Source organism: Elephas maximus, chromosome 4 (assembly GCF_024166365.1).
Source record: "Elephas maximus indicus isolate mEleMax1 chromosome 4, mEleMax1 primary haplotype, whole genome shotgun sequence".
In the NCBI taxonomy this organism is placed as follows: domain Eukaryota; kingdom Metazoa; phylum Chordata; class Mammalia; order Proboscidea; family Elephantidae; genus Elephas; species Elephas maximus.
Window position 1 is genome coordinate 185,098,651 of NC_064822.1, and position 72,089 is coordinate 185,170,739.

The 72,089-nt window shown below is 41.9% G+C and overlaps 1 protein-coding gene across 1 annotated transcript; it reads left to right on the top strand.

Annotated features, from left to right (window-relative positions):
* The first annotated feature begins 19,633 nt into the window (after positions 1 to 19,633).
* On the top strand, positions 19,634 to 36,026 carry RBX1 (ring-box 1). The gene is made up of 5 exons (XM_049884475.1): positions 19,634 to 19,744; positions 21,661 to 21,739; positions 28,889 to 28,959; positions 32,046 to 32,131; positions 35,834 to 36,026. Exons 1-5 carry the CDS (start codon positions 19,667 to 19,669, stop codon positions 35,844 to 35,846), a joined length of 327 nt encoding a protein of 108 aa, XP_049740432.1. The 5' UTR covers positions 19,634 to 19,666; the 3' UTR covers positions 35,847 to 36,026.
* The last annotated feature ends 36,063 nt before the right edge of the window (positions 36,027 to 72,089 follow it).

Below are 72,089 nucleotides of genomic sequence, written 5' to 3' on the forward strand. Positions count from 1 at the left end.
GCTAAATGGACACAGAAATATAGGGTGGAGAGAAGGAATGTGCTGTATCATTGGGGGAGAGCAACCAGGAGTACATACCAAGGTGTACATAAATTTTTGTATGAGAGACTGACTTGATGTGTAAACTTTCACTTAAAGTGCAATAAAAAATAAATAAATAAAGAGTATCCAAAGAACAAAGTTGTATTGAAGAGAGTGCTTCTTAGCTCAAGGACACACATGTGACTAAATGGGCAGCTTCTGTCCAGAGGTGAGATGAGAAGACAGAAAGGGACAGGAGCTGGTTGAATGGACATGAGAAATCAGGGAGGAAAGGAGGAGTTTGCTGTCACCTTATAGGGAGAACAACTAGGGTCACATAACAACTTGTGTATACATTTTTGTATGAGAAACTAACCTGAACTATAAACTTCCACTTAAAGCAAAAAAAAAAAAAAAAAATCCAAGGTTTTGTTTTTTTTTTTTAATGAGTAAGACCAGAGTATAAACCAGAAGGATCTCTAATACAGAACAAAATGACAAAGTTTTGTACCTTTCTAGGAGTCCCTGGGTGGTCCAAGTAGTTAACATGCTCAGCTGCTAACCAAAAGATTGGAGCTTTAATTCCACCAAGAGACACCTCAGAAGAAAGGCCTGGCAATCTGATTGGGAAAAATCAGCTATTGATAACCCTATGGAAGAAAGATTCAGGAATAGGAGGAGGAAAAGGAATGTGTAGCTAATGGCCTCTATGAACAACTACCTCCTTTGCCGTGAGACCAGAATTGGACGGTGCCTGGCCATCATTACTGAACCTTTTGATCAAAGATTCTACAGGAGAATCTTTGATCTAAAGGGGGTAAAATACAGAACAGAATTTCAGATTCTTACGGAATTCAGATTTTCTAGAGCCACGGAGGCCCTAGATGAACCCCCAAAACTATTGCCCTGAGATAATCTTTAAACCTTAAACCAAAAATATCCCCTGAAATCTTCTTAAAACTAAGCAATAATTTAGCTTAACTGGTAAAGGATGTCTGCCTTCAGCATTATGCGTTTTTAAGATCTATCTATATGGGATCAAATTGACAACAGCAACTTGAAAGATTAGCTAGAAACCTTAGGGGGCAGTGAGTTTATGTTAACGAGGGAGGAACAACTCAGAAAAGGAGGATGAGAATGGTTGCACAACTCGAAGAATGAAATCCATGTCATGGAAATGCACATGTAGAAACTGCTGAATTGGTATATTTTTTACTGTGTGTCACGGATTGACTTATGTCCTACAAAAAACGTGTGCATCAACTTGGTTAGGCCATGATTCCCAGTATTGTGTGGTTGTCCTCCATGTTGTGATTGTAATTTTATGTTGAGAAGGTTAGGGTGGGATTGTAACACCACCCTTACTCAGGTCACCTCCCTGATCCAAGGTAGAGGGAGTTTCCCTGGAATGTGGCCTGTACCACCTTTTATCTTTCAGAAGATAAAAGGAAAGGGAAGTAAGCAGAGAGTTGGGGACCTCATACCACCAAGAAAGCAGCACCAGGAGCAGAGTGAGTCCTTTAGACCCGGGGTTCCTGCGCCTGAGAAGCTCCTCGACCATGGGAAGATTGAGGACAGGGACCTTCCTCGAGAGCCGACAGAGAGAAAAAACCTTCCCCTGGAGCTGATGCCCTGAATTTGGACATTAAGCTTACTGGGCTGTGAGAGAATAAACGTCTCTTTGTTAAAGCCATCCATTTGTGTTTTAGCAGCACTAGATAACCAAGACACTGTGTATATTATCAACAACAACAAAAATAAATAAAATAAATTATTAAAAAAAAAAGAAAGAAAATCCTATGGAACACAATTCTGCCCTGACACACATGGGGTCACCAGGAGTGGGACTCAACTCGATGGCAACTGGTATACCACCTAACAAAAATTTAACTTGTAAAAATTAAAAGCTTTTTCACCATTTTTTTTTTTTTTTTTAAAAACCTGGATCCAACACCTTGTAAAGGTTAACTGTCAAAAGGTTACATTGAACAATAAGTTCATGACTGAATTCCTTCTCCAGTTTCTCCCCCCCCTTTTTTTTTGGGTTCCATTTAGAATCCATCTTAGCACTGATTTGTGTCCTGGGCAACCAATTTGACTGTATTTACCTAAATCGTTTGTGGACAATCAAAGCACTTCCTAATAACCTGTTATAAAACCAGAGCCATCTTCTGGGTGACTTCAATGACTTCTTCTGTTTAAATATGGAGAGGGTTAGTGACATACGTAACCTAAAGGGAAAGCTTATTGTTTACTTTGGAATTTTTTATAGAATGTCGTCATTTAGAGTCCAGATTCTATTCTAGGAAAACTCTAAATTATAGCAAAACTTAATTCATAAAAATTAATATTGGCATTTCTCAACCTGAACGAACTGAAGAAAAAATTCAAGTCTCCAGTTGCAATATTGAAGGAATCTATGGGTAAAATATTGAGAGATACAGGAAGCATCAAAAGAAGAGCAATACACAGAGTCACTGTACCAAAAAGAGTTGGTGAGCATTCAAACATTTCAGAAGGTAGCATATGATCAGGAACCAATGGTACTGAAGGAAGAAGTCTAAGCTGCACTGAAGGCATTGGCAAAAAACAAGGCTCCAGGAATAGACAGAGTATCAACTGAGATGTTTCAACAAACAGATGTAGCACTGGAAGTGATCACTCGTCTACGCCAAGAAATTTGGAAGACAGCTACATGGCCAACCAACTGCAAGAGATCTGTATTTATGCCTATTCCCAAGAAAGGTGATCCAACCAAATGGAGAAATTATCAAACAATATCATTAATATCACACGCAAGCAAAATTTTGCTGAAGATCATTCAAAAGCAGTTGTAGCAGTATACCCACAGGGAACTGCCAGAAATTCAGGCTGGTTTCAGAAGAGGACGTGGAACCAGGGATATCATTGCTGATGTCAGATGGATCCTGGCTAAAAGCAGAGAATACCGGAAGGATGTTTACCTGTGTTTTATTGACTATGCAAAGGCATTTGACTGTGTGGATCATAACAAATTACGGATAACATTGTGAAGAATGCGAATTCCAGAGTACTTAATTGTGCTCATGAGGAACCTGTACATAGATCAAGAGGCAGTTGTTCAGACAGAAAAAGGGAATTCTCCATGGTTTAAAGTCAGGAAAGTTGTGCGTCAGGGTTGTATCCTTTCACCATACCTGTTCAATCTGTATGCTGAGCAAATAATCCAAGAAACTGGACTCTATGAAGAACGACGGGACACCAGGATTGGAGGAATACTCATTACCAACCAGCATTATGTGGATGACACAGCCTTGCTTGCTGAAAGTGAAGAAGACTTGAAGCACTTACTGATGAAGAACAAAGATCACAGCCTTCAGTATGGATTGCACCTCAACATATAAAGAAAACAAAACCCCTCACAACTGGACCAGTAAGCAACATCATGACAAACAGAAAAGATTGAAATTGTCAAGGGTTTCATTTTACTTGGATCCACAATCAATACCTATGGAAACAGCAGTCAAGAAATCAAAAGGTGCTGTCACCTTTGACTGGCAGTCCATACCTGGTTCCTAGCATATTACTCAGCACTTAGTATGTGCCCAATAAATTTGCTGGTTAGATTAAAAAAAAAAAAAGAAATCAAAAGGTGCATTGTATTGGGTAAATATTCTGCAAAGGACCTCTTTAAAGTATTGAAAAGCAAAGATGTCACCTTGAAGACTAAGGTACTGCCTGACCCAAGCCATGGTATTTTCAATTGCCTCATATGCATGTGAAAGCTGGACAATGAATAAGGAAGACCAAAGAAGAATTGACGCCTTTGAATTGCAGTATTGGCCAAGAACATTGAATATGCTATCGACTACCAAAAGAAGGAACATATCTGCCTTGGAAGAAGTTCAACCAGAATGCTCCTTAGAAGCAAAGATGGCAAAACTGAGTCTTACATATTTTGTGCATGCTGTCAGGAGGGATCAGTCCCTGGAGAAGGACATTATGCTTGGTAAAGTACAGGGTCAGGGAAAGAAAGGAGATTCTCAAAGAGATGGATTGACACAGTGATTGCAACAATGGGCTCAAGCATAACAAAGCTTGTGAGCATGGGGCAGGACCTGGCGGTGTTTTGTTCTGTGGTACGAAGGATTGCTATGAGTCAGAACTGATTTGAGGGCACCTAGCAACAACAACCCCCACGTGTCTGTCAGTTTGTCGTACCGTGATGGCTTGCTTGTTGCTGTGATGCTGGAAGCTATGCCACCAGTATTCAGATACTATCAGGGTCACCCATGGAGGACAGGTTTCAGCTGAGCTTCCACACTAAGACAGACTAGGAAGAAGGACCTGGCAGTCTACTTCTGAAAAGCATTAGCCAGTGAAAACCTTATGAATAGCAGCGAAACACTGTCTGATATTGTGCTGGAAGATGAGCCCCCCAGGTTGGAAGGCACTCAAAAGATGACTGGGGAAGAGCTGCCTCCTCAAAGTAGAGTCGACCTTAATGTTGTGGAAGGAGTAAAGCTTTGGGGACCTTCATTTGCTGATGTGGCGCCACTCAAAATGAGAAGAAACAGCTGCAAACATTCATTAATAATCAGAACCTGGAATGTACAAAGTATGAATCTAGGAAAATTTGGAAATCGTCAAAAATGAAATGGAACACATAAGCATCGATATCCTAGGCATTAGTGAGCTGAAATGGACTGGTATTGGCCATTTTGAATCAGACAATCATATAGTCTGCTATGCTGGGAATGACAACTTGAAAAGGAATGGTGTTGTCCAAAAGAACATTTCAAGATGTATCCTGAAGTACAACGCTGTCAGTGATACAATAATATCCACACGCCTACAAGGAAGACCAGTTAATACGACTATTATTCAAATTTATGCACCAACCACTAGGGCCAAAGATGAAGAAATAGAAGATTTTTATCAGCTGCTGCAGTCTGAAATTGATCAAATATGCAATCAAGACCCATTGGTAATTACTGGCGATTGGAATGTGAAAGTTGGAAACAAAGAAGAAGGATCAGTAGTTGGAAAATGTGGCCTTGGTGATAGAAACAGTGCCAGAGATCGAATGATAGAATTTTGCAAGACCAACGACTTCTTCATTGCGAATACCTTCTTTCACCAACATAAACAGCAACTATACACATGGGCCTCGCCAGATGGAACACACAGAAATCAAATTGACTACATCTGTGGAAAGAGACGATGGAAAAGCTCAATATCATCAGCCAGAACAAGGCCAGGGGCCAACTGTGGAACAGACCATCAACAGTTCATATGCAAGTTCAAGCTGAAACTGAAGAAAATCAGAGCAAGACCACAAGAGCCAAAATATGACCTTGAGTATATCCCACCTGAATTTAGAGACCATCTGAAGAATAGATTTGATGCATTGAACACTAGTGACCGAATACCAGACGAGTTGTGGAATGACATCAAGGACATCATAAATGAAGAAACCAAGAGGTCATTGAAAAGACAGGAGAGAAAGAAAAGACCAAGATGGATGTCAGAGGAGACTCTGAAACTTGCTCTCAAACATCAAGCAGCTAAAGCAAAAGGAAGAATTGATGAAGTAAAAGAGCTGAACAGAAGATTTCAAAGGACGGCTCGAGAAGACTAAGTAAAGTATTATAATGACATGTGCAAAGAGCTGGAGATGGAAAACCAAAAGGGAAGAACACACTCGGTGTTTCTCAAGCTGCAAGAACCAAAGAAAAAATTCAAGCTTCAAGTTGCAATAGTAAAGGATTCCGTGAGGAAAATATTAAAAGACGCAGGAAACATCAAAAGAAGATGGAAGGAATACACAGAGTCATTATACCAAAAAGAATTAGTCGATGTTCAACCATTTCAAAAGGTGGCATATGATCAGGAACCGATGGTACTAAAGGAGGAAGTCCAAGCTGCTCTGAAGGCATTGGCAAAAAATAAGGCTCCAGGAATTGATGGAATATCAACTGAGATGTTTCAACAAACAGATGCAGCACTGGAAGTGCTCACTCACCTATGCCGAGAAATATGGAAGACAGCTTTCTGGCCAACTGACTGGAAGAGATCCCTATTTATGCCTATTCCCAAGAAAGGAGATCCAACCAAATGTGGAAATTATAGAACAATATCATTAATATCACATGCAAGCAAAATTTTGCTGAAGATCAATCAAAAGCAGCTGCAGCAGTATATCGACAGGGAACTGCCAGAAATTCAGGCTGGTTTCAGAAGAGGACGTGGAACCAGAGATATCACTGCTGATGTCAGATGGATCCTGGCTGAAAGCAGAGAATACCAGAAGGATGTTTACCTGTGTTTTATGGACTATGCAAAGGCATTCGACTGTGTGGATCATAATAAACTATGGATAACACTGCAAAGAATGGGAATTCCAGAACACTTAATTGTGCTCATGAGGAACCTTTACATAGATCAAGAGGCAGTTGTTTGGATAGAACAATGGGATACTGATGGGTTTAAAGTCAGGAAATGTGTGCGTCAGGGTTGTATTCTTTCACCATACCTATTTAATCTGTATGCTGAACAAATAATCCGAGAAGCTGGACTATATGAAGAAGAACGGGGCATCAGGATTGGAGGAAGATTCATTAACAACCTGCATTATGTAGATGACACAACCTTGCTTGCTGAAAGTGAAGAGGACTTGAAGCACTTACTAATGAAGATCAAAGACCACAGCCTTCACTATGGATTGCACCTCAACATAAAGACAACAAAAATCCTCACAACTGGACCAATGAGCAACATCATGATAAACGGAGAAAAGTTTGAAGTTGTCAAGGATTTCATTTTACTTGGATTCACAATCAACAGCCATGGAAGCAGCAGTCAAGAAATCAAAAGATGCATTGCATTGGGTAAATCTGCTGCAAAGGACCTCTTCAAAGTGTTGAAGACCAAAGAAGTCACCTTGAAGACTAAGGTGCACCTGACCCAAGCCATGGTATTTTCAATCACCTCATATGCATGTGAAAGCTGGACAATAAATAAGGGAGACTGAAGAAGAATTGATGCCTTTGAATTGTGGTGCTGGCGAAGAATATTGAATATACCATGGACTGCCAAAAGAACGGATAAATCTAAGAAGAAGTACAGCCAGAATGCTCCTTAGAGGCAAGGATGGCGAGACTGTGTCTTACATACTTTGGGCATGTTGTCACGAGGGATCAGTCCCTGGAGAAGGACATCATGCTTGGCAGTGTACAGGGTCAGCGGAAAAGAGGAAGACCCTGAACGTGGTGGATTGACACAGTGGCTGCAACATTGAGCTCAAGCATAACAACGATTGTAAGGACGGCTCAGGACCGGGCAGTGTTTCATTCTGTTGCGCATAGGGTCGCTATGAGTCGGAACCGACTCGATGGCACCTAACAACAACAACAAAAACATTTTTGCGTGTGTGATTGTAAAGGGTATTTTATGTTTATTATCAGTGTCCACTTGAATTATCTTAGTTCCAGTGGATGTCATGAAACCCTGGTGGCACAGTGGATAAGAACTTGGCTATTAACCAAAACGCTGGCAGTTCAAATCCACCAGCTGCTCCTTGGAAACCCTATAGGGCAGTTCCACTCTGTCCTTAGGTGGTTATGAGTCAGAATGGACTTGATTGAAATGGGTTTTATGTTTTTTAATTTTTATCAGTGTCGCCATATTCATTGGTAGTATATGAAAATACAATGGATTTTCATATGTTGACCTTGTATCCTGCAACCTCATTGAAGCCACTTATTACTTCTGGGAATTTCTTATAGATTCCTAAAGATTTTCTATATAAACAGTCATGTCATCTAGAAATGGGACAGTTTTCTTTCTTTCCTCTCCATCTGTGTGCTTTTTCTTGCCTTACTGCACTGGCAACAAACTTTGGCTCTATTTTGAATAAGGGTCATGAGAGGGCAGTATCTTTGCTTTGTTGCTAATCTTACAGGGAAAGCATTCCCTCTTTCACCATTAAGTAGGATGTTAGCTGTAAGGTTTTTGTAGATGTAGGTTTTTTCAAGTTGAGGAAGTTCCCCTGTTTCCATTTTTCTGAGAGTTTTCATCAGGAATGGATATTGAATTGTGTCAAGTGTTTTTCTACATCTATTGATAAACTCATGTGGTTTTTCTTTTTGAGCCTGTTAACGTGGTAAATTACATTGATTGATTTTCTAATATTGAGCCAGCCTTGCATACCTGGAATAAACCCCACTGGTTCATGATGTGTAATTCTTAATATTGCTGAATTCTACTTGTTAATATTTTCTTAATGTTTGGATCTACATTCATGAGGGATATTGGTCTGTAGTTTTCTTTTTTTGTGCTGTCTTTGTCTAGTTTTGTTATCAGGGTAATACTAGCTTAATAAAATTTATTGGAAAGTACTCTTCTATTATCTGGAAGTGAGTGTGTAGAATTTGGTGTTAATTCTTCTTTAACCGCATGGTAGATTTCTCCACATGGGCCTGGAGATTTTTTGGGGGGAGTTTTTAAATTGTAAATTCAGTTTCCTTCATAGCTATACCCAGTGCTGTCAAGCCTATTCCGACTGATAGCCACCCTATAGGACAGAGTAGAACTGCCCAATAGGGTTTCCAAGGCTGTAAATCTTTATGGAAATTTTCAGACTGCCACATCTTTCTCCTGCAGCGTGGGTTGAACCGCTAACCTTTCTGTTAGCAGTTGAGTGCTTAACCACTGTACTACCAGGGCTTCTTTCATTGTGTTAAACCAAAACCCGATTCCGACTCTAGGACAGGGTAGAACTGCTCGATAGGGTTTCCAAGAAGCAGCTGGTGGATTCGAATCACCAACCACTTGGTTAGCAGGCAAGCTCTTAACCACTGCACCACCAGAGCTGCTTCATAGCTATACCAAACCAAAAACCCAAACCCATTGCTGTTGAGTTGATTTCAACTCACAGCAACCATATTAAAAAAAAAAAAAACCCGTTGCCCTAGAGCAATTCCAACTCAAAGTGACCCTATAGAACAGAGTAGAACTGCCCCATAGAGTTTCCAAGAAGCGCCTGGTGGATTCAAACTGCCAACCTCTTGATTAGCAGCTGTAGCACTTAACCACTATGCCACCAGGGTCTCCATATAGTGCTATTTAAGTAATCTATTTCGTATTGGGGGAGTAAGGTAGTTTCTGTTTTTGGTGGAAGCAATTCATTTTGTCTAAGCAGTCAAATTTGTGTGTGTAGGGTATTTTGTGTATTCCTTTATGATTTTTTTGATGTCTGCAGGGTCAGTAGTGTTATTCTGTTTCATTCCTGATATTTTAAATGTGTGTCTCCTCTGTTTTTTCTTTGTCAGTCTTGCTAGAGTTTTATCAATTTTTTTTTTTTTTTTGTGGTCTTTTCAAAGAATCAGCTCTTTGTTTCATTAATTGTCGTTACTGTTTTTCTATTTTCAGTCTCACTTATTTCTGCTCTTACAATCATGTCTCTCCTTCTGCTTGCTTTGGGATGATTTTGTTCTTGTTTTTCTAGATCTTGAGGGTGGGAGCTTAGATTACTGATTTGAGACTGTTCCTCTTTTCTAATGTATGCATTTAGTGCTAAAAATTTCCCTCTCAGCACTGTTTTAGCAATTTCCCACAAATTTTTATATGCTGTATTTTCCTTTTCACTCACTTCAGTATATTTTTATTTCCCTTGAGACTTCATCTTGGACCCATGGATTACTTAGAAGTGTATTGTTTAGATTCCAAGTGTTTAGAGAATTTCCTGTTATCTTTCTGTTATTGATTTCTAGCTCAATTCTATTGTGATCGGAGAACACACTCTGTATGATTTCAATTCTTTTAAATTTGTTGAGATTTGTTTTATGACTCAGGGTATGATCTATCTTGGTATATGTCATGGATTGAATTATGTCCCCCCAAAAATGTGTGTATCAACTTGGTTAGGCCATGATTCCCAGTATTGTGTGGTTGTCCTCCATTTTGTGATTGTAATTTTATGTTGAGAGGATTAGGGTGGGATTGTAACACCACCCTTACTCGGGTCGCCTCCCTAATCCAATATAAAGAGAGTTTCCTGGGGGTGTGGACTGCACCACCTTTTATCTCTCAAGATATAAAAGGAAAGGGAAGTAAGCAGAGAGTTGGGGACCTCATATCACCAAGAAAGCAGCACCAGGAGCAGATCACATCCTTTGGACATGGGATTCCTGCGCCTGAGATGCTCCTCAACCATGGGAAGATTGAGGACAAGGACCTTCCTCCAGAGCCGACAGAAAGAGAAAGACTTTCCCTGGAGCTGATGCCCTGAATTTGGACTTGTAACCTACTAGACTGTGAGAAAATAAATTTCTCTTTATTAAAGCCATCCACTTGTGGTATTTCTGTTATGGCAGCACTAGATGACTAAGACAGTATATGATCCATGACTTTTAAAAAAGAATGTTCTACTGTTGTTGGGTGGAGTGCTCTGTAAATATCAATTAGCTTCTGTTGGTCAATGGCGTTATTGAGTTCTTCTATATCCTTGCTGATTTTCTGTATAGCTGTTCTATAAATTGTTAAGAAACGGGTGTTGAAGTCTCCAACTATACTTGTAGATTTGTCTATTTCTACTTTCAGGTTTATTAATTTTGGCTTCACATATTTTACAGCTCTGTTGTCTGGTATGTATATTTTCGGATTGCTATGTCTTGTTGGTAAATTGACTCCTTTAGCATTATATGATGCCCCTCTGTCTCTGGTAATAGTCTTTGCTCTGAAGTCTACTTCATCTAATACTCCTGCTTTCCGTTGATTAATATTTGCATAATATATCTTTTCCATCCTTTTACTTGCCACCTGCCTATATCGTAATATTTGAAGTGAGTTTCTTAGTGGATAGCAAATAGTTAGGTCATGCTTTTTAATTGACTCTGCCAACCCGTCTTTTAATTGGTATATTTAGACCATTTCTATTTAATGTAATTATTGATATGTTAAGGCTTAAGTCTGTCATTTTATTTTTTGTTTTCTATTTGTCCTCTTTGTTTTTTGTTTCTCTGTTTTCTTTTCTATGTCTTCCTATAGGCTATATGAACATTTTTTAGAAATCCATTTTTATTTATCTATAGTGTTTTTTTTTTTTAAATAATATTTGATTGTGTTTTAGGTGAATGTTTACACAACAAATTAGGTTCCCATTTAACAATTTTTATACAAATCGTTCCATGACATTGATTACATTTTTTACATTGTGTCAGCATTCTCACTATTTCCATTCTTTTTATTCTGTTTCCATTAATCTAGCTTCCCTGCCCCTCCTTACCTTCTCATCTTTGCTTTAGGGTAAATGCTGTTTGGTCTCATATAGCTGATTATTTAAGGGATCACAGTACTCATAGGTGATATTATTTTATAAGCCAGTCTATTATCTGGATGAAAGGTGACCACCAGGAGTGGCTTCAGTTCCAAGTTCAAAGGGTATCTTAGGGTGATAGTCTTGGGGGTTCTTCTAGTCTCTGTTGGTCCAGTAAATCTGGTCTTTTTTTTTTTGGAATTTGAATTTTGTTCTACATTTTTCTTCCATTCTATCTGGGACCGCCTATTGTGTCCATGGTCAGAACATTTGGTAGCAGTAACCAGGCACTATCTAGTTCTTCTGGTTTCAGGCTAGTCTATAGCTTTTTTTTTCTTTCATTTCAATCATAGTTTTGTTTTATTTTTTTTTTAATTGCTCTTTAGATGAAGGTTTTTGGAGCAAATTAGTTTCTCACTAAACAATTAATACACATATTGTTTTGTAACCTTGGTTGCCAACCCCACAACTTGTCAACACTTTCTCCTTCTCAACCTTGGTTTCCCCATTTACATTTGTTTAGCTTTCCTGTCCCCTCTTGCCTTCTCATCCTTGTCCCTGGGCTGGTGTGCCTGTTTAATCTTTATACACAGCAGAGTTATGTATGTTATTGTTTCTTTTATGGGCCTGTCTAATCTTTGGCTGAAGGGTGAACCTCAGGAGGGACTTCAGTACGGAGTTAAAGTGGTGCCCGGAGGCCATACTCTCAGGGTTTCTCCAGTCCCTATCAGACCAATAAGTCCGGTCTTTTTTTGTGAATTTAAATTTTGTCCTATATTTTTCTTCAGCTCTGTCTTGGATCCTCTATTGTGATCCCTGTCAGAGCAGTCAGTGGTGGTAGCCAGGCACCATCTAGTTGTGCTGGACTCAGTCTGGTGGAGACTGTTGTAGCTGTGGTCCATTAGTCCTTTGGACTAATCTTTCCCTTTGTGTCTTTGGTTTTCTTCATTCAGCATTGCTCCAGATGGGTTGGGACCAGTGGAGTATCTTAGATTGGTCTATAGTGTTTTTGAGTCTTTGCATAACATTTTTAGTGGTTGCTCTAGGTATTATATGCATAATTTATGAGTCTACTGTGTCATCATTTACTAGTTTGAGTGAAGTGTAGAAAAGTTACCTCTCTTTGTGTCCCTTTACCTTCCCCAGTTTAATAATAAAAGTGTCTTAAATATTTCCTCTACATATATTCAGAACCATATCAGATAATGCTCTAATTTTTGCTTCAACTGGTAAAACTCAAAGGTGAAGAAAAGCCTGTTGTATTTACCCATACCTTGTTTACTGTTTCTTTCTTGATGTTCCAAGGTTCCTTATTTTATTGTTTCCTTTCTATTTAGAGAACTTCCTTTAGCTTTTTTTTTTCCTTAGGTTAGTCAAGCTGGCAACAAATTCTCTTAGTTTTCCTTCATCTGAGTATGTCATGATTTCCCCTTTATTCTTGAGGAATATTTTCACTCGGAATAGAATTCTGTATTGATAGTTGTTTTTCTTCCAGCCCTTGGAAAATATTTTGCCACTTCTTCCTGTCCTCCATGGTTTTTAATGAGAAATCCACTGTCGTTTCCCTTGTAGACAAGGTGTCATCTACCTTTTCAAAATTTTTTCTGCCTTCATTTGACTATGATGTGTCTTGGTGTGGATTTCTTTGGGTTTGTCCTGTTTGGGAGAGAGCATAACCCTGCCGACACCCTGAATTCAGACTTATAGCCTCCACAACTGTGAGACAATAAATTTCTGTTGTTTTAAGCCACATAGTTTGAGATCATTTATTACGGCAGCCCTAGAAAACTAATACAAAAGCCGAAGTTTTTAGCTGTTCTTGGTGGGAGATATAGGAAAAAGTATGTCTATTCCATCTTCCCAGAAGTGGGAGTCCTACCTAGCATTTTTTAGAAGGCATATCAGATCATGTGATTCCCCTGGCTAAAACCCTTCGATGGCTTCCCATCACTAAGGATAAAGACCAAAATCCTTTGCATGGGTTTGTTAAAAAGTCTTACCCTACCAGTAGTAAATGTTTAACAAATGTCTCTGGGGTGAGGGTGGGGGCTGGAGGAGGTGAAGAGAAGGAACCCTGATGTGTAGTGTCTGCCGATTTCCGTGGTGTAAATACTCCTATCCTGGCCAATTTCAAGCTGCCAACATGATGTTGCTGAATATGGAGTTGGGAAAAAAATGCTAATAACTGACTCTCGCGCACCACTGCAGCCTCATTCTATGTCATTCTCTGTCTCTTTAAGAGTACACTATGCACGCTACAGCCTCCAGCCCTTTCTGCACCCTGTTCCCTCTTCCACCCTCAGTGTTATGTGTATCCAAGCTGGCTCACAAGAACAAAAGCTAAATTTTCAGAAAAATTTCAAATTGGTTGTAAAATGCTACAAATTAGGGCTTTTCTTTCCTTTCTTTCTCTTTTTTACTTATTTTTTTAAAACATTTACCAGCATACCAGGTCCCTGGGTGGCACAAATGGTTATTCCACTTGAATACTAACCGAAAGGTTGGAGGTTCGAGCCCACCCACTGGCACCATAAAAAAAAGGCCCTGGTGATCTGCTTCTATAAAGATTACAACCGAGAATATCCTATGGAGCTCAATTCTACTCTGTATCACATGGGGTTGCCATGAGTCTGAATCAACTTGATGGCAACAGGTTTCTTTGTTTGTTTGTTTTTGCCAGCATACCACTGCATCCATACTCTTCTGCCTGGCTCATCCTTCAATCTCGAACCATTTCCTGTAGGAGGACTCCTTCCACACACCCAACTAAGTTAAATTCCCTTCTTTCTGGTTCAAAACACTCCATAGTTCCCTTTTCCTAAAATTTATTGGAATTAACATTAATTGACATAATTCATACCATAAGTTCGATAATGAAAGGGGCCTTTTGCAAGTAAATACTTAAAATATCAGATGCTTCTTTATGTAGATCAGCATGGTGTAGCTGATACACAGCCGGTGCTCTAAATATTTTAAAATGTTTGTTGAATGAATGGGTGGATGAAAGGAATACAACTGAAGTAAAATCACAACTTATTGCATTGTAAACTGAGTGAAATTATGAAGAAGGGTAGGAAACTGTATGGAGTGTGCATAAAGTGTTCTTAGGTTTATGCAGCAGAATCTAGTAGACAGAACACCATAGCCAATTCCTACTGCAGGCAAATCTCCAAAGGAGAGATTAAGATGTGTTTTCATAGCTTAATGGAACTGCCCCAAAGGCTATCTGTTTTCCCACTGTAGTTCTGTACAAAGCAAAGCCAAAGAAAAGGCCAAACCACGTGCTGCCTAGTCGATTGCAACTCATGGCAGCCCCACGTGTATCAGAGTAGAACTGTGGTTCATAGGGATTTTAATGGCTGATTTTTTGGAAGTAGAATGCCAGGCCTTTCTTCCAAGGTGCCTCTGGGTGGATGTGAACCTCCAACCTTTTGGTTAGCAGCTGTTATGGATTGAATTATATCCCCCCAAAATGTGTGTATCAACTTGGCTAGGCCATAATTCCCAGTATTGTGTGGCTGTCCTCTATTTTGTGATCTGATGTGATTATCCTACTTGTTGTAAATCCTCATGGCACAGTGTTTAAGAGCTCGGCTTCTAACCACAAGGTTGGCAGTTTGAATCTACCAGCCGCTCCTTGGAAACATTTATGGGGCGGTTCTACTCTGTCCTAGAGGGTCACTATGAGTCAGAATTGACTAGATGGCAACAGGTTTGGTTTTTGTTTTTTTATGTTAATGGAGCAGGATTCAATCCATAGGATTAGGTTGTATCTTGAGTCAACCTCTTCTGAGGCATAAAAGAGAGCATCAAGCAAAGAGGAGGGGGACCTCATCCCACCAAGAAAGAAGCACCCGAAGCAAAGCACGTCCTTTGGACCCGGGATCCCTGTGATGAGAAGCTCCTAGGCCAGGGCAAGATTGATGACAAGGACCTTCTTCTAGAGCCAGCAGAGACAGAAAGCCTTCCCCCGGAGCTAGCGCCCTAAATTCTGACTTCTAGCCTACTGGACTGTGACAGAATAAACTTCTCTTTGTTAAAGCCATCCACTTGTGGTATCTCTACTATAGCAGCACTAGATGACTAAGACAGCAGCCATGCACCAGCCAGGCACCGCATACAAAGCAAACAATCTTCAAATGGTTGCTGCATCCTCTCTTGCATCCCTACAGTCGCTTCTTCACAAGAGTCACTGTCAGTCCCCTACCTTAAACCCTCCAATGGCTTCCCATAACCTTTGTAATAAAATCCCCACCTTAACTGGCCTTTGCCTACGTCCCTGACATCTCTTACCACTCTTGCCTTGTTCAATAAGCTCTAAATTTATTCACTGAACACATACTGAGCATGAACAATGTGACCAGTTAACAACCAAAAATACCTATTCTTGGTGAGGACACACTATAAACAATAAACCTAATACAGTAGTAAATGACAAAGTAAAGTAGAAGGTGTTCCGACTCAGACCACTCCATGTGACAGAGTAGAGCTGCCTCATAGGGCTTTCTAAGCTGAAATCTTTACGGAAGCAGATTTCCAGTCTTTCTCCCCTGGAGCTACTGGGTAGGTTCCAAACCACCAACCTTTCTGTTAATAGCTCAGTGCTTAACCATTGTGCCACCAGGGCCCCATTAGAAGGCATACCAAAATCAAACCAATCCCATTGCCATCAAGTCAATTCCAACTCATAGAGACTCTATAGTACAGAGTAGAGCTGCCCCATCGGGTTTCCAAGGAGTGGCTGGTGGATTCAAACTGCTAACTTTTTGGTTAGCAGCCAAGCTCTTAACTACTGCACCACCAGGGCTCCGTTAAAAAGAAAAAAGAAGAAGAAAAAAAAAAGAGCAAAGTGAATGGAGAAGCCGATCATGCAAGACCTTTTAAATCGTCATAAGGACATTGGCATTTCTGGAGTAAAATGGGGAGCCACTGGAGAGTTTTCTGAAGACAAGTGGATCTGACTTATACTGTAAAATTAGATCTGTGGGCTGCTCTGTAAAGGGAGGGCAAAAAGGCTAGAAACAGGAGACTAGCTAGAGATTATTGCAGTAATTCACATCAGAGCGGTCACAGATGGTGAGAAGCATCAGATTCTGAGTACGATTTGAAGGTATAGCCAACAGAATTTTTTCTTTTGTATTTTTCTAAATTGTGCTTTAAGTGAAAGTTTACAATTTCTCATCCAAAAATTTAGACACACATTGTTATATGACCCCAGTTGCTCTCCCTACAATGTGACAGCACACTCCTCTCCACCCTGTATTTCCCAAGTCCATTCAACCAGCCTGTCCCCCTCTGCGTTCCCATCTCGCCTCCAGACAGAAGCTGCTCAGTCTCATGTGTCTATACTTGAGCTAAGAAGCACACTCCTAACCAGTATAATTTTGTGTCTTATGGTCCAGTTCAGTCTTTCCAACAGAATTTCTTGATACAACAAGGGCACGTGTTGAGAAAAAGGAAATCCAAGGATGACTCTAAAGTTTTTGGCTTGAGCAACTGGAAGGATGGAGTTGCTATAAACTAAAATGTGGAAAACTGTAGATAAAACAGGTTTTGGGCCATCGGAAGGTCAGTTTGGGCATGTCAAGTTTGAGATCTATGGACTTCAAAGTGGTGATGTTAAGTGGCCTGCCACATATAGAAGTACAAAGGCTGAAGATATAAATTTGGGGATTATTTGTATGTAGACATTACGTTAAAGCCATGGGAAGAAATCACCCAAGGAAGTAAATGTAAGTGAAAAAGAGGATTGAGAACCTAGCCCAGTTGCCAACAAAGGAGATTGAGATGGTGTGGTCTGTGAGGTAGGAGAAAATGGAGAGGAGTATGGAGTTCTGGAAGCCAAATCCAGCCTTCTGTTTCTCAAGCCCATTCCTGCCTCGGGGCCTTTGCACTTGCTCTTTCCTCAGGTTCGGCTGCAGCTAAACGTCACCTTCTCACAGAGGCCTTTCCTAATCACCTGACTTAACACTGCCCTCTCTTCCCCTCAATCTCACCCTGTTTTGTTTTCTTCATAGGACTTACCTCTCTACCTGAAGTTTTCTGCTCTTGACTTTGTGTATTACTTCTCTACTAGAAAGGTCTGACTCCATCATCACTGTGTTTCTCCTATTAACAATAGGGCCTGGTACATCGTAGGTAAGGAGCCCTGGTGCCGCGATAATTAAGTGCTCAGCTGCTAACTGAAAGGTCAGCAGTTCAAACCCACCAGTGGCCCCAATGGCGAAAAGACCTCGTTATCTGCTCCTGTAAAAATGACAGCCTGGGAAACCCTATGGGGCAGTTCCACTCTGTCACATAGGGTCACTAGGAGTCAGAATCGACTCGACGGCACACAGCAACATGTAGTAGGTACTCAATGAATTTGTTGAATGGTGAATAATGAAGTCCTCAATACCTTAATCTTATATGGGTTTCTAGAAGTTATGCAGGAGTATGTTGTTGTTAGGTGCCGCTGAGTAGGTTCCAACTCAACAGCTACCCTATGTACAACAGCATGAGCCACTTCTGGGTCCCGCACCGCCCTCACAATGGTGGTTATGCCTGAGCCCATTGTTGTAGCCGCTGTGTCAATCCATCTCGTTGAGGGTTTTTCTCTTTTTCCCTGACCCTCTATTTTACCAAGCATGATGTCCTTCTCAGGGGACTGGTCCCTCCTGATAATATGTCCAAAATATGTGAGACTAGTCTTGCCATCCCTGCTTTTAAGGACCATTCTGGTTATGCTTCTTCCAAGACAGCTCCATTCATTCTTTCAGCAGTCCATGGTATAGTCAGTATTCTTTGCCAACACCATAATCCAAAGGCATCAGTTTTTTTGGTGGTTTTATCCATTGTCCAGCTTTAGCATGCGTACGAGGCAACTGAAAACACTATGGCTTGGGTCAGGCACACCTTAGTCTTTAAAGTGACATGTTTGCTTTTTAACACTTTAAAGAGTTCTTTTGCAGCAGATTTGCCCAACGCAATGCCTCTTTTGATTTCTTGACTGCTGCTTCCATGGGTATAGGAGTCCATAGGCACACAATAAATTAGAGGGCATAAATTTTAACATGGAATCATTAACAAAACAGGCTATGAAAAACTTTGTCGAGTTCCTATAATGCCTTAAGGTCTCCCACACTTTTTCTCTTTCCACATCTGGTCAAAACTGTGGTAGCATTTTCACGGATTTGTTGTTCTTGTTTATGACTAAGACAAGGAAACAAATCGCAGTTCTTCCGGTTTAGCAATGGAGTATAACAGACTCCACTGCTCTCCAATTTTCTTCTAAGAGAAAATACGAGATTTCAAATAAACCAAGATTTAAGAGTGATTTAGCTGAATCATAGGTCTGCGAAGTTAGAGCTGTAAAAGGGGCGGGGGGGCTCGTCTAGAAATGGGGGAAGACATATGTGTGCTTTGGCTGGGAGAGAATGACCAGGAGACAAATGGCAGTACCCACAAAAAATTAAGAATTACAGTGACTGCAGATGGGTCAGTATGACGATAGCCCAAGGAGCGAAAAGAGGACAGGTATGAGGGAGAAAGGACCTGACTAATGGAGGAGTGGAGAATGGGTCCTCAAGCCTGTGAAGCTGAAGGCGTGCACCTAAAGCAAAGGCTACTCTAGGACTGACGGGTACTACAGGTGAGCTGGAGAGGACATCGCCCGGCTCCTAAGCCTCCTCCATTTCTGGTGGGCAGGGGACGGCAGGGCTGGAGGTTGCCTGATCAGTGATTTGGCCCTGGGAAGGAGGCTCGGGGATCTTCTCTCCCCCCTTCGAACCCCTGAGCGTTTCCCGGATGGAAGTCAGGAAACCAAAAGGCCTCGGGCCTCCGAGGGAGGCTGCACCCCGAGCCTGGCTGGGATGCGGGTCAGGACCTAAGAAAGGCCAGCGTGGGGTCTCGGCAGCAGGCGGCCGCCCGACACTCGCCCCTTCCCTGGCCTAACGCGGCGGGGACCCGGGGCCTCGAGGCCGGCCAGGCGGGGCCGGGCCGCGGCCGCAGGTCGGGCCAGAGGAGGAGGAAGCAGCCGCCGCCCCAAGCAAGGGAGTGGGGCCGGGGGCTTCCTGGGGGAGGGCGAGACAGCGAGGCTTTCGACCGTTTCCCCCGGCTTGCTCACGTCGGCGCGGCCCCGCCCGGCCCCGCCCCAGACCCCGGGCCACCACCTCTTCCTTCGCGGCCGCCAGGCGGGGGGGAAACCGCAGCAGCGCCTTTAAGAGGCGTGGCCATGTGCTCCGCCCCTACTGCCCCGTGCGCGCCAGTGTGGGGTGGGGCGCGGGAGGAGGGGCTCGGGGGTGGGGGGAAAGTGAGGCGTGCACTCCTGCGCTTGCGCAGTGGCCAGACGCCAGACAGTGTGTTTCCAAAATGGCGGCAGCGATGGATGTGGATACCCCGAGCGGCACCAACAGCGGCGCGGGCAAGAAGCGCTTTGAAGTGAAAAAGGTTGGGTCTCGCCAGCGCCTTCCTCAAAGAAGCTAGAGAGGCGCGGATCTGGCTGGCAGGCCCGAGGGTGACCGAGGCGCGAAGGAAAGGGCTTCATTTCAGGGCGTTCCTGGGACCGGGTACACGAAAGGAAGCCGGGGGGCGGGCCTTAGCGTTGATTAGCGTGACGGCGGCCCAGTGTCAGAGGCAGTGTTGGTTTCGCCGTGAAGCAGTGGGGCCAATCACGGAGGCGCTTATTGGGATAGGCGGGGTTGTGATTTGGTTGCGGGAGCCAAGCGCCTGAGCTGTCACTGGAGTGGTTGAGGGGTGGAGGAAGGAGTGGGTGGGGTGAGTGGATGGGGGAGTCGGAGCGACTGCGGTGTGTGGAGGATGGGATAGTGCGGCGAAAGCCGGGAACCCGAGGTCCTACCGCAGTGGAGGCCTTTGAGCCGGGCTGGTGATCCCCTTGCCCCGCCCTTCTCTGTAGCTTGGGAGCCTCTCTGATTCTGAGGGTGCCCTGCTGGTCCTCGCGCAGTCGAGGCCTCCATTAACCCTCTCTTTGGCCTTTACCCCGCTGAGTTAAAGTGTCTCAAGTGAGAAGCTTGGCTCTGCTAAGAAGTCTGTTGGTTTGTTACACAGCACTGCCAGCCCTGTGGTTCCCCGTCACGCTCAGAGTTCCTCCTTACGCTCCCCACCACAAAGAAGAAAGCATAGTGGAATTCGTTAAAATGTGAACCCAAACCTTGTGGCATTTAGGGAGGGTTGAGTGCTAGTAAAGAATGACTTGGTAAAAGTGGGAAAACATGAATGTGGAACGTGTCTTTCTGCATGAAATGCCTTTTAGGCTTGCCAACAGTTTGGGAGAAATGTGTCGATTCCCACCTAAGATAAAATAAATCTGTTCAAAATGAGGATTCTGAAATAGGAAAGGTGTTATTCCTGGACGACCTGTCTGAACACGGACGACATTCCCCATCCAAAGTGCTTTTTGGCGGCTCATTGTGGGCACTGCCTGCTCAATTACAGCCCGCAGCCATGTTGAAGAATAAAAGAACTCGCTTTTTTTTCCCCCCAAGTTGGAGGTGTGGGATGAAAAGTGCTGAAGTTATGAGACACAGAGAGAATTAGGTTTGAAGGAGATGGTGTTGGGGGTGGCACCAAATTAGTGGATGAAAAGGGAGCTTCAGAGTATTTATAGCGGCAGAAGCAGGAAGGTTGAATTAAGTACCACTTTTAGATAAACTTTTGTCAGAATTCTCTTAACAAAACGTAGACGTCTGAGCATGTAAGCGTTGAGAGCATCAGTTTATTTGATGGTAGGAACTAAACAAAGTTCTAGTGGTTTCTAGAGTTGGTTATGGAGTGATTTCATAGGATTCGAGTGATGACCTTGTTATGTGTACTGACACAGTGGGTAGTTAGTTATCCAGCTTATCCCACGATCACCCATGCTATGATCCAGTCATCATCTTAGTTCATTCTGTTCCTAGCTGTCCCCTCCCCACTCAGCCTTCCAAAGCTGCCTTGCAGCACAGGTATTTATGCAGATACTGAGTTCTTATGCAGCTGCCTGGGGAACCTGCACAGTAATGCAAGTTTGTGCTTATTAATGCCAGAACAGGCACTTAAAAATTATTCATGATTTGCTTACATTAATATGACTGATTTAAATTATTTTAAGCTATAGGGAGAAGATCAAAGATGATACATTAAATTCTGCGTTCATACATCAGCCTTTGAGAGATTGGGAGAATATACATGAATTTTACTGTTGTCATTTGATATAATAACTAAGAGTAATATGAAAAAACTGTTTTGTTTGGTGGTCCCTGTGGCCAAAGAGATGGTAACTGCTGCTGCGGTATGCAACTTGAAGTGTGTGTGTGTGTATGTTATGTTACAAGGCGAGTGCATTGTTCCCCTTTTTCTCTTTGCAGTGGAATGCAGTAGCCCTCTGGGCCTGGGATATTGTGGTTGATAACTGTGCCATCTGCAGGAACCACATTATGGATCTTTGTAAGTAATTGGAGGAGGAGGGGAGGAAGTTGAGAAGGTTACAGGGATTGTGGCTATCCTGACGTGACCAGTTTTCTTGGTCACAGAGAGAGTTATAAAGCATAGTCAGAAGTGCTTGGGGTCTTTTGCATTTAGTCTTTTGGTGTGTTTAAAATAGAGTAGGTTTTTATGTTGTCCTGGAGGCATACCCAGCTCTCAAAATAGATCTACTCAATCTAAAGATGGCAAGGCCACATTTAGAATGAATTGTGGACACAGAGGCACTGTTGATGCTTTCTCTTTATGTTTCTTGTCTCCTACCCAGACTCAAAGGCAGAAATAGCAAAAGGAAGAAACTAAACTTGGAGCTAAAATATTCTATCTGAGCTAGTTTTTGCTAGGCAGCATTTATAAAGAAAAACCTAAGAAGTAAGGATTTTTGATTTTAGCCCCAAACGTTGTAAAGAGGATATCACCACCAACTTCTAAATAGGCAATTGCACTAAAGAAATTTTATTTTAATCTCCATATATTTCATTACACATGGTGGTTAACACATACTACATCTGATTATAGCTGTTGACTGGGCAAGAAGGTTGATTACACCAAGAACCAAAAAACCAAACCAAACCCATTGCCATAGAGTCAATTCTGACTCATAGTGACTCTATAGGATAAAGTAGAACTGCCCCATAGGGTTTCCAAGGAACGTTGGGTGGATTTGAACTGCCGACCTTTTGGTTAGCAGCCGTAGCACTTAACCGCTACGCCATCAGGGTTTCTGACACTAAGAACAGTTGAAATTAACTTTTTTCATCCAGGTGTTAAAATGGTTTGTTGTTGAGATCAGACATGGGACAAAGAAACTTTAAGTTTTTAGAATTGAAATTATGGGCATTTACTTTTTAAATAACTTACCTGCCCCTCCAGCTTCTTCAACCACTTTCCCACTCACTATGGTAGTTTCTCTGTCCTCCTTTCCATTGCTGAAGTGTCCACGCCCTCTGTTAGAGCCCTTCCGTATTCTCTTCTCTGTGCCTGGAATACCTCCCTACCCTCCCCTTTGTCTAGCACAGCGTTTCGTGATATCACTGAGCCACAAGTGGGAACACATATATAATCTTAAAATTTTTCTACTGCTCATGTTAATAAAGTAAACGGTAAAATGAATTTTAATAATGTGTTTTGCTTAACCTACTAGAGCCAAACTATTTTCATTTCAACATGTAATCGGTGTAAAAAATAACAAGTTCATTTACAATCTTTTTTCCTGGTACTACGTAAAAACTCACTAACCCACTGCCATCAAGTCAGTTATGACTCATAGTGACCCCATAGGGTTTCCAAGGCTGTAAATCTCTGTGGAAGCAGACTGCCACATCTTTCTCCCATGGAGTCCCAGCAGTGGTTTTGAACCATTGACCTTTCAGATAGTAGTTGATCGCTTTAACCGTTGCATCACCAGGGCTCCTTGATACTCCGTACATCTTTGAAATTCAGTGTGTATTTCACCCTTAGAGCACATCTCAGTTCAGCCACATTTCAAGTGCTCAGTAGCCACATGGGGCTAATGGCCACTCTGTTGGACAATGCAGGAGTAACCCAGTCATCCTTTAGCTGCCACCTTGAACTTGATCAAAAATTTTTTCTCTAACCATACATACCCACAAACACAGGTTTTGACAGTTCTCCTGTTCAGTATTCCCAGGACATCTATACTTTCTTTTAGTAACTGTTATTTTAGTTGGTTTTCTATCACATCCATGTTGTTTGCTGCTATAGCCCCAGCATCTAGCATAGTGTCTAGTACACAGTAAGTTCTTGATAAATATTTGTTGAATAAATAATAATAACCCAGAATAGGGGGATAATCTGTGAGTATTTGAACTTAGAAAGCACAAATCAGTATTTTGTGTTGGAAAGCAATCTTGGCATGTGTTGGCAGTTTACTGCCCGTGGTTTCTCTGGGCTTTGACCATGTTTACCTTTTCACACTGCAGTCGAAGCAGATCAGTGGCCACCGTGACGTTTCACGTAGATGGAAGGTGCCCATCACAGAAAAACACGTGCACAGTTACACATATGTTTGGGTGGGGCCTTTGATTACATGTTTGTCCATTTCTGTGCCTTGCATTCTCACAAGGAGTTGTGCCCAGAGAATATTTTACTTCCTTGGGGCTCCTTTCTGAAAATAGTGATTTTATGTAGCCTCAATTCTTTTTTTTTTCTTTTTTTTTTTTAAACCTCTGTATTTAAGTCATTGTGTGTCTCTCTGGATACCAGGGAGTGCATTTCTTGGGAGGACCACAAAAGACAAAGGCCATCCATATTCTGTCTTCCTAGAGCAAGTTTAATGCTCGAGGCATCAGTGTCGACCTTCAATTAGGTACAAGTTTTATAACTTGGTAGGTTTTAAATGTCAGACAAAGAAGCAGAATATTGAACTCCAATGACAAAAAATTCTGGAAGTATTTTCTTTTTAAGCAACTTATTTTCGTTATTCAGTGAATATTTATATGCTGGGGATATGCACCAGGATAAAGCAGTGACTGAGATCAAGCTTTTAGCCATAAGAAGCATACCTTTTCTTTATAATAGACACTAATGAGAAGCCGTGTCATCGCTACTGGGCTTGCCTGCCTTACGGAAATAAGTGGATTATAATTTTTGTGAAGAGACCAGGGCTCCAAATAACTAGACACATAGTTTTAAATAAATAAAAGTGGCTATGGCTTTGCCCAAGGAGCCCTTGTGGCGCAGTAGTTGAATACTCGGCTGCTAACTGAAAGGTCGGCGATTTGAACCCACCAGCCGCTCTGTGGGAGAAATGTGGCAGCCTGCTTCTGTGAAGATTTCAGCCTGTGAAATCCTATGGGAACAATTCTCTTCTGTTCTCTAGGGTTGCTGTGAGTCGGAACTGACTGACGGCGATGAGTTTGTTTTTTAGATGACTTTTCCCCAGTCAGACTCTTTTAAAAAGTATTCTTGGTGTGAAGACTTCTTTTGAGTCTGTATTATTACTGTGTGCCCCACTTGAGTGTTACATTGGTTTTACATTGCCCCATTTCTTGGTGGTTTTTACTGAAATTCATAATCTGCTAGGTATTATTTTCTCCATTACCTTTGAGGATCTTACCCCAGCGTAAGAGGGCATCCAGAAGGGCTTGGACCCAGCCTTTGCCCTTAGGAAGTTAGTCTCTTTTGATGTTTTGAGTATGACATCTGTCACCTCCCAAGTTGAAGCCACTGCTTCCTTCCCAGTCCCTTGGTGGTAATGGACTTGTATTGAAGTTTGAAAGTCCCCAGACGTTTTAAATCATGTGACATAAGCTTCCGCCTTTGCAGGGATGTGAGAGAAACCCGTTAGACACGGCTTCTGTCTGTCTGGTCCCAGTTGGCCGTGAACACTTCCTTCCCCTCTTTAAACTAACTTGACTCAACTCCTATACTCCCGTTCTACACCAGAAGCTCAGACACACTACCGTGGCAGCACGTTTTACACTCGTATTTAATCATTTTTCATGTCATATCCTTCTTATCTGGAATCCTGGATTACAATCCTATCCCTCCCATGTATTTTTGTTCCTTATTAAGAATTTTTTGGTAAGGAATAAATATGTATCTGGCCCCCATTTTCTCTACTTAGAGCCTTGGTTTCTGTTTGCCTTTTGAGAGACTACTGTGTACTTAGCATAGAAAGACAGGGTCCCTCTGCAGGAACTTCAAGGGGACAGGGCAGAGGTTAGGTACGTAAAGAGATAATGGCAATGCAATAGATAAATGCTGTAATAAATAATAAGTGTTACGACTGCTAAAAGGAGAGTCCACTTGGGAGAGTAAGGAAGAGCTTCACCCAAGAAGTAGGAATTCGAGCTGGATCTTGAAGGGTTGGAAGGGATTTACAGTGATGGAACGGGAGGAGGGGAGTGTCCTAGGTATGGGTTAATAACAGCACGGAGGAAGGAAAGGACTCTGTCCTGAATGGGACTTGAGGGATTCTTTAGGTTAATACTGCTGTGTCCACAAGTTAGAAAGGAAGACTGAAAAAAAACCTTAAACATGATCATGGACATTGAAGCAGTTTTTTTTTAACTTAAGGAATAATAAAAAGTATGGCTCTTTTTAGCAAATTTCATAATACAGAGCTCTCATCTAAGTTAGAGGGTCCAACCTGAAGGATTTTATTTGCTGTGCCTTTCCTTTGAATATAGTGGTGCATTCACAGCGCCGAGAAATTCTTGATGATGCCGTGTAGACCGTAGCTCCTCCATTCTTACTAGAAGGCAAAAACCCAGTTACTCTGTTTGTTCTGAGACAAAAGCAAGTTCTCTGATCTCACATCCTTTGCCTTTTCTTATTTTCGAAGGTGAAAAAAATCTTATGCCACGTCTTACCCAGGAAAACCAAATACACCCGTTAAGATCTCATTATTTTCTTACAGTTTTACTATTTCCCACCTATGGTAGTTTGAAGTGATTGTCTCTTATTAAGTAGTCTTTCCTGAAGTTTTTTATTGTTCAGAAGGGAGACTCCGTTTAGTTACCACCTTCAGAGACAGCAGATAACACATTACTAGTTCTTGTTCTCTGAATAGCTGTCCCCATAGAGCTTTACTCATCAGTTCTCTGTCTCAATCAGATTTTTATTCTATTCAAATTCCCCTCTCTTCTCCCTCTATGAAATGGATTATTTGGGTACATTTGCAGTAATTTGCTCTACTCATCAGACAGATCACTTCAGGACTATAAACAGCACAAATTGTGGGCCCAGCTCTGACCCGTTGGCCTGGTATTTGCTTTGTTTAACACTGTTATAAAGAATTGTAATGCCCTTAGGCAGGCCGTACTGTCCAGTTTGCCACAGGTCTCTTCACTCCCTATTGTTTTGCACCTGCCCCCTTTAGGGATTGAAACTCGTTACCCAGCTAGCCCTTCACGTGGGCAAGCCTGGGTTGGTAAGGGCCCAAGAGGAAGCATTCACCAAGAACAGGGAAAAAAATCCCAGCTCTCAGAAAAGTTTAAATGAGTTATGAGGTAGCTTTCAGAGTTTACTAAAATAGGAGAAATCACTTCCATTTTAGTAAGTGAGGTTATGCTCAGAATTGAAGCGTGCCTTTTCCATGTGTTACTGTTTTTAAACAAAGATAGGAGATTAATTGCTGCAAAGCAGACAGATTGCGTAGCTGCCTTCTCTATTCTTCACCCTTCCCACATTCATTGTTGTTGTTAGATGCCATCGAGTTGGTTCCTACTCAGAGTGACCCTTTATACAACAGAATGACACGCTGCCCAGTCCTGCGCCGTCCTCAGTTATTACTGTGTTTAAGCCCATTATTGTAGCCTGTGTCAGTCCATCTTGTGGAGTGTTTTCCTCTTTTTTGCTGATCCTCTACATTCATTAAAAGAACCAATTATAGTAAAATGGTACAACCACCATGGAAAACAGTATGGCGCGTCCTCAAAAAGCTAGAAATAGAAATACCCTAGATCCATTAAACCTAGGTATATGTCCTAGAGATAGAAGATCAGTGACGTGGATAGAGATATGCACACCTATGTTCATTGCATTATTATTTGTAATAACAAAAAGATGGAAACAACCTAAGTACCCACCAATGGATGAATAAATAAGCAAATTGTGGTGTTTTTTTTTTTTTTACATACGATGGAATACTACGCAACTGTAAAGAATAATGAGGCTGCAAAACATAACTTGAATCTGGGGGACATTTTATGTTGAATGAAATAAGCTAACTACAAAAAGATAAATATTGTATGGTGCCAATATTATAAAAAGTCAAGAATAGATATACACACAGAAAGCAGCATTCGTTGATGATTACCTGGGGTGGGAGCGAGAGGGAAAGGGAGCCACTTTCTATAGGAGACACTTGTTACTTCCCAATGTGGATGACGTCAGCACAACTTGACTAATGTAAATGAAGACATCAAGAAGTACATGAGAAAATGGGACCATTTCAGTCAATGTTACAACGTACAATTTTGCAACAATAATAATAACTAAAAAACTGTGTGTGGTTACGTAGGTAGATTTGGATACACACGTGTATAGGAGGGCATGTGTGAGTACATGCACACACGTGTATAGCTGTATCTGTAGGCACATGTACATACATGTTTGTGTATGCTGCACATATATCCACATATAACAGACCACATAGGGAGGGGCACGGTTTCGAGGCTTCCTAGACATATCCAAGCAACTCGCGGGATCGTTTACTGGGTCACAAGGCTTGGGACCATAGTCTTGTGGGACAGGTTAGTCATTTGGCATAACATAGTTCACAAAGATAATGTTCTACATCCAAGTTTGTTGAGTAGCGCCTGGAGTCGTAAAAGCTTGTGAGTGGCCATCTGAGATACAACTATTGGCTTATACTAATATGGAGCAAAAGAATAAAGGAAATCAAAGGCTCAAAGAAGAAACTAGTCCACAGGCCTGATAGCCCACGTGAACCACAACCTTTTCAAACCTGAGACCAGAAGAACTAGCTGGTGCCCAACTACCACTACCGACCATTCTGACCAGGGACACAATAGAAGCTCCTGGATAAAATAGGAGAAGAATGTACAATGAAACTCATATTCCTAAAAAAGGCCAGACCTGCTGGACCGATAGAGACTAGGGGAACCCCCAAGACTGTCGCCGTAAGATATCCTGTGAACTTGGTATTTTCTAAGCTATTTTTGCAGGTCACCTTTCAGTCAAATAATAGATTGGCTTATAAAATAAACAATATCACCCGTGAGTAATGTGCTCTCTTAAACAATAACTAAATGAGACCAAACAGTTAATAGTTACTCAAAAGCACAGATGAGACAGCAAGGAGAGGGAGGGAAGCTGGATCCATGGAAACAACAAAAAGAATGGAAATAATGAGAATGCTGACACATTGTGAAAATTGCAACGATTGGCACAGAACAATTCGTTTAAAAATTGTTAGGAGGGAACCTAATTTGCTGTGTAAATGTTTACCTAAAACACAATAAAATGTTATTTAAAAAGAACCTATTATGACTAATTAACCCCTTGCCAGTTTTCTGAGGTCTGCTCCCTTTCCCATCATGTAATTGTTCAGTTATTGGCTCCTGTAGGTTGAAAGGTGGCGGCTCCTGAGGTCCAGTGATCTTGTTGCTCTTGTTCCCACAGGCATAGAATGTCAAGCTAATCAGGCGTCTGCTACTTCGGAAGAGTGTACCGTTGCTTGGGGAGTCTGTAACGTAAGGAAACATCTTTACCTATCAGTATGGCTTGTAAACCTATTACCACTTTTCCTGCTTTGCCTGTCTTGAAAATAACTAGGAAAAAAAATGACTAGCCAACCTTTCTCCCAAAAGGTATACAAATAGTAAAAAAAGATTATAAATCATTGTGCTATTCAGCTTTTAAGGATAAACATCATTAGTTATTGCAAGGAGCCACTGGAGTGTGTTAATTACAAAGCAGCCCAGCTTATTATCATCACTTGGGGGAAATTGCCTTCAAAGCCTGTAGTGCAGTCTGGAATATTCGCCTGTTAGGGAAAATCTTTACTTCTGAATAAAAAAAATTTTTTTCAGTCCAAACTTTTTGCAGAACGAAGTTTGGTGAATAAGTTGAGTGTTTGAGAGTGTGTGTGTGTGTCTGTGCATGTGTGCACGCACATGTGTGTTTTAAGTGTTGTAATGAGTTAGGTTTTTGGTTAGTTTTTTTTTTTTTTTTTAACATGGCTCATGTCGGAAATGTTTTGTACAGCATTGTTGGAATGAATGTACAGCCTTCCAGGGTATGACAGCCGTGACGGCTAACAGACATTGAATATGTAATTTCTAGCACGTGTTAAAAACCCACCCTAACTGCTGTAGAGTCACAGTCACATCAACTAAAATTGTCCTGCTCTGGGTCTCCTGTGCCATGGGGACAGAGGACCCACAGCTTCTGGCATGGCATGGGCTGAGAGGCTCTGGAGCCAGACCACCCTGCCCTGTCTGCAACTTCTTTGCTAAGCCATTTCAGGCAGAGTGTGTGTATATATATTTTTTTGTTGTTGTGGAGAATATACACAGCGTCAGGCAGAGTATTTAACCAAGTATTTAACATCTCTAAGCCTGTGTTGCCTCGTGTAAAAGAGATTACTAGTAGACCACAGAGTTGTAATCAGGATTAAATGATTAAATGTTTAAAAACACTTAGGACAGTACCCACCACATGGTAAGCAAAAGTGTTGATTAAGTAAATATAAACGAATACAAGTTTGAGGAGGTGGTTACTCAGTAGATGGTAGCTATCAATCCTTTTCCCCGTCAGCGTAAGGCTGTCTTGTGGTACACATTCTTAATTCTCTGGCAGGCCCTTATGGGCAGTTTATTGGCCAGAGGACAGCTTTTGTCATTTATGGGGATAAAGAAATATATTGGGCTCTTTGCCCTCCCTGTCATTCAGGTACATACTCAGAAGCATGTTACTTTGTGGTGGGAGGAAAAGGGAGTGGACTCCCCCTTAAATTTGGCTAAGGAGAGACTAGCCCAGCTGCCACCGAGAGCCAACACAGTGTGACCGAGCCTTGGGACTGGCCCTAGGTACTAGTTCTGGGTCTTCTACAAGCCAGCTCCATGAATTAGGCAAGTCACTTAACTTTATCAGGGTTCGAGTTTCCTGTATGTTAAAAGAAGATAATAATATCTGCCATACTTGCCTGGCAGAGTTGCTCTGAGGCTCAGGATGAGGTAATACTTGTTAACATCTTCCCTAAACTGTGAAGCACTACTCAGTGTACTTTGAGACTGCTAAGTGTCCCTGTTACTCTAGCTTAGATTGTTCACAGGAGGAAAGTTGTGGTCAGAAAGTGTCCAGGGATTCTGTCACCTGCCCTGGAGCCTCACTTACAGTCCCTCTTTCCCTCCGGCGTTTGCCGTCCTGGGGTATGGTGTGCAAAGGCCCTGTACTGCTGCAAAGTGCTTATGGGGAAGGTGGAAGGTGGAGAAGGGGGTGTTGAATACCCTTAGGTGACCCTGTCCCCACCACCTGGTGGCTGAGAAAATATGTCAACTTTCTGCCAATTTTTTTCTCCTTTTTGACAATGAAATTGTAGGAGTTAACGGGAAAGGAATCTTCCAAAAGGCTGTCATTCTGGGAGAATAGGTGTCCTGTTAAGTGTCCGTAATGTACTAGTAGTGGATTCTGCTCTTAATTACTGAACTGTATTTTTGTTTTTTGTCAAGAGACAATTCACAAGACAATAATCCATGCTACCATTCTTAAGTTCCACGCACGTTTTGGGAGACATACTGATTAGATTTCGAGGCTGTTATTAAACTAAGCCAGCAGAGCTTTGTTGTTTAGTTGGGGTGTCAGCATTTCTCCCCTGTCCCCACCTCACCTGGCCAGTCACAGATTAGATAAGGGGAAACCCTTATCTAATTTATTTTAATACTCTGCTCCTAATGAGCGAGGGGAGAAGAGTCAGAGCCCGTTGCAGACCGCACGTAATCAGCTCTATGTAATAATAACCCACTCCAAAAGCCGGTACACAGGTCTGCTTTCTCCCCAAGTCTGAAATCCAGCTGCAGTCACCAGTATTCTCGGTACTCTTGCCTTTTCACTTCCTGTCTAGATCATGAAATAGGCCCTTTGGTGTACTTTCAGCTGCCTGTGTGCAATTTGCCCCTCATAATACTTGCTTCCACCCCAATTTATTATCTCATTCCTTTTTCAAACAGTGCCTCGCTCTTTCAAGACTTACTGATTATCGAGCTCTTGTAATACCAGTGTGTCAGTGAGTGAAGTTCCTTTGAACAGAGCTGAACTGTGCGGGAGGGAGGTTGGGGACTTGGTGTGTATTGGCTCTGGGTGAGCCATAGTCACAGTACACTACCTAGGGCTGAGGAGAAGGCTCTACGCCTGGGGTGCCCATCTCCAAGGGAGGGGCAGAGGGCAGTGACCAAGAGGGGGGAACATTTGAAACCTGCATGTAACCAGGGCCTCCTTTCCCGAAGCAAGTAGAAGCCTCCCCTTATAGGCTGACTAGGGCCAGGAGCCGCTTCCCAACTTTCTTTAAAGGGGAGAACTCACTGGTAGAGCCCCCTTCCTGAATGATTTCTACCTTTAGTAGCAATGACATTTCTAGCAGATGTTTCACTGGAAATACGCTCGTACCTAAACAAGGTGTAGTCTTCAGTGTTGAGCCGTTTGTCCCTCATTGTTTGTGTTGACCATCATTTGCTGCAGCCTGCTCTTTGTAACCCACCTCACTGCCCCATGAGGGACATGGCAGTAGGTAGCTGAGCTGTGCCGAGTCATTTGTAATGAAATGTCTCTTTTCTTTCAGCATGCTTTCCATTTCCACTGCATCTCTCGCTGGCTCAAAACACGGCAGGTGTGCCCATTGGACAACAGAGAGTGGGAATTCCAAAAGTAGGTGTCTCTGGCTGTTTGGACGTTTGTAAGGTTGGACTTTGCGGTCAGTGTCAGTGTCTGACTCACCTCCCACTGGAGGGCATGTCGTCTTAGAAGATGGGGACGTGGGATATGTCTTGTTTGTTTGTTTGTTTAACGCCTTGTTTTTTAAAACTAATTTTTGGTTAATTAAACAAAGACTCAGCTATGTAGACAATTCAGAAAGGATTACCCAGCATTACAACATTGCATTATAGGTCTGCAGTCTAGAGTTTCCCAACCTTCTAGGGTCTGTGAAAGTAGAGAATGTGGAAATCTGCCAGCTTTTAAATCTTGCTCAAATCACACCCGTCTCTAATTGTCAGCTTTCTTTGCTTTGGGCTAGAATTGTGGCCACCTATCATGCTCCATTGGTTTATCTCATGCCGATTAATTCTGATACTGCATTTATGGATCTCTTTCGATTAATTTTTATTATTATTGTTTAAATAAAACACAACGTGGTAAGTTTTTAAAAAATGAAATGGCGGAAAAGGGTACACCACAAAAAATGAGTCCCCCATCTCAGGCCCCCGACTTCCATCTCCAGACCCGAGGCAGCTATCAGCAGCAGCTTCTTAGGAACGTTTCTGACCATCTGTATGCATATACTTGCATATCTATGGGTATGTATGTATATATATACTTTTTTTTTTTCCCTTTGTAACATAAATGTGAGGATCCTATACACTAATTCACTTTGCTTCTTCACTTATAGCAAATGCTGGAGATTTTTCATATTCGTACGTATTGAGTGACCACCACCTTTCTAGTGGTTGCGAAGTATCTCTGCAAGTGGACTGTGATTGATGGTGCTGTTGATGGACATTTGGGCCGCTGGCTTTTGGCTGTTAAAGCAGTGTAGGGGTAGACATCCTTCCCTGTGAATCTTTGTGGATGTGTGCAAGTATCTGTAGCAGTAATTCCCAAAAGAGGAATTTCTGGGTAAAAGAGTGTGTACATTTTTACTTTTTGATAAATATTGTCAGATTTTTTTTTCCCTCCGACCAGTGAAACAGAATGCCCCTTTTTCCTTGTGTCGCCGATACCGTAGTATCAGACATTTCATCTCAGCTAATCTGATAGGTGGGATTTGGTGTTTCATTGTTTTAATTTCCATTTTCTGAATTTTGAATGAGTTAAGCAAATTTTCATCTGTTTTTATGCCTCCTGTTTTTTCTGTGAACTGCCTGTCTGTGTGTGTGTGTGTGTGTGTGTGTATATAGTGCTCATTTTTTTTTCTGTTGAATTATTGGTTATATTCTTGATTGCATTTTTATGGGGGAAATGATCTTTATTTAAATATGAGTATTAATATTCTTAAGTTTAAAAAATGAAAAATGGAGTTATTGTGAAATATTTGGAAATCCTTTATTGGCACAAGTATTTGCTTTTAGACTTTTACTGTTTATTTTGATAAGGAATTTTGGAAGTCTTATCAAATGCATGCTCTTTCTTTTTTTTAATTTTTATCGTTCTTCAAGTCAAAGTTTGCAGATCAAATCAGTCTCATACAAAAATTTATATACACCTTACTATATACTCCTAGTTTCTCTCCCGCTAATGAGACAGCACACTCCTTTCCACTCTGTTTTTGTGTCCATTCGGCCAGCTCCTGACCCCCTCTGTCCTCTCATCTCCCATCCAGACAGGAGCTGCCCCCGTAGTCCAGTCTAATCCCTGTTTGAAGAGTTGGCTTTGGGAATAGTTCCTGTCTTGGGCTAACAGGTAGTCTGGGGACCATGACCTCCAGGGTCCTTCTAGTCTCAGTCAGACCATTAAGTCTGGTCTTTTTATGAGGATTTGAGATCTGTATACCACTGCTCTCCTGCTCCCTCAGGGGTTCTGTGTTGTGTTCTCTGTCACGGCAGTCATCGGTTGTAGCCAGGCACCATCTAGTTCTTCTGGTCTCAGGCTGATGTAGTCTCTGGTTTATGTGGCCCTTTCTGTCTTCTGCGCTCATAATTACCTTGTATCTTTGGGTGTTCTTCATTCTCCTTTGCTCCAGGTGGGTCGAAACCAATTGATGCGTCTTAGATGGCTGCATGCTAGTGTTTAAGACCCCAGACACCACTCTCCAAAGTGGGATCGTGCTCATCTTTTAAGAAACCTACCAGACACTCAGTATCTAACTCATGCTGTTGCTCTCCGTTCAGCAATGCTAAGTACTGTGCAAGATATAAAAACGTATGAGCAGTCCTTCCCTGTCCTTGGGGAAGTTACATTCTGAATGAAACCGTGATGTAGCACAAGTCAAGGCAGAAACACATTTCCAAGGTCTCAAGAGACCTTTGTAATTGGCTCTGCACTAGAGCACGCTCCAGGTTCCATTTTATACCCAAACTGTCTCCTGTTGTCCACAGCCCATGCCAAGGGCTAAACTCTAAGAACTAGGGGAGTGCGAAGAATTTCTCACGTTGGGCTTTGATGCTGCCGCTGTGTTCAGCCGTGGCTGTTCTTGGCAGTGGTTGTCAGTGCACTGGGAAAACAAATTTATGGGGAACAAGTTACAGTACTCTTTAATGGGGCAGACAGCTTTTAGGACTTCTTTTTTTAAAGTGGTTTCTTATGAAAAGTACTTAAGGGATCTAATCTATGCCACAGTCCTTCAGGATGATGAATGCAGTGGTCCAGAGCTCTAGTGCCCCAGTTTCTAGCCATAGAATAAGAGGTTCTCTAGTTTAATTAGAGGCCAATTGCCCGAAAAGAACCAGGCAGAGTATGATGAAAAATAATAATGAAGATCTTGTGTTTAAGAGGAAACCCTGGTGGCATAGTCTTTTAAGTGCTACAGCTGCTAACCAAAGGGTCGGCAGTTCGAATCCGTCAGGTGCTCCTTGGAAACTCTATGGGGCAGTTCCGTTCTGTCCTATAGGGCTGCTATGAGTCAGAATTGATGGCCCTGGGTTTGGTTTGGTTTTGGTTTTGTGTTCAAGAAATATGTTTATACATGGAAGAAATTGCCTGGCCTTGCTTAGTTCTGTGATCTTGAAAGAGACCAAATTTTGGCTTCTGGGAAATGAGAAACCTCCTGAAATACTTGTGTAGTTTCTCCACACTTCTCTTTTCTATAGTGCTGAATGTAATCAGAGCTTGGATTTTGAAATCGAAGCCTGTTCAGTGACTGGCTTTCAGTAATTGCCTTACATCCAAACTTGCCTGAGTATTGGAGGAGAAGTGAAAATAGGCTGCCTTAGGTAGGGGAGCCCAAAGCTCATGCTGAGCAGCTGAGTGGAGCCAACAGGTGGGGTTCCCTTTCACAGCTCCCAGCTCTGACTTGCCCGCTCACCTTCCTAATACCACCTACCATCTGACTGGTGCCTAGGGGGAGAGTCTGGTAGGTAAGGTTGAGTCACAGGGAGGAACCCATTGCTAGGAAGTGGGGTTGTTGTTATTAGTTGCTGTCGAGTTGGCTCCAATTCATGGTGACCTTCCGTATAACAGAACGAAACGTTACTCGACCTGTGGTTAGTAGGTAAGAAACGATAGGAAGGATGGGGAGATGAGAGGGGTATCACAGCAAAGGGGCAGAGACCGTGTCATAACCCAATCTTGGAGCACACCTGTGGTCGTGTACGTTTTTTTCCAAAGTTCAAACTAAGTTTGCTCGTGCGTTTAAGCAGATACTATAGTCTCAAACAGGAAACTTCAGTGGAATTAATAATTTACTTTGTCTTTCAGGTATGGGCACTAGAAAAAGTGAATTCTTCTATCAAGCTTAACTGTTTTGTTTTCATTTAATGACTTACCCTCATGTTACTTAATTATAAATTAAATAGAACCATGTCTTTTCTGCTTTGTCTTTTCAGTTTGCTGTTCATGCAGCCATATTGTATTCTGTGTCAAATAAAGTCTGGTTGGATTCTAAAACGAATGCCGTCTCTTGTGTATGTGAAAAAAGTGAACTTAAAATATATGATGTATTTTATATATAATAAAACAAAATTTTATTATATAGTATTTATGTAAATAATATAATTATTATGTAACATAATTATATAGTATACATAATTATAATATTTTCTGTTTTATATATTAACATAATGAAATATACAATAAAATAAAATAAAGGGTCCCCTCTTCTAGGCTGGAAAACCAGCTTTTGAAAGTGGAAGCATTTGCTCATGAGAGCCAGAGCAGAGCTGTCCTGCACGCACAGCTTTTGGTCCCCAGGAGTCCAAGCAAGGAAATAGGTAGGTCACTTGCACCTGGAAACGGCAACCAGCACTGTCTTCCTTTTGCATGATGGAAAAATATGGGTGGGGTTCAGAGTCCCAAAACCCGACTCGGAGCACTGGTTCCCCAGCCTGGGTACTGACAGCAGCCTTGTCACCTCACAGCTCTGAGCTTCCTCCTCTGTAAAATGGTCTCACAAGTACAACTTCACCTATAATGTCATCACCTCACAGGGTACATGAAGAAGCTTTGTAAAAGGAAAACCACTGTACAGATGTTAACGTTGACTGTGTATGACCTCTTGCGTTCGCTTCTTTGTTTGGAAAAATAAAACATTGAAAAGTAATATGTCATCTTGGCCAGGAAAGGAATAATTTATGAACGCAAATTGAAAAACGGTGTCACTTAAAAGGGTTAACACTTCCTTCGTCATCACCACCACCCTTTGCGATTTTTTGAAAATGTCTTGGGCGTGGAGAGAATTGCTCATTCTAGTATGAATTTAAAGGCTAGATGCTGTCTTTAATTGGGAACCAGTACAGTCTAATGCAGTGGCTCTTAAAGTGTGGTCTGAGGACCCCTGGGGGTACCTGAAGCCCATTCAAGAGCTCACAAAGTCCTTCCTTTTCCAACTCCAACAACATATCTGTGCGAGGCCAGGTTTCTATATACTTCAACCCAAATGATGTGTTGCTACAGATTGAATGCAGAAGCAAGTATGAGAACCCAGCTGTCGTCTATTAAATGAAAAATACAAAGCCATGCTACTCTTCCAATTATCTTTGTTTAAAAAATAGTTATTTTTATGAAAATATGTTAACATGATAGGTGTTTATTTTTCATAACTTTCAAATTTCTCAGTTTTGATTTCCATGACAGTAAGTATCTAGATATAACCCACAAAAAACAAAAACGCTGGGGTCTTTGATTTTGAAAGGGGTTCTGAGGCTAAAGTTTGAGAACCTCAACCTCAGTAGTTAAGTACTTTGGAGCTTAACAAACCTGGGCTCATACCTTGCTTCCGCACTTAGTTACCAAACCGGCATCCACGTGCTCAGATGAAGGTGGCTGCTATTGTTGCTGCGGTTATCATTTTAGGACCACCACCCTCTGCAGAAATCCCCTCTTAAATCCATTTCAAGTGGTCATTTGTGCTGTGTTTGAATATTTTCAGTAATGAAGAACACTTCTCATACAAGGTGGCGTGTATTTAGAGAGTTCTGCTTGGGTGTTAATCAGCACTCCTGGCTGTAGAGTGCAGAAATCCAGCTTCTACTTAGGCAAAAGGGACTATTTATTGGAGAGCTACAAGGCTACGTGATGTAATTCCGTTCTTGCAGTTGAATCTGTCCCCGCCCTCCATCCCCACTGCACTAATGGAGTCCAGGTCCTCTTCATTCGTCCTCAAAACTAGTGCCCTTTCTTCTGACAGGTGACCCTGTCACTAGTTTCTTTGTAAACCCACCCTCCATGATGCTGCCAAAATGAGTGATTTGACCTGAGCCCTTTCCAATGTTTTTGAATGAAATTCAGTGAAATTTCCCATCTAGATGGGAGCAGAGTTTCTTTCCCATCATAGACTTTGAACATGCCTGCTACCGGCTTTTCCAACCTTCCTTTCAGCTGGAGAAAGGTAGGTCACCTGGCCTCCGTTAATCAGAGACACCCTACCTTCCTTCATGGCTGTGAGCAGCATTCAGGTCCCCATGCAGGTGGTAAAACAGGTTGTGACATTCAGTGTTTAACAGTATCAACAGCCAAAGGCTTCCTGGACTAGGTTTGTGGCATAATTTTGGCCACGGTCCCAGCTGCTGCCTGTTTTCTGAGCCTGATTCTCCAACATCCTTCTAGTATCCACTCTTCTGTAAAAATCCACTACAGGTAGTTCTTTTGTTCTCAGTTCTTGTCATTCCCACCTGTCACTACCAGTAGGCCCACACGTTTTCCTTATTCATTCTCAAAACATTCCTAAAAAGCCTGGGTAGTGAGAACGGTTTCAGTGACTACTAACCTGAAGGTTAATGGTTTGAAGCAGGGTTTCAAACCAGTTTGTTCTGGTTCGAACCCCCACTGAGAATTTGCATTTTCACCCCATGTATACTGAATCAGAATCTACGTTTTAACAAGATTTTCATGTATAATAAATTTTGAGAGCCGCTGCTCTACTAGTGGTTTCAGAACTGGTCCCCCCATGGTTTCAGGGGACATCAGTTTAATTGGCATAACATAGTTTATAAAGAAAATGTTCTACATGCCACTTTGATGAGTAACGTCTGAGGTTTTAAAAGCTTGCGGGTGGCCATCTAAGATACATCTATTGGTCCCATCCCACTCGGAGCAAAGGAGAATAAAGAAAACCAAAGACAAAAGGAAAATACTAGCCCAGAGGACTAAAGGACTAAATGAACCAGAGACTCTACCAGCCTGAGACCAGAATTAAATGATGCCCGGCTACCACTAATGACTGCCCTGACAGGGAACACAACAGACAGTCCCGGACACAGCAGGAGAAAAATGTAGAACACAATTCAAATTCACGTAACAAGACCAGACTCAGTGGTCTGACAGAGACTGGAGAAACCCCCGAAACTATGGCCCCCAGAGCTGAAACCATTCCCGAAGCCCACTTTTCAGACAAAGATTAGACAGGACTATAAAACAAAAAATAATACGTGTGAGGAGCATGCTTCTTGGTTCAAACAGATATATGAGATTAAATGCTCAGCTCCTGTCCAAGAGCAGAATGAGAAGGTAGGAAGGGACAGAACCGGCTGAAGGGACACAGGGAAGCCTGGGTGAAAAGGAGGAGTGTGCTGTCACATTGTGGGGATTGCAACCAATGTCGCAAAACAATATGTGTATGAATTTTTGAGTGAGAAATTAACTTGAGCTGTAAACTTTCACCTAAAGCACAACAGCAAAAAAGAGAGAATTTGATTAGATCAGGTGGCTGCCATTGAATTTAGAGTACCCCATTAGGCCCTGTTTGCTTATCAATGCACCTCAGACGTGATTGGCCTTCCTCATGAGGAAAAAAAAAATTCTGGAACAAATCTAGAAGCCTTATGATAAACTTCAGTAGAAAAGAAAGAAAGAAAAAAGAGAACTTTTCCCTAACCAGCCGCATTAACATCGCCTTGGAAACTTGTTAGAAATGCAAATTTTCAGCAAGGATTCAAACCGGAGTGAACCAGTTCCAAGCCTTGGTTTCAACCCACTCAGAGGCAAAATGGACGAAAGCTCTGGCCATCTGCTTCCATAAAGATCGCAGCCAAGAAAGCCCTATGGAGCAGTTCTACTCTGTAACACATGGGGTCACCATGGGTCGGAATCAACTTGATGTCAGCGAGTTTGGTTTGGTATTTGACATTTTTTCACTCATCTTCCAAGTCTTCGGCCCATCTTTTGTATTCCTTGTTTATGTTCCGTGTTTTGGTCATGACTTTTTCAAATCATAACTTGCTGGAGAGTTGATTCCCTGTGTAGTTGAATTGTTTTCTTTAATATCCCTTTTCTTCCTATTTGGACTGTTTTTTTTGTACTTTAGATGAAGGTTACAGAACAAACTAGCTTCTGATTAAACAATTAGTACACATATTGTTATGTGACATTGGTTGCCAACCCCATGACATGTCAACACTCTCCCCTTCTGGACCTTGGTTTCCCTATTACCAGCTTTCATGTTCCCTCCTGCCTTCTAGCTTGCCCCTGGGCTGGTGTGTCCCTTTAGTCTCATTTTGCTTTATGGGCCTGTCTAATTTTTGGCTGAAGGGTGAACCTCAGGAGTGACTTCATTATTAAGCTAGAAGGGTGCCCGGGGTCCATACTCTCGGGGTTTTATTTGGACCGATTTTTTTTTTTATGTATATATAATTTTTATTGTGCTTTAAGTGAAAGTTTACAAATCAAGTCAGTCTGTCACACAAAAACTCATATACACCTTGCTACATACTCCCAATTACTCTCCTCCTAATGAGACAGCCCTCTCCCTCCCTCCACTCTCTCTTTTCATATCCATTTCTCCAGCTTCTAACCCCCTCTACCCTCTCATCTCCCCTCCAGGGAGGAGATACCGACATAGTCACAAGTGTCCACCTGACCCGAGAAGCTCACTCCTTACCAGCATCCCTCTCCAACCCATTGTCCAGTCAAATCCATCTCTGAAGAGTTGGCTTTGGGAATGGTTCCTGTCCTGAGCCAACAGAAGGTCTGGGGGCCATGACCCCCGAGGTCCTTCCAGTCTCAGTCAGACCATTAAGTCTGGTCTTTTTATGAGAATTTGGGGTCTGCATCCCACTGCTCCCTCAGAGGTTCTCTGTTGTGTTCCCTGTCAGGGCAATCATCGGTTGTAGCCGTGCACCATCTAGTTCTTCTGGTCTCAGGCTGATGTAGTCTCTGGTTCATGTGGCCCTTTCTATCTCTTGGGCTCATAATTACCTTGAGTTTGGATCAATTTTTGACCTACTTTTGGAAAATATCTTTGTGAGCCTCTTGCCCCAGCTCAGCCTACTGCCCAGCCCTCTAAACTGGGACTCACATAGTCTGTAACTTCATATTGTAGTCCCATTTCTGCTTCTGCCCTTGAACTCCTTTCTGCTAACAGCCTTGCATGCATCCCTCTGACCGATCCCAGTGCTGTGTTGTAGCTCCAGCTAGACTTGCTTGATCTTTGGCACTCCTTCCAAGGACATCTCTTGCCAACCTGACAACCTCCCTGGTCTCTGATGAGGCTGGTCCTTCCCAGACTCCTCTCAAATACAAACTGGCCACCTGACTCCCTTTAGAATCCCTGTCATGGAGGCTTCTTCCTTTCTCTTAACTTTGTGAAATCTTCCTCCAGGTGAGGGGTTATTTCTGGCTAAACCCAGCTACGATGAAGTCTGAAACAGCATGGTCACTTTCTTCAAAGAGTCTCATTTCTTCCACTTTACCCAACCAGTTCTTTCTTGTTGGTCAGAAGTAATCTCAATTTAGCAATTTTTTACCCTAATTGATACAGTGGCTGCCACAGCGGGCTCAAGTATAACAACTATCGTGAGGATGGTCCAGAATTAGGCAGTGTTTCATTCTGTTGTACATATAGTCGCTATGAGTCAGAACCGACTTGATGGCACCTAACAATAACACCAATTATGCCTACATCTTGCATTATGAGATATGAAACTATCCATTACACAAAAGTAGAAACTATCAGATCCTATACTTACAGGAGAATTGAACTTTTCTCAGATACCCTGATAGTTAAATGTTCTATTTCTGTAAAATGACTCCTCCCCCTGTAACTGTAGCCTCTATCTTGCTTAAAGACATCACCATCCAGTCAAACACGCTAGAAGCCTTGAAGTCACCTTCTATCTCATCCCCAGTATCCATGTGGTCACCATGTCCCATCCATTATACATCACTTAAAACCACCCTCTCCTCTCTACCCCAACTGTTTAGGCCTTTGTCTTCACCTGGATTATTGAAATGGGTTTGCTACTCCCCATCTGCAAAATTTAGGGGTCTTAATAATGGGAAGGAGCCCTGGCAGTGAAGTGGTCAAGAGCTCAGGCTGCTAACCAAAAGGTCGGCATTTCGAATCCACCAGCCGCTCCTTAGAAATCCTATGGGGCATTTCAGCTCTGTCCTATAGGGTCGCTATGAGTCGGAATCAACACAACAACAAGAATGGGAAGTATCATTAAAGAATAATCCAAAAACCCAGCTCTATAGTGCCTAAAGATTCTGCCTATTCAATAAAATCATGTTCCCATGTGTGAAGAGTCCTTAACCAGTTGCCATCAAGTTGTTTACAACTCATGGTGACTCCGCGTGTGTCAGAGTAGAACTGTGCACCACAGGGTTTTCAATAGTTGATTTTTTGGGAGTGGATCACCAGGCCTTTCTTCCAAGGCGCCTCTGGGTGAACTCAAACCTACAACTTTTGGTTAGCAGCTGAACTCATTAACTATTTGCACCACCCAGGGACTCCTTGTTGCTGGGTGCCTTTGAGTTGGTTTCAGGGCTTTGAACTGATTCTTACTGGTGCAGTCATGGCTGATGGCTGATTAGGCTACACTGGAACAGATCCAAATCTGTTCCAGTATGGTACCCAGAACCATACCAGAATGGGAAAAATTGGGGATTGAAGCCCTGCTAGAAACTTAATCTCCCTTTTAGAAAACAAGGGCAGCATATGTGTTGCATAGCAACCAAATCTCTTGCCTACTGGATTCTGTGCAGAGTTGGAAACAGCAGTGCTAGGCTCAACGATGGTGGCTGACTGCTGTGCTTTAAATGTGTGTCACTCTCCTCAGTCCTGGTAATAATCCAATCTCATGCATCCGGCTCCTGAAAGGGCTCACTATGCCTCTTCTGAGTCTTCTATTCCAAGGCTTCGACCTGTAGTTTTTCCTGTTCTGGTTATGGTTCTGGATCACCCAAATTTAAAAACATTTCAGGTCTCTCCAATTTTGCTTTGTCAGCCATGACTGAACCAGTTCAAACCAGTTTGAAGCCCTGGTCAATTTCGACTCATAGTGACCCCAGGCAACAAAGTAGAACTGACCCATAGGGTTTTCTTGGCTGTAAACTTTGTGTGTGTGTGTGTGTGTGTGTGTGCGCGCGCATGCATGCGCTTTAGGTGAAAGTTTACAGAGTAAATTAGTTTCTCATTGAACAATTAATATAATATTGTTTTGTGACATTGGTCACCAGTCCCTTGACCTGTCGACATTTTCCGCTTCTCAACATTTGGTTCCCCATTTTCATTCATCCAGCTTTCCTGTCCCCTCCTGCCTTTTTGTCCTTGCCCTTGGGTGGGTGTGCCTATTTCACCTAGTATACATGATTGAGCTATGTGTATTTATTATTTGTTTTATGGGCCTGTCTAATCTTTGACTGAAGGGTGAGCCTCAGGAGTGACCTCAGTACTGAGTTAAAAGGGTGCCCAGGGGCCATACTCTTAGGGTTTTCTCCAGTCTCTGTCAGACCAATAAATCTGGTCTTTTTTTGTGAGTTTGAATTTTGTTCTACATTTTTCTCCAGCTCTGTCCGGTAACCTATATTTTGATCCCTGTCAGAGCAGTCTGTGATGGTAGCCAGGCACCATCTAACTGTGCTGGACTCAGTCTGGTGGAGGTTGTGTTAGTTGTGGTCCATTAGTTCTTTGGACTAATCTTTCCCTACGTCTTTGATTTTCTTCATTCTCCCTTGCTCCATACAGGGTGGGACCAGTAGTCACATGTTTGATGGCCACTCACAAGCTTTTAAGACCCCAGATGCTAGTCACCAAAGTAGGATGTAGAACATTTTCCTTATAAACTTTGTCATGCCAATTGAGCTAGATGTCCCCCGAGACCATGGTCCCCAACCCTCAGCCCAGTAACTCTATCCCTATGGGAGTTTGGATGTGTCTAAAAAGCTTCTACGGTTTTGCCTTGGTCAAGTTGTCCTGGCTTCTCCAGTATTGTGTACTGTCTTACCCTTCACCAAAGTTACCACTTACCCACTGTCTCCTCCCTCGTAACCATCAAAGATTGTTTCTTTCTGTGTGTAAACATTTTCAAGAGTTTTTATAATAGTGGTCTCATGCAGTATTTGTCCTTTTGTGTTGGCTGTAATCTTTATGGGAGCAGATAGCCAGATCTTTCTCCCGTGAAGCTGCTGAGTGATTTCGAACCACCAACCTTTCGGTTAGGAGACAAGTGCTTAACCATTGCATCACTAGGGCTCCCCTGTATTCTCAAGAGTCAGCAGAAAACATCCATTCATCCAAAGGTGTGGGGAACCATGGCAAAGATGATGAAGGTAGGAAGGCTACATTTGCCAGCTGTTTTTTATTCACATACATTGAAATCCCACTGGATTTTAGAACATCTTAAAAAATACAATTGCCTAAAAGATATAAAGATCCAGAGACAATCTAAATTTCTAACACTAATCAAATGGTATAATAATTAAATGATGGGACTTTAGTAGGGTGGAACATTTTAAATAAATGTGAAAACTGATAAGGAACATAGGGAAGTATTTATTATATGATGCTGAGAGGAAATAGAATTATCATGGGCACTGTGATTGCAGCAATGTAAAAAAATATGCAACATGCAGAAATGAAAATTGCAGTTAGGAAGATTAAATTGTCAGTCATTTATAATCGTTTCTCACTTATACTCGCTAAATTTTCTCTTGCATTTAATAAGGGAAAACAACAACCAAAAAAATAAATTACAAAATAAAATACAGGAAAAAATTAATGCCACTAAGTTAAACTGTCTAAAGTCTCCGGAAGGCTCCATTTACCAAGATCAGTGACTCAACCCGTTGAGGGTTTATCCTCACAACTTACCACTTCCCTCATGTTCTCACTTGCACAATCTCACCTGATCTGGCTAATCGTTCCTTCTATCAGATCTTCGCATTTGAACAAAGTCACCTGCTGGGATCCTCATCATGACTCCCATCCCAGCTCATCTCAGCGATACCTGAGACTGTACTTAGCTTCTTGGGTCAAATTGTCAACCTCACTCTGTTCATTCCCCATCCGCTGTGCTTTGCAACAAATTCTGGAGCCTTCTCTTCCCTTGCTTTGCACGAGTTTCCAGGCTCCTCCCCTGCTGTCATCTTTCTTGCTTCACTATATCCATCCACTGTCCTCCAGATTTCCAGCATCATCTGAGTATTTTCTCACCCTTTTTACTCACTCAGATTTCTCCCTATGGCCTTCTTGATCTCCATCTCCTTATGGTGGGGGGTCAGATGAATCAGTTTATGTTTATTTATCTATTTATTATTGTACTTTAGGTGAAATTTTACAGCTCAAGTTAGTCTCACATACAAAAAATTTATACGCACATTGTTATGTGACCCTAGTTGTGCTCCCTATAATGTGACCGCAAATTCCTCCTTTCCATCCCAGATTTCCTGTGTCCATTCAACCAGCTCCTATTATTTTCTGCCTTCTTATCTCGCCTCCAGATGGTAGCTTCCCATTTAGTCTCATGTGTCTACTTGAACTAAGAAGCACACTCTTCACAACTATCATTTTATGTCTTATAGTCCAGCCTAATCTTTGTCTGAAGAGTTGGCTTTGGGAATGGCTTTAGTTCTGAGCTAACAGAGTCTGGGGGCCATGTCTTCTGGAGTCCCTCCAGTCTCAGTGAGACCATCGAGTTTGGTCTTTCTACTTGAATTTGAGTTCTGCACCCTGCTTTTCTCCTGCACAATCAGGGACTCTCTGTTGTATTCGCTGTCAGGGTGGTCATTGGTGGTAGCTTGGTACCATCTAGTTCTTCTGGTCTCAGGCTGATAGAGTCTCTGGTTTATGTGGCCCTTCTGGATCTTGGGATCATATTTTCCTTGTGTCTTTGGTGTTTTTCACTCTCCTTTACTCCAGGTGGGTTGAAACTAATTGATCCATCTTAGATGGCCACTCACTAGCTTTTAAGACCCGTGACGCCACTCACCAAAGTGGGATGCAGAATATTTTCTTAATAAACTGTGTTATGCCAGTTGTCCTAGATGTCTCCCGAAACCATGTTCCCCAGACCCCCACCCCTGGTACTCAAAGTGTTTGGTTGTGTTCAGTAAACTTCTTAGCTTTTGGTTTAGTCCAGTGGTGCTGACTTCCCCTGTATTGTGTGTTGCCCTTCCCTTCACCTAAGATAATTCTTGTCTACTATCTAGTTAGTGAATTCCTCTCTCCCTCCCTCCCCACCATCACAACCATCAAAGAATGTTTTCTTCTGTGTTTAAGCCTTTTCTTGAGTTCTTATAATAGTGGTCTCATTCAATATTTGTCCTTTTGTGACTAATTTCCCTCAGCATAATGTCTTCCAGATGCATCCATGTTATGAGATATTTCTTGGATTTATTTTTATCATTGCGTAGTATTACATTATGTGAATATACCATAATTTGCTTATCCATTTATCCATTGATGGGCATCCAGGCTGTTTCCATCTTTTTCCTGTTGTGAACAGTGCTACAATGAACGTAGATGTAAATATATCTGTTTATGTGATGGCTTGTATTTCTCTAGGATATAGTCCTAGGAGTAGGATTCCTGGATCGTATGATAGTTCTATTTCTAGCTTTTTAAGGAAGAGCCAAATCAATTTCCAAAGTGGTTGTATAATTTTACATTTCCACCAGCAGTGTAGAAGTGTTCCAGTCTCTCCACAACCTCTCCAACATTTATTATTTTGTGTTTTTTGAATTAATGCCAGCCTCATTGGGGTGAGACGGTATCTTATTGTAGTTTTTTTTTTTATTGTCCTTTAAGTGAAAGTTTACAAATCAAGTCAATCTCATACAAAAATTTATATATACCTTGCTACATATTCCCAGTTGCCCTCCCCCCTAATGAGACAGTTCATTCCCTCCCTCCACTCTCTCTTTTCGTGTCCATTTCGCCAGCTTCTAACCCCCTCTACCTTCTCATCTCCCCTCCAGGAAGGAGATGCCAACATAGTCTCAAATGTCCACCCGATCCAAGAAGCTCACTCCTCACCAGCATCCCTCTCCAACCCATTGTCTAGTCCAATCCCTGTCTGAAGAGTTGGCTTCGGGAATGGTTTCTGTCTTGGGCCAACGGGTCTGGGGGCCACGACCACCAGGGTCCTTCTAGTCTCAATCAGACCATCAAGTCTGGTTCTTTTATGAGAATTTGGGGTCTGCATCCCATTCTCTCCTGTTCCCTCAGGGGTTCTCTGTTGTGTTCCCTGTCAGGGCAGTAATCAGTTGTAGCCGGGCACCATCTAGCTCTTCTGGTCTCAGGCTGATGTAGTCTCCGGTTTATGTGGCCCATTCTGTCTCTTGGGCTTGTAATTACCTTGTGTCCTTGGTATTCTTCATTCTGCCTTGCTCCAAGTGGGTTGAGATCAATTGATGTATCTTAGATGGCCGCTTGCCAGCATTTAAGACCCCATACGCCTCACTCCAAGGTGGGATGCAGAGTGTTTTCTCAATAGATTTTATTATGCCAATTGACTTAGATGACCCCTGAAACCATGGTCCCCAAACCCCTGCCCCTGCTATGCTGGCCTTCGAAGCATTCAGTTTATTCTGGAAACTTCTTTGGTTTAGTCCAGTTGTGCTGACTTCTCCTGTATTCTGTGTTGTCTTTCCCGTCACCTGAAGTAGTTCTTACCTACTATCTAATTAGTGAATGCCCCTCTCCCACCCTCCCTCATCCCCCCCTCTCCTGACCATTAAAGAATATTTTCTTCTCTGTTTAAACTATTTCTTGAGTTCTTATAATAGTGGTCTTATACAATATTTGTCCTTTTGCAACTGACTAATTTCACTCAGCGTAATGCCTTCCAGATTCCTCCATGTTATGAAATGTTTCACAGATTCATCACTGTTCTTTATCGATGCATACTATTCCATTGTGTGAATATACCATAATTTATATATCCATTCATCCGTTGATGGGCACCTTGGTTGCTTCTGCATTTTTGCTATTGTAAACAGTGCTGCAATGAACATGGGTGTGCATATATCTGTTCGTGTAAAGGCTCTTATTTGTCTAGGATATATTCTGAGGAGTGGGAATGCTGGATCATATGGTGGTTCTATTTCTAGCTTTTTTTAAAAAAAAAAAAAGCTTTTTAAGGAAGCGCCAAATCCATTTCCAAAGTGTTTGTACCATTTTACATTCCCACTAGCAGTGTGGAAGTGTTCCAATCTCTCCACAGCCTCTCCAAGATTTATTGTTTTGTGTTTTTTGGATTAATGCCAGCCTTGTTGGAGTGAGATGAAATCTCATTGTAGTTTTGATATGCATTTCTCTAATGGCTAATGATCGTGAGCATTTCCTCATGTATCTGTTAGCTACCTGTTAGCTAGTGAAGTGTCTGTTCATATCTTTTGCCCATTTTTTAATTGAGTTATTTGTCTTTTTGCAGTTGAGTGTTTGCAGTATCACTAGATTTTAGAGATCAGGTGTTGATCGGAAATGTCATAGCTAAGAAGTTTTTCCCAGTCTGTACGTAGTCTTTTTACTCTTTTGGTGAAGTCTTTGGATGAGCATAGGTGTTTGATTTTTAGGAGCTCCCAGTTATCTAGTTTTTCTTCTGCATAGTTAGTAATGTTTTGTTTGCAGTTTATGCCATGTACTAGGGCTCCTAATGTTGTCCCTATTTTTTCTTCTAAGATCTTTATTGCTTTAGATTTTATATTTAGGTATTTGATCCATTTTGAGCTCATTTTTGTCCATGGAGTGAGGTATGGGTCTTGTTTCATTTTTTTGCAGATGGATATCCAGTTATGCCTGGACCATTTGTTAAAAAAACTGTCTTTTCCCCGTTTAACTTTTTTGGGTCCTTTGTCAAATATCAACTGCTCATATTTCAATGGATTTATGTCTGGATTCTCAATTCTGTTCCACTGGTCTATGTATATGTTGTTGTACCAGTACCATGCTGTTTTGACTACAGTGGTGATATAATAGGTTGTAAAATCAGGTAGAGTGAGGCCTCCCACTTTGTTCTTCTTTTTCAGTAATCCTTTACTTATCCGGGGCCTCTTTCCCTTCCATATGAAGTCGGCGATTTGTTTCTCCACCTCATTAAAGAATGTCATTGGAATTTGGATTGGAATTGCACTAAATGTATAGATTGCTTTTGGTAGAATAGACATTTTTATAGTGTTAAGTCTTCCTATCCATGAGCAAGGTATGTTTTTCCACTTCTGTAGGTCTCTTTTGGTTTTTTGTAGAAGTGTGTTGTAGTTTTCTTTGTATAAGTCTTTTACATGTCTGGTAAGATTTATTCCTAAGTATTTCATCTTCTTGGGGGCTACTGTAAATGGTATTGATTTGGTGATTTCCTCTTCAATGTTCTTTTTGTTGGTGTAGAGGAATCCAACTGATTTTTGTGTGTTTATCTTGTATCCCAATACTCTGCTGAACTCTTGTATTAGTTTCAGTAGTTTTCTGGAGGATTCTTTAGGGTTTTCTGTGTATAAGATCATGTCATCTGCAAATAGAGATACTTTGACTTCTTTCTTGACAATCTGGATGCCCTTTATTTCTTTATCTAGCCTAATTGCTCTGGCTAGGACCTCCAGCACAGTGTTGAATAAGAGTGGTGATAAAGGGCATCCTTGTCTGGTTCCGGATCTCAAGGGGAATGCTTTCAGGCTTTCTCCATTTAGGATGACCGTGGCTGTTGGCTTTGTTTAAATGCCCTTTATTATGCTGAGGAATTTTCCTTCTATTCCTATTTTGCTGAGAGTTTTTATCATGAATGAGTGCTGAACTTTGTCAAATGCCTTTTCTGCATCAATTGATAAAATCATGTGATTCTTGTCTTTTGTTTTATTTATGTGATGGATTACATTAATTGTTTTTCTAATGTTGAACCATCCCTGCATACCTGGTATGAATCCCACTTGGTCATGGTGAATTATTTTTTTGATATGTTGTTGAATTCTGTTGGCTAGAATTTTGTTGAGGATTTTTGCATCTAAGTTCATGAGGGATATAGGTCTGTAATTTTCTTTTTTTGTGGTGTCTTTACCAGGTTTTGGTATCAGGGAGATGGTGGCTTCATAGAATGAGTTTGGTAGTGTTCCGTCCTTTTCTATGCTCTGAAATACCTTTAGCAGTAGTGGTGTTAGCTTTTCTCTGAAAGTTTGGTAGAACTCTGCAGTGAAGCCTCAGGACCAGGGCTTCTTTTGCTGGGAATTTTTTGATTACCTTTTAATCTCTTCTTTTGTTATGGGTTTATTGAGTTGTTTGTGTTAGTTTAGGTACGTAGTGTGTTTCTAGGAAATCCTCCATTTCTTCTAGGTTTTCAAATTTGTTAGAGTACAAGTTTTCATAGTAATCTGATATGATTCTTTTAATTTCATTTGGGTCTGTTTTAATATCGCCCATCTCATTTCTTATTTGGGTTATTTGCTTCTTCTCCTGTTTTTCTTTTGTCAGTTTGGCCAATGGTTTATCAATTTTGTTGATTTTTTTCAAAGAAGCAGCTTTTGGTCTTGTTAATTCTTCCAATTGTTTTTCTGTTTTCTATTTCTTTTAGTTCTGCTCTAATTTTTATTGTTTGTTTTCTTCTGGTCTCTGAGGGTTTCTTTTGTTGCTCTCTTTCTATTTGTTCAAGTTGTAGGGATAATTCTTTGATTTCAGCCCTTTCTTCTTTTTTGTCTGTGTGCATTTATTGATATAAATTGATCTCTGAGCACTGCTTTCACTGTGTCCCAAAGGCTCTGATAGGAAGTGTTTTCATTCTCATTGTATTCTCTGAATTTCATTATTCCATCCTTAATGTCTTCTATAATCCAGTCTTTTTTCAGCAGGGTATTGTTCAGTTTCCAAGTGTTTGATTTCTTTTCCCTGCTTTTTCTGTTGTTGATTTCCACTTTTATGGCCTTATGGTCAGAGAAGATGCTTTGTAATATTTCAATGTTTTGAACTCTGCTAAGGCTTGCTTTACGACCTAATATGTGGTCTATTCTAGAGAATGTTCCATGTGCACTAGAAAAGAAAGTATACTTGTTTGCTGTTGGGTGGATTGTTCTATATATGTCTATGAGGTCAAGTTGGTTGATTATGGCATTTACATCTTCCGTGTCTCTGTTGAGCTTCTTTCTTCATGTCCTGTCCTTCACCGAAAGTGGTGTGTTGAAGTCTCCTACTATTATTGTGGAGCTGTCTATCTCACTTTTCAATGCTGATAGAGTTTGTCTTATGTATCTTGCAGCCCTGCCATTAGGTGCATAAATATTTAATATGGTTATATCTCCTTGGTATATTGTCCCTTTAATCACTATATGTTGTCCTTCCTTATCCTTTATGATGGATATAACTTTAAAGTCTATTTTGTCAGAAATTAATATTGCCACTCCTGCTCTTTTTTGATTGTTGTTTGCTTGATAAATTTTTTCCATCCTTTGCATTTTAGTTTGTTTGTGTCTCTAAGTCTAAGGCGTGTCTCTCGTAGGCAGCATAGATGGGTCGTGTTTTTTAATCCATTCTGCCACTCTCTGTCTCTTTATTGGGGCATTTAGTCCATTGACATTCAGGGTAATTTTGGATAGGTATGAGTTTAGTGCTATCATTTTGATGTCTTTTTTTGTGTGTTGTTGACAGTTTCCTTTTCCCACTAAATTTTATGTGCTGAGTAGATTATATATTGTCCTTTCCTCATATTTGTTGTTGTTGATTTTGTTTCTGCTGGGTCTCTATTTTTTTCTTGTATTTTATTTTGATGGGTAGGATAGTTTGTCTCCTTTGTCGTTACCTCATTATTTACCCCTATTTTTCTAAATTTAAACCTAACTTTTATTTCTTTGTATCACCGTATCTTCTTCTCCATATGGAACATCTATGATTACATTTCTTAGTCCCTCTTTATAGTTTTAATGTTGTCTTCTTTTTATATAATAACATCACCGTTACCCTGTTTTGAGCTTTTTTTTTTTTTTAATCTTGCTTTGTTTTTTTGATTTCCCTGTCTGGGTTGACATCTGGTTGCTCTGCCCAGTGTTCTAGTCTTGGGTTGATACCTGATATTATTTGTTTTCTAACCAAAGAACTCCCTTTAGTATTTCTTGTAGTTTTGGTTTGGTTTTACGAATTCCCTAAACTTCCGTTTATCTGGAAATGTCTTAATTTCACCTTCATATTTAAGTGACAGTTTTGCTGGATGTATGATTCTTGGCTGGCAATTTTTTTCCTTCAATTTTTTAAATAAGTCATCCCACTGCCTTCTTGCCTGCCTGGTTTCTGCCGAGTAGTCCGAGCTTATTCTTATTGGCTCTCCCTTGTAGGTGACATTTCGTTTATCTCTAGCTGCTCTTAAAATTCTTTATCTTTGGTTTTGGCAAGTTTGATTGTAATATGTCTTGGTGACTTTCTTTTAACATCTACCTTGTGTGGAGTTCGATGAGCATCTTGGATAGATATCTTCTCATCTTTCACGATGTCAGGGAACTTTTCTGACAACAAATCTTCAACAATTCTCTCTGTATTTTCTGTTATCCCTCCCTGTTCTGGTACTCCAATCACTCGTAGGTTATTTCTCTTGATAGAGTCCCACATGATTCTTAAGGTTTCTTAATTTTTTTAAATTCTTTTATCTGATTTTTTTTCAAATATATTAGTGTCAGGTGATTTATCTTCAAGTTCAGGAATTCTGGTTTCTACTTGCTCAATTCTGCTCCTCTGACTTTCTACTGAGTTGTCTACTTCTGTAATTTTGTTGTTAATCTTCTGAATTTCTGATTGCTGTCTGTCTATGGATTTTTCCAGCTTATTAAATTTTTCATTATGTTCCTGAATAATCTTTCTAATTTCTTCAGTTGTTTTATCTGTGTGTTCCTTGGCTTGCTCTGCATATTGCCTCATTTCCTTCCTGATATCTTGAAGGATTCTGTATATTAATCTTTTGGGTATTCTGCCTCTGGTAATTCCAGGAATGCACTGTCATCTAGAAGATCCCTGGATTCTTTGTTTTGAGAGCTTGTTGAGGTGATCATGGTCTGTTTCTTTATGTGACTTGATATTGACTGTTGTCTCCAAGCCATCTATAAGTTATTGTATTAGTTTATGCTTACGTACTGTGTTGTAGCTTCTTGCTTTGTTTTGTTTTGATATGCCCAGATGGGTTGCTTGAGTGAGCTAGCTTGATTATTTTCCCCTTTGGAGCTCTGAAGTCCTGTCCCCAGATGGCTAGAGCTGTTTGTTATCAGGTATATCAGTCTAGGAGTCCATTCACTTTTCTTGTATGAATTCAGCTCAGGTGTGCAAGTAGCTGATCATCAAGTGTGTGGTACAGGCTCTGTCCTACAGTCTTACAGGGGCAGGGGTGACTGGTGTATGTACTGGTATCTGATTGCAGCAGGGGCTCACGCTCTGAAAAGGCAGGAGGCTGAAAACCGACCCCCTAGTGTCTCTGAGGAAAGTGCGTCCCTGTTCCCTAGAGCATGCAGGTGGGGGGGTTCTGCAGATGGACCATGGGCACTGAATGTTTTTGGTTGTAAAGACTGGGAGATGCCAGTTATTCTTGGACCCCTGTCGCAGGTGACTGGGTGGCCTGAATGGAGCTACCAGTCATTAGGTCCCTGGTGTGGGTAGGTGAGGATGCTGGTTAATAGGCAAAGTGGTGTCAAACATCAAACGCCCACCTCTCCACCACACAGCTGAAACAGTTGGAGTCTGCCAATAAGAGCCTATTCTGAAATAGCCCACACAGGTCTATGCAGAGGGGAAATGTGCTCAAAACCCACAGACCGTTTATGCCTGGACAGAAGCTGCTTCTGTCCTGAGCTCCCCTGGTTAGTGGAGCTGGCAAATTATCTTTTCCCCCAATTGCAAGTTTTTCCTTCTCCAAGGCCAGGAGGATGGCTCTAGGTGCTCCATAGGGCCTATCTCAGGCCCAAGGAATTCAGCTGCTGAAGCTGGCTTGGGGGTGTGGGGGCACGGTAAAATATACGCAAGTACTTAGCTTTTGCCAGGAGTGCCATTCTTCTCAGGTTCCAGAGGTGTGAGTAGGCTGTGTGGCTGGCTGCTTCTCCCTGAGGAAACTGCAGGCAAACGCTAGTACCAGCCTGCCACCACCGTGGCTCAGGGAATGGTGCCTGAGGGCTCCCCATGATTCAGGTCCAGTAATTCCTCTCTGCTTCTGAACCGTCTCTTCCTCCCCCTGCCCCTCAGTTCATTTTCTAAGCTTGCCTTTGATGTCAAGGCTCCTAGCTTGTCATAAATATACTCGTTTCATTTGTTTTTTTGGGTCTTTGATGTAAAGAGGGCTTGCCGGAACCTTCTGTCTATTCCGCCATCTTGGCTTCACCTCCTTATTGTAGTTTTGATTTGCATTTCTCTAATGGCAAATGATCGTGAGCATTTCCTCATGTATCTGTTAGCCCTCTGAATGCCTTCTTTGGCGAAGTGTCTGTTTATATCCTTCGCCCATTTTTTAAAGGAGCCATATGTCTTTTTGTGGTTGAAGTTTTGCAGTATCTTCTAAATTTTGGAGATTAGATCCTGATCAGATATGTTGTAGCAAAAACTTTCTTCTCAGCCTGTAGGTTGTCTTTTTATTCTTTTGATGAAGTCTTTTGATGAGCATAAGTGTTTGATTTTTAGGAGCTCCCAGTTATCTAGTTTCTCTTCTGGTGTTCATGCATTGTTGGTTATGTTTTGTATTCTGTTTATGCCATGTATTAGGGCTCCTTGCATTGTCCCTGTTTTTTCTTCCATGATCTTTATCGTTTTACATTTTATATTTAGGTCTTTGATCCATTTTGAGTTAGTGTTTGTGAATGGTGTGAGGTATGGGTCTGGTTTTATTTTTTTGCAGGTGGATATCCAGTTATGCCAGCACCATTTGTTAAAGAGACTCTCTTTTCCCCATTTAACTGTCTTTGGACCTTTGTAAAATATCAGCTGCTCATATGTGAGCAGTCTTCACATGGTTTGGCAGTCTTCACTTGGCTTGGCATCTCTCTTTCCCCATCTCTGCTCTGCTCACTTGCTTAATCTCTTTCATATCTCAAAAGAGATAGACTCAAGATACACTCTACATTAATCCTGCCTCGCTAGCAACAAAGACAACCCATTCCCAAATGGGATTATAACGGTAGGCATAAAGGTTAGGAATTTAAACATGTTTTTGGGGAACATAACTGAATCCATAACAGCAGTCTTTTGAGTCCCTCATTTTTTAAAATAGTGCCTTACCTGTGTTAAAAAACAAAGATGTCACTTTGAGGACTAAGGTACACCTGGCCCAAGCCATGGTATTTTCAATCATCTCATATGCGTGTGAAAGCTGGACAATGAATAAGGAAGACCAGAAAAGAATTGATGTCTTTGAATTATTGTGTTGGCAAAGAATATTGAATATACCATGGACTGCCAGAAGAAAGAAAAAGTCTGGCTTGGAAGAAGTATAGCCAGAGTGCTCCTTGGAAGTGAAGATGGTGAGACTTTGTCTCAAGTAACTTTGGGCATGTTATCAGGAGGGTTCAGTCCCTGGAGAAGGACATCATGCATGGTAAAGCAGAGGTTCATTGAGTAAGAGGAAGACCTTCAATGAGACGGATTGATGCAGTGGCTCTAACAATGGGCTCAAACATAGCAACAACTATGAGAATTGCACAGGACCGGGCATTATTTCGTTCTGCTGTACACAGGGTCACTACGAGTCGTAAGCGACTCAACGGCACCTAACAGCAATAAATCACCTCCACTGAAAGTTAATGCAAGTTAAGTGCCTGGCACAAAGTTCAATACATAGTAGGTGCTTAACGAATAGCAGGAGAAAGCTATTTCTATGCCTTTGGGTTGAAAGGACCAGAGACTTGTTCAGGATGCCTCAGATCCACTGGGAGGTGCAGCTGAAGGGGAACCCTCCCTTCTGAACGGAGTGGCCTTGGGGAGGCTGGAGTGTCATTCAGGAGACAACAGACTTTCATCTGGTTGTCCTGGTGGAAGTGCCCACTGCTTCTCTGTTTCATCAAGAGATTTTCTGTTTCTACCCCTCTCTTCTAATGCTACTAAGTTTAGACTTCCCCAAAAAAGACCCTGAGACAAATTTATTTAGGAGGCAATTCCAGGAAGCACAGTGAAGGAGGGGCAAAGTGAGAGAGGAAGTGAGAAAAGACAATGAGCAGGTTAACTGTGTGGGCAACTGGGCCTTTGTCCCACTGGGACAGCTGAGGGACTGCGCAGAACACACCTCAGGACTTTGCTCCCTAGGGATGGGGAGCTAGGGTATTTATCCACTGACTCACACAGTCCTGGAGGTTTTGAATCCCTGCACTTCTTAGCTACCCTGCACAAGGGGCTGAGCAAGCTCCACAGCTCCAGAGAAAATCCTTAGGCTGAGATGCAGAAGATGGGGGCACTTGAGGTGGAAAGCTGTCTGTATGCAGAGAACTGTCTCCTGCAGGCAAAGCCTGATTGGCTAGTTTAGGTTTTCATTTCTGGGATAGTCAATTGATTGACTTGGATTCTGGATCCTGCAAATGTATAGACTTTTATAAGAAATAGAAACTTGGATTTCAGTTTGCTGAAGCAGGGGTTATTATAAGCAACCCCACTTTGGGCCTAGTTTAGTCAGTTTAACACACAAAACTCCCAGGTTTTCCTCCCACCTCTGTGGCTCAGCATCTATCCTCCTCTGCTTCTTCCCTCCCAGCTTTCCCATCTCATTCATGGTTCCACATCCATGTGTTTGCTTGACCACAGTGCATGGGTGTCTGCTTTGATCTTCCTTCTTCCTCATCCTCTATATCTAACTCATTATGAGTCTTCACCAATTTTACCCTTAAATATCTGTCATGTCCATGTATGTCTTAGTTTCCTAATGTTGCTGTAACAGAAATGCTATAACTAGGTGGCTTTGTTCTTGTCGTTAGGTGCCGTGGAGTCAGTTCTGACTCATAGCGACCCTATGTACAACAGAATGAAACACTGCCCAGTCCTACGCCGTCCTCACAATCGTTGTTATGCTTGAGCCCATTGTTGCAGCCACTGTGCCAATCCATCTTGTTGGTAGTTTTCCTCTTTTTCGCTGACCCTCTACTTTACCAAGCATGATGGGTGGCTTTAAACAACAGGAATTCCTTTTCTCGCAGTTCTGGAGGCTAAAAGCCCAAATCAGGATCTTGGCCATGTTGATTCCTTCTTGTTGGTAGTCTAGGGACTTCCTCGATTCCTTTGCTGGTAGATGATGCTCACTCACATGGATCTGTTCCCATCTCCACCCCATGCTTATTTCCATGTCTAATCTCCATATCTAATATATAACAAAACATTTGCCATTTGAACAATCTTCACGTGCACAGTTCAGTGACATTGATTATGCTCATGGTGTTGTTCACCTCTCACCCTTATCCCTTTCCAAACTTTCCCATTGTAATCTACTCATTTTGTAACTCAGAAGTGATTAGATTTAGAACTCATCTCGCTCAGGTATGATCTAATGAACATAACAAATAAAACCCTGTTTCCAAACAGGATTACATACACAGGAGTTAGCATTTCAACACATCTTTTGGGGGGACACAATCCATACAATGTGTTTCTCTCCATCTTCCCCACTGGTCTCTTACTTAGCACCATCATCTCTTACTTGAACACCTGGTTTGCCTGCATCTGCTCGGCCCTGTCCAATCATTCTGCCTTGATCTTGTTGAATCCCAGTGACCTTCTCATGCACTTCTGGGGCTGCTTCTTGCACTGAGAATCAAGACCAAAATTCTCTTTGTGGCCCACAAGACCCTGTGTGACCTGGCTGTCTCTGGAGTCACTAAATCCCCTGGGATACTCTCCACAGTTCTCCATGATATCAACCTTCAGAGCCAATATTCCTTACTCCTTATTTCACAGTCTTTTCACTTGCAGTGCTTTCACTCATGAGAGCTTTCATTCCTACACCACTTTCTTAAGATATTGGATTCCATTTTCTCAGACAAGAGTGACCTTTCCTTCTTTATATGTTCAACTCAGGTAGAGCTTCCCCTATTCCCATGCCCAGTGTCTGGCCAGATGAACACTGATGAGTACTCAACATTGATGGACTTCAGAAGAGGAAGGTAGGTGCTCCAAGCCTACTCTTTCAATACAACAGAGACTAATGCCATGAAAGACTGGAGGTTATCCCGCCCTTTAGGAACAGAATATATCCATTATTATGCTGAGAAACACAAGGGCTCCTCCCACCCTGCCCAAGACCTGACACCAACCCAGACACAAAATATCTACTGATATGCTTTTCTTTGCTGCCCCTCCTTGATTCTTCCCCTAATTCATTGCCTTGGGGATGATTAGAATTGCTATAGCAGGGAGACACAAAAAGAAACTGTCAATATTCGGCTTTTGACTTTCAAAATGAACTCTTCAGACCCATATCAGGTAAAATAGCCCTCTTTCATTTCTCTTTTTATTCAGCAAATACTGATTGAGCTCACATGTGGATGAGCTGGGAACAGATTTAAGTGTGGGGATAAGTCAGTGGAAAAAAAAATTTTTTTTTTTTTTTCCACTGACCAGGGGTAAATTCATGCCCTGCATAGGACTCATTCTAGTTGCGAGAGAGAAAATCACCAAATAAACAAGTAAAGATAAACATGGCAGGCAGGGCCGATTTCTAAAACAAAGGGATGGTGTGAAGGGAGGGGCTGTTGTAGATAGGGAGATCGGGGAGGGTCTTTCTGGGAAGGTGGCATTAGAGCAGACTCCATCAAGGAAAGGAGGAAACAGCACTCCAGGCAAAGACCCTGAGAAGGGGACAGATATCAATGTTTGAGAAGAGCAAGCGGGCCAGTGTGGCTGGGGTGGAAGAGCAAGGGGGGCATAGAGGGATGTGAGGTCAGACAGCAGCCTGACCCTGCAGGACCCAGCAGCCATGGAATCAGAATTTCATTCCATGTGCCTTGGGAAATCCATGGAGGGTCATGTTTTATAAAATTCACTCTGGAGGCTCCATGGAAAATAGACCTGTTCTGTATGTTTCTATAAAGATCTCAGATCTCTAAGGTATGAGCCATTAATATGCTTTCAAAATATGTATGTATAAGCACTCATAATTTGAACTATGTGTACCTTTGTGAGGCTCTCTAACATTAACTATAAGCCATGAGAAAGTTATTTAGAAAATTTGTGAATTTAGATATAGAAATTTAGAAGCATGTGAAGTATGTGACGAATGGTAAACAAACTTTCAGTTGACTTTGACCTGATACACTCTGATAAAAAAAGACATAGTATAGTCAATCTTTGTAAATATAAGTCTATGCAACCTCCCTAATCTCTAACCTTGAAGAAAAATGTGACATTCAGCTAATCTCTAGTCCTAGAGAAATGACAAACATACTACTCTTTGACATCATACTAGCCCTTATTGTGTGAAACCAAGGTGACAAATTCACATATAAACCCTGAATTTCTGCTTACTCACTGATAGAAGGCAAAGGCAAACACCAAAGGTCTGCTGAGACTGCCTACTCTTGCCAACTTCAGAGGGACCTCCACCGAGCTTGAGCTGTGGTTAAGCCTTCCTTCCGAGGCCTCTCATTAAAGGTAAAAGCCTGAAGTCTAAAGATATGGACTCTAACCATTGAACAACATTGTAATTGTTAATTCTGATTCTCCAGTTCTAAATGAATGTTATGTGGTCTTACCTGCATGTCTTTCCATGACTACCTTGCAATAAACTAAACAAGTTTTTGCATGGTAAGTCTGAGTGTTTCTCTATTAATTTTATAAGATAAAACCCTACAGGACAAGACATAGGGTTGGGGGGCAGAAGTGGCAGCAGGAAACAGGTTAGGCAGCCATGCAGAGATCAGGGGAGACACAACAGCAGCACAGATGACAATGGCAGAAGTGAAAGCCACGAGATGTGTTGGGTTCTGTACATATTTTGAGGCTAAGAGCTTCTGTGTCTTGCTGATGGAATGGATGGAGGAGGGTAAAGGAAATAGAGGTTTCTAGGGTGACTCTTCATTTGCAGCAATAGAGTGATATCCATATGCCTACAAGGAAGACCAGTTAATACAACTATTATTCAAATTTATGCACCAATCACTAAGGCCAAAGATGAAGAAATAGAAGATTTTTATCAGCCGTTGCAGTCTGAAATTGATTGAACACGCAATCAGGATGCATTGATAATTATTGGTGATTGGAACGCAAAAGTTGTAAACAAAGAAGAGGGATTGGTAGTTGGAAAATATGGTCTTAGTGATAGAAATAATGCCAGAGATGGAATGATAGAATTTTGCAAGACTTCTTCACTGCAAATACCTTCTTTCACCAGCATAAACGGTGACTATACTGGGTCTTGCCAGATGGAACACACAGGAATCAAATTGTCTACATCTGTGGAAGGAGATGATGGAAAAGCTCAATATCATCAGTCAGAACAAGGCCAGGGGCTGACTGTGGAACAGACCATCAATTGCTCATATGCAAGTTCAAGCTGAAACTGAAGAAAATCAGAGCAAGTCCACGAGAGCCAAAATATGACCTTGAGTATATCCCACTTGAATTTAGAGACCATCTGAAGAATAGATTTGACCCATTGAACACTAGTGACCGAAGACCAGACGAGTTGTAGAATGACATCAAGGACATCACATGTGAAGAAAGCAACAGGTCATTGAAAAGAAAGGAAAGGAAGAAAAGACCAAGATGGATGTCAGAGGAGACTCTGAAACTTGCTCTTGAGCATCGAGCAGCTAAAGCAAAAGGAAGAATTGATCAAGTAAAAGAACTGAACAGAAGATTTCAAAGGGCTGTTCAAGAAGACAAAGTATTATAATGACATGTGCAAAGACCTGGAGGTAGAAAACCAAAAAAGAAGAACATGCTCAGCATTTCTCAAGCTAAAAGAACTGAAGAAAAAATTCAAGCCTGGAATTGCAGTAGTGAAGGGTTCTATGGGGAAAATATTAAATGACTCAGGAAGCATCAAAAGAAGATGGTAGGAACACACACAGTCGTTATACCAAAAAGAATTAGTCGACGTTCAACCATTTCAAGAGGTAGCATATGATCAGGAACTGATGGTACTGAAGGAAGAAGTCCAAGCTGCTCTGAAGGCATTGGTAAAAAAACAAGGCTTCAGGAATTGACAGAATATCAATTGAGATGTTTCAACAAACAGATGCAGCGTTGGAGGTGCTCACTCACCTATGCCAAGAAATATGGAAGACAGCTTCCTGGCCAACTGACTGGAAGAGATCCATATTTATGCCTATTCCCAAGAAAGGTGGTCCCACTGAGTGTGGAAATTATAGAACAATATCATTAATATCACACGCAAGCAAAATTTTGTTGAAGATCATTCAAAAACGGCTGCAGCAGTATATCGACGGGAAACTGCCAGAAATTCAGGCTGGTTTCAGAAGAGGATGTGGAACCAGGGATATCATTGCTGATGTCAGATGGATCCTGGCTGAAAGCAGAGAATACCAGAAGGATGTTTACCTGTGTTTTATTGACTATGCAAAGGCATTCGACTGTGTGGATCATAACAAATTATGGATAACGCTGCAAAGAATGGGAATTCCAGAACACTTAATTGTGCTCATGAGGAAACTTTACATAGATCAAGAGGCAGTTGTTGGGACAGAACAAGGGGTTACTGAGTGGTTTAAAGTCAGGAAAGGTGTGTGTCAGGGTTGTATCCTTTCACCATACCTATTCAATCTGTATGCTGAGCAAATAATCAGAGAAACTAGACTATACGAGGATGAACGGGGCATCAGCACTGGAAGAAGACTTATTAACAACCTGTGTTATGCAGATGACACAACCTTGCTTGCTGAAAGTGAAAAAGTCTTGAAGCACTTACTAATGAAGATCAAAGACCATAGCCTTCAGTGTGGATTGTACCTCAACATAAAGAAAACAAAATCCTCTCAACTGGGCTGATAAACAACATCATGATAAACGAAGAAAAGATTGACGTTGTCAAGAATTTCATTTTACTTGGATGCACAATCAATAGCCATGGAAGCAGCAGTCAAGAAGTCAAATGACACATTGCATTGGGTAAATCTGCTGCAAAGGACCTCTTTAAAGTGCTGAAAAGCAAGGATGTCACCTTGAAGACTAAGGTGCGCCTGACTGAAGCCATGGTATTTTAAATCACATCGTATGCATGTGAAAGCTGGACAAAGAATAAGGGAGACTGAAGAAGAATTGATGCCTTTGAATTGTGGTGTTGGCGAAGAATGTTGAACATACCATGGACTGCCAAAAGAACGAACAAATCTGTCTTGGAAGAAGTACAACCAGAATGCTTCCTTAGAGGCAAGGATGGCAAGACTACATCTTACATACCTTGGATATGTTGTCAGGAGGGATCAGTCCCTGGAGAAGGACATCGTGCTTGGCAAAGTACAGGGTCAGCAGAAAAGAGGAAGACCCTCAAAGAGGTGGATTGACACAGTAGCTGCGACAATGAGCTCAAGTATAACAACAATTGTAATGATGGCACAGTACTGGGTAGTGTTTCGTTCTTTGTGCATAGGGTCGTTATGAGTCGGAAGTGGCTCGACGGCACCTAACAACAGGGTGACTCTTGTTTTTGTCCTAAGCAACAGGGAGAATAGGATGCCATTTACTGGGGAAGACTGGACTTGAGAGATTGCAACTTCCATTTTGGAAGGGTGAGCTGCCTTTTACCCTCAAGTGGAGAAGCCTAGCAGGCAACCATATGGGCACATCCAGAGCCCTATGGAGAGGCTGAGGGTAAAGACACAATTGGGGACTCACTGACAGATAATATTCAAAGGTGGGTTAGATCACCTATGCAGTGAGTTTCAGTACAGAAGTGAAGCAGTCCAAGGGATAGAGGACAGGAGCCTGTCATGCTCCACACTGCCCAAAGCCCAAGTCTCTCACGTCACCCCTCAACACCAGGACCCCCCCTCCCCACATGGCTTTGAACATCCCCTAACCTGACCCAGTTTCACACTTCTCCTAATCTGCCCAATGCTCCCACCATGACCTTGGGCCTCACTGCCTGTCCTCAGCAAAACCTTCTACATCCCTAATCTCTTCTCTACTAACCTGACCCTGCCCTGAGGACATGATTCCTTCAGCTCTCCCTCCATCCATGTACCAAAGGACTGGAGGTGGAATGGAGCTCCTCCATGCTCCTTGTTTTCTCTTCCTGACAGCTGCCCCTCTCTCCTTCCTCAAACCTCCCAACTCTTTGGTGCTCAGGCCATTAGATAATCTCCCTGGCTCAGCACCCATGCTGGCTCACTGTCCATCTCTCTACCTGCATTCCTTCCTGTCGTCCTTCTTCGTGATTTCAGCATCCATGTAGACAATCCAGCCAAGCCCTGGGCTCTCAGCCCCTTGACCTCCACGCTGCCATGGGTCTGTTCTTTGGCTATCTGTTACTCTTGTCATACCCCAGACCTTGTCATTACCAAGAACAGTACCGTCTCTGGAACATCTCAGTCTCAGACTGCCATGTTGTTCTCAGGTGCTGTCGAGTTGCTTCTGACTCATAGCAACCCTATGTACAACAGAACAAAACACTGCCCGGTCCTACACCATCCTCACAATCATTGCTATGGTAAAGCCCATTGTTGAAGCCACTGTGTCAATCCATCTCTTTGAGGGTCTTCCTCTTTTTTGCTGGCCCTCTACTTTACCAAGCATGATGTCTTCTCCAGGGACTGGTCCCTCCAGACTGTCACGCCTAACTACATTTCTAGTTTATTCCTTTTAGTATCCTGTTACAATTCTTCTTCACATTTGGTAACTCTAAGCTACCTACCCTCCATCTTTCAACTGCTCATGCTCCTCTTTTCTATCCTCATGTCCTCCTACCTTACCCAGATTAGATCCCTGGTCCATTTTTTCAATGCATTTCTTGCAGAACAGGTGAATGTGGCTGGAGAAAAATACTCAACTATGCTGAGTAATGCGAAGTTCAGGTTGGGATTCTGCTGCTCGGCAGCCCAACCACCTTTCTCTGCTCCATTTTCTTTCCCACATCTCTTAAAGGTAGAGAAGTAATCAATATAAAGACAGTCTCCTTCTTGGCACTGATTCTTTGGGCCTGAAGCGGGGAGGGTAGAGGGAAATGCAATCTTGTCAAGAGGACAAGATCGGCAGGCTGCCCAGCCAGTCTGTTGTAGGAAATGCTAAGAGCCAAAGTTTTGGATTTGTATGAGCTCTACTTTGAGACTAGGAAAAAAAAAAAAAAAAAAAACATTGCCTTTGAGTCCATGCAGAGTAGAAGCGCCCTATAGAGTTTCCAAGGAATGACCGGTAGATTTGAACTGCTGACCTTCTGGTTAGCAGCTGTAGCACTTAACCACTACGCCACCAGGGTTTCCTGAGTCTAGAAAGGCAGGCCTTAGATGGGGAAGGATGGTATTTCTCTATGAACAGTAGATTGGCAAAACTTCACCTGGGATGAGGGGAGGAGATTATAGCTGTTGGATGAGAATGGAAAAAGAGCAGGGAGGAGTTAGGTGGGAGCTTCCTGACCCGGGAGATAAGCCGGAGTGGGAATCCTCTGCTGGTGGTACCAGTGCTCCACAGCCAGCTGAGCCAATTCCCGGAGACCATTAGATGCCTGTTACTTGAGTGAACACTGGACCTTGCCTTCTACTGTTCCTGTGTCCAGGAAAACCATGAGCCTACACTTCTTGTCCTCAGGTAAGGCCCCCGTGATCAGCTACCTGCACATCACCCACTGATGCCCAGCTGACAATGTCCTTCTGCTTTGAATCTCGCTCAGTCCATCTGGTATGAACAATGACATTGTCAACAGCCCACGAGATACAACACATGTAAATGCTCTCAAAAAGAGGGAGGGTCTCTGGACACGTAAGGGGCTCATGGTAAGGGAAAGTCCCTGGCATTTGTTCTTAGGAGGATCTCTCCAGAACCATTTTGAGATTATTCTTTTTTCAGAGATGGTGGTGACATGAATGGGTGGGAATGGGAAGGTGAAGTTACTAGTGGGAGAAGAAGTTGAGGGACTGAGCAGCCAGGGTGTTAGTTGTAGGGGCTGCATACATGGACACTGAAGACTTTCAGAACAAAGGCAGGGACTGAGGAAGAGAGAAAATGAGAAAGTAAGTCTGGGTGTAAAGTTGTGAGTGAATAAGCAGTAGGGACCAGGGGTGGGCAGAGACAGGTAAGGATGAATACAGCTGAGACAGAAGGAGACAGGGTTTTTGTTTTGGTTTGGTTTTTGTGAGTCTAGTTCATTTTTATTTCTATATAGTATTCTATCAAAAAAAAAATCCATTTCATGTATTCTTTCTAATATGGATGTGAATTTGGGTTGTTTCCAATTTGAAGATATGTGGATAACACTACTGTGAATATTCTTCTATGTGGATATTGAACGTATGCAACCATTTCTGCTGAGTAAGTACCTAAAGCGGAATTGTCAGGTCATGGAGTAATTGTATGTCCATCTTCAGGAGATGATACGAAAGAGTTTTCAAAAGTGATCGTAACAGTTTACACACACAGCAATATCTGAGCTTTCCAGTTGCCCTACATCCTCATCAGGACTTGGTATTGTCAGTGATTTTTACTTTAGACACTGTAATGTATGCATAGTGGTATCACATTCTGGTTTTAATTTGCATTTTCTTCATGAGTAATGATGTTGAACACCTTTTATATTCTTATTGGCCACTTGGTTACCTTTTTTGTTAAGTGCCTAGTCCAATCTTTTGCTCATTTTTTTTTTCCTGGTAGATTGTCTTTTTTCCTAATTTATAGGAATTTATTGTTTCAGCTGACCCTGGTGGCGTAGTGGTTAAGTGCTACGGCTGCTAACCAAAGGGTCGGCAGTTTGGACCTGCCACGCGCTCCTTGCAAACTCTATGGGGGCAGTTCTACTCCGTCCTATAGGGTCTCTATGAGTAGGAATTGACTCCAGGGCACTGGGCACTGGGTATAGGAATTTATAGAAATTTTCTAATTGATAGGAATATCCTAGATGATAAATATATGGCAAATGCTTATCTTCATTCTGTACTTGCCTTTTTATACTCTTAAAAAAATATTTTGATGAACAGAAGTTCCTAATTTTAATAAGGTCCAATTTGTCTATTTTTCCTTTATGGTTAGTGTACTTTGTGTCCTATGTAAGGAACCCTTGCCTGCCCCAAAGTCATGAGATTATAGGAGGCAAGTTTTTAATAGGTGTTACACACATGGAGTTGTCATGAGTTGGAATCGACTTCACGGCACTAGGTTTACTGGTTTAAAGGATAATGGCCTGGAAGAAGCCTCAGGACCCAAGAAGGAGAAATAGGGAAGAAGGATCAGCCTCCATAAGGGAGTGGGGAAGTGGTAGCCCCAGAAGAGAATGTGATTTTTGTTAAAATGGGGGTTCCAAACCAGTGGCCTATAGCCCAAACCCTGTTTTGCTTTGCTTGCTCAAAAAGTAAGCCGATATGAAAAACATCAGGAGGTTTCACACAAAGATCGATTTCTGGCCTTTTATTAGTTGATTACCTAACTGATTAACTGTTGAGATAAAATTCCCTATTTTAATGTGTACAATTCAATGGTTTCTACTATATTCACAAGGTACAACCATCATCACTAATTCTAAACTAGATTTTCATCACCTGAAAAAGAAATCCCATACTCATTAGCAGTCACCCCCCATTCCACCCTCCCTCCAGCCCTGGATAACCCCTATCTACTTTCTGTCTCTGTGGATTTGCCTGTTCTGGACATTTCGTATAAGGGGACTCAGACAATATGTTGTCTTTTGTGATTGATGTCTTTCATTTAGCATAATGTTTTCAAAGTTCATCCATGTTATAGCATGTGTCAGTATTTCATTCCTTCTTATGGCTGAATGAACGTTCTAGTACATATATGGCTATACCACATTTTGTTTAGCCATTCCTCAATTGATGGACATGGAGTTGTTTCCACTTTTTGGCTAGTGTGAATAGTACTGCTATGAACATTCATGTACAATTTTTCCTATTGCCATATGTTTTTGGTTCTCTTGGGTAGGTACTTAACACATTTAACTTTTTGAGGAACCGTCTACCTGTTATACAAAGTGGCTGCACCCTTTGACATTCCCACTGGGAGTATATGAGAGTTCCTGGTCTGTCTTGAAACATCTGGAGATCTGGCAACACTGGGCCACATTCCCGCATGCCAACAGTCAGCCCACAGCTGGGGCAGGGAACGTGAGCTCTCTAGTTTGCCAAGTTCTCACCACATACACAGCATACACTTGCCGCTAGCACTTCACACTTGAAGCATTTGCCGTCTGCTGGGCCCCAGAGTAAACCCTAAGCAGGGGAAAGTCTGCACTGAGAAGGGGGAAGGTGTAGGCAAGTTCTTTGGCCAAGGACCAGCTTTTCAAAGTGCCAAGTAAAAAGGTTTGGGAAGGTAGGGAGCAGGTGGTAGCTGAGGCAAGAGAGGAATTACAGGGCAGTTGGAGATGAGAGAAGAGAGATGACCAGAAGAGCCGACATTTTGGGCAGAGACTAAACATAACAGAGGCATGAGGCATGGTCAGGCTAAGCATCCTCGCCTAGGTCTCTGCGGGCTAAGTCCAGGCAGGTCCCTCAGTGGTCCTGTTGGATACACAAAGACCAGGTCAATAGTACCAGCAGGGTAGTAACTTAGCAGGTCAAAGAAGAATGTGTCTCAATCTAGAAAAATGCTGCCCAATAGAAAGGGAATGCCAGCCACATACATTATTAAACTATTTTTATCTTCTCCGATTACTGGTGTATTGGTTTCCTGGGTCTTCTGTAACAAAATATCACAAATTGGGTGGCTTATACGAACAGAAATTTATTGTCTCACAGTTTTGAAGGCCAGAAGTCCAAATCAGGTTATCAGCTGTGTTGGTTCCTTCTGAGAAGGGCTCTGAGAGAGAAACTATTCCTCTCTCCTGGCCTCTGGTGGCTCCCACCATCCTTGGAGTTCCTTGGCTTGCAGCTGCATCTGCGTCCATTGTTACATGGCCATCTTTCCTCTGTCTCTCTGTCTCTGTGTGTCTCCTCTTTTATAAGGACACCAAACCCGTTGTCTCCAAGTCGATTTCGACTCATAGCAACCTTATAGGACAGAGTAGAACCGCCCCATGGGGTTTCCAAGGAGCAGCTGTGGATTCAAACTGCCAACCTTTTGGTTACCACCTGAGCTCTTAACCACTACGCCACCAGGCCTCCCTAAGGATACCAGTCATGTAGAATTAGGACCCACCCTATCCCAGTATGACTTCACATTAACTGATGACATCTTCAAAGATTCCAAACAGGGTCCCATTCACAGGTATCAAGGGTTAGGACTTTACCCTATCTTTTTTTCAGGGGACAGAATTCAATTCCTAACTACTGGATTTAAATGTTGTAGCAATGTGGTTTTAATTTAAATGAGGTTCTGCATCTTTGAATATATTTAAAAGCCTTTTTAATTTCCTTCTCTGTGAGCTCTTTGTTCATATCCCATGACTATTTTTTCTATAGGATTTTAGTCTTTTGCACTTTGATTTATAGTTCTTTTTATGGTATGGAAATGTGTCTGTCATATGTGTTGCAAATATTATTGCTCAGTTTGTTGTCTTTTAGCTTTGTTATTTTTTTTCACAGAAATTTTTAAAGTTTTATGTGGTCAAAGTTGATGACTTTTAAGTTCTGAGTCATGCTTAAGGAAGCCCATCCCACTGCAAGATTATAAATTTTTTTTAACCTGATACTTTTATGGTTTCATAGTTTAGATTTATATCTTTGAGCCTTTTGAAGCTTAGTATAAGTAATGTAGGAAGAATAAATGCATTTATTTCCAGATGGCTTTCCAATATTCCCAGAAAGATTTATTGCATAATCCATTATTTCCTGTGTGTCTTTGGGTCTGTTTCTGGACTCCCTATTCTGTTCTATTGATTTGTCTGTCTACTCACATTCCCAAACAAAAGGATTTTAATTGCCATTGTTTTACAATATGTTTTATTATCTGATTGGGCTAACCCCCCACTCTTTATTCTTTTTCAGAATTTTCTTAGCTCTTCTTTTACATATAAATTTTAAAAATCAGCTTTTCTGTTTCTTTTAGGGAGCTTGTGACACATTTATGAATTAATTGAGAAGGAATTGACACCTTTATAATATTGAGAGAGAGGAGCAGTGGTTAAGCACTCACGGCTAACCGAAAGGTTGGAAGTTCAAACCCATCCTCCACTCCACGGAAAAAGGATGTGGCAGTCAGCCTCCGTAAAGATTATAGCCTTGGGGAGAATGAAGAAAACCAAAGGCACAAGGGAAAGGTAAGTCCAAAGGATCAATGGACCACAACTACCATAGCCACCACCAGACTGAGTCCAGCACAACGAGATGGTGCCCAGATACCACCACCAATTGCTCTGTCAGAGATCACAACAGAGGGGTCCTGGACAAAGCTGGAGAAAAAGGTAGAACAAAATTCAAAATCACACAAAAAAGACCAGACTTAATGTCTGAGAGAGATTGGAGAAACCTCAAGAGTATGACCCCCTGACATCCTTTTAACTCAGTACTGAAGTCACTCCTGAGGTTCATCCTTCAGCCAAAAAAAAAAAAAAAAAAAAACTCGGTTGCCTTCAAGTCGATTCTGACTCATAGTGACCCTAAAAGACAGAATAGAACTATCCCATAGGGTTTCCAAGGAGCAGCTGGTGGATTTGAACTGCTGAACTTTTTGTTCGCAGCCGAGCTCTTAACCACGGCACCACCAAGGCTCTGCCAAAGATTAGACTGGCCCATAAAACAAAATGAGATTAAATAGGCACACTAGCCCAGGAGCAAGGACAAGAAGGCAGGAGGAAACAGCAAAGCTGGTAATGGAGAACCCAAGTTTGAGAAGGGGAGAGTGTTGACATGTCGTGGGGTTGGCAACCAAAGTCACAAAACAATATGTGTATTAACTGTTTAATGAGAAAATAATTTGGCCTGTAAACCTTCATCTAAAGCACAATAATAATAAAAAAAATAAGATTCGAAATATTTTTACTCTAAAAAAAAAAAAGATTATAGCCTTGAAAACCGTATGGGGCAGTTCTACTCTGTCCTATAGGGTCGTCGTGAGTCAGAATTGACTCAACTGCAACAGGTTAATCTAAGGAGAACTATGCCCAGTATGTGATGTCTTCAATTTGAGTGTTTTGTTTTTCATCCTTCATCCCCTTTAGATGTTCACTTTTATTAGTTTCTTCTGTATCTGTCCTATGTTTCTTTATGCAAATACGAATGTTGTTGTTGTTAGGTGCCGTCGAGTCGGTTCTGACTCATAGCGACCCTATGCACAACAGAATGAAACACTGCCCGGTCCTGCGCCACCCTTACAATCACTGTTATGCTTGAGCTCATTATTGCAGCCACTGTGTCAATCCACCTCGTTGAGGGTCTTCCTCTTTTCCGCTGACCCTGTACTCTGCCAAGCATGATGTCCTTTTCCAGGGACTGAGCCCTCCTGACAACAAGTCCAAAGTATGTAAAATGCAGTCTTGCCATCCTTGTTTCTAAGGAGCATTCTGGTTGTACTTCTTCTAAGACAGAGTTGTTCATTCTTTTGGCAGTCCCTGGTATATTCAATATTCTTCGCCAACACCACAATTCAAAGGCATCGATTCTTCGTTTTTCTTATTCATTGTCCAGCTTTCACATGCATATGATGTGATTGAAAATACCATGGCCTGAGTCAGGTGCACCTTAGTCTTCAAGGTGACATTTTTGCTTTTCAACACTTTAAGGAGGTCCTTTGCAGCAGAGTTGCCCAATGCAATGCGCTGTTTGATTTCTTGACTGCTGCTTCCATGGCTGTTGATTGTGGATCCAAGTAAAATGAAATCCTTGACAACTTCAATCTTTTCTCCTTTTATCATGATATTGCTTATAGGTCCAGTTGTGAGGGTTTTTGTTTTCTTTATGTTGAGGTGCAATCCATCCTGAAGACTGTGGTCTTTGATCTTCATTAGTAAGTGCTTCAAGTCCTCTTCACTTCCAGTAAGCAAGGTTGTGTCATCTGCATAACACAGGTTGTTAATGAGTCTTCCTCCAATCCTGATGCCCCGTTCTTCTTCATATAGTCTAGCTTCTCGTATTATTTGCTCAGCATACAGGTTGAATAGGTATGGTGAAAGAATACAACCCTGACGCACACCTTTCCTGACTTTAAACCACTCAGTAACCCCTTGTTCTGTCCCAACAACTGCCTCTTGATCTATGTAAAGTTTCCTCATGAGCACGATTGAGTGTTCTGGAATTCCCATTCTTCGCAATGTTATCGATAATTTGTTATGATCCACACAGTCGAATGCCTTTGCATAGTCAATAAAACACAGGTAAACATCCTTCTGGTATTCTCTGCTTTTAGCCAGGATCCATCTGACATCAGCAGTGATATTCCTGGTTCCACGTCCTCTTCTGAAACCAGCCTGAGTTTCTGGCAGTTCCCTGTCGATATACTGCTGCAGCTGTTTTTGAATGATCTTCAACAAAATTTTGCTTGCGTGTGATATTAATGATATTGTTCTATAATTTCCACACTCAATGGGACCACCTTTCTTGGGAATAGGCATAAATATGGATCTCTTCCAGTCAGTTGGCCAGGAAGCTGTCTTCCATATTTCTTGGCATAGACAAGTGAGCACCTCCAACGCTGCATCTGTTTGTTGAAACATCTCAATGGATATTCTGTCAATTCCTGGAGCCTTCTTTTTCGCCAGTGCCTTCGGTGCAGTTTGGACTTCTTCCTTCAGTACCATTGGTTCCTGATCATATGCCACCTCTTGAAATGGTTGAACATCGACTAATTCTTTTTGGTATAATGACTCTGTGTATTCCTTCCATCTTCTTTTGATGCTTCCTGTGTCCCTTAATATTTTCCCCATAGAATCCTTCACTATTGCAACTCGAGGCTTGAATTTTTCACTCAGTTCTTTCAGCTTGAGAAACATTGAGCATGTTCTTCTGTTCTGGTTTTCTATCTCCACCTTTTTGCACATGTGGTTATGATACTTTGTCTTGTTAAGCTGCCCTTTGAAATCTTCTGTTCAGTTCTTTTACGTTATCATTTCTTCCTTTTGCTTTAGCTGCTCAATGTTCGTCAGCAAGTTTCAGAGTCTCCTCTGACATCCAGCTTGGTCTTTTCTTTTTTGTCTTTTCAATGACCTCTCACTTTCTTCATGTTTGATGTCCTTGATGTCATTCCACAACTCGTCTGGCTTTCGGTCACTAGTGTTCAATGCATCAAATCTGTTCTTGAGATGGTTTTGAAATTCAGGTGGGATATACTCAAGGTCAT

Excerpts from the sequence above, each read along its gene's own strand:
- RBX1 (XM_049884475.1), top strand. The coding sequence starts at position 19,667 with ATGGCGGCAGCGATGGATGTGGATACCCCGAGCGGCACCAACAGCGGC. Across the intron at positions 19,745-21,660 it reads AGCGCTTTGAAGTGAAAAAG|TGGAATGCAGTAGCCCTCTG; the intron begins GTTGGGTCTCGC and ends TTCTCTTTGCAG. Across the intron at positions 21,740-28,888 it reads GAACCACATTATGGATCTTT|GCATAGAATGTCAAGCTAAT; the intron begins GTAAGTAATTGG and ends TTGTTCCCACAG.